A 72,089-nucleotide genomic window follows, 5' to 3' on the forward strand; every position below is an offset into this window, starting at 1 on the left:
AACTGGCTCAAATTAAGATCCTACATCTGTAGTGGATTCCTGCTTTAAAGGTTTCATCATCCCACCCATCTGGTAAATGTCCAGGTTTTGAACAAGATACATTTAATTGAAGGGATCAGGGCATTTATAAACCCCACCTATATGTACATAAACAGACACACACACACACACAGGTGTGTTAATATTTATAAATTTTAATAGAATAATTACTTAGTGAGGTATATATGCATGTGAGGTACAGTGCCTTCGGAAAGTATTCCGACCCATTGACCTTTTACACATTTTGTTATGTTACAAATTCTAAAATTGATTAAATCATTTTGTCCCTCATCAATCAACACACAATAGCCCATAATGACAAAGCAAAAACAGGTTTAGACATTTTTGCTAATTTATTTAAAATAAAAAACTGATATCACATTTACATAAGTATTCAGACCCTTTACTCAGTACTTTCTTGAAGCACCTTTGGCAGCGATTACAGCATCGAGTCTTCTTGGGTATGACGCTGCAAGCTTGGCACACCTGTATTTATTTGGATTTCATGGAATGGACATACACAAAATAGTCCAAATTGGTTAAGTGAAATTTAAAAAATTGCTTGTTTTAAAAAATAATTTAAAAAAAACAACAGAAAAGTGGTGCGTGCATATGTATTCACCCCCTTTGCTATGAAGCCCCTAAATAAGATCTGGTGCAACCAATTAGTATGTATATACACCTGTTCTGAAAGGCTCCAGAGTCTGCAACACCACTAAGCAAGGGGCACCACCAAGCAAGTACTATTATTACTATTATATCGCTATTTCTGACTTTTGTGGCGTACCTGCCTGATTGAAAAATGTTTTTCATGCTTTGTATGCGGGGCGCTGTCCTCAGATAATCACATGGTGTGCTTTCGCCGTAAAGCCTTTTTGAAATCTGACACAGCAGCTGGATTAACAAGAAGTTAAGCTTTATTTTGATGTATGACACTTTTTGTATATCTAGGGTTTTGTATGTCTAGGGGTTTTGTATGTCTATGTTGGCCTGATATGGTTCCCAATCAGAGACAGCTGTTTATCGTTGTCTCTGATTGGGGATCATATTTAGGTAGCCATTTCCCTCGTTTATGTTGTGGGATCTTGTCTACGTATAGTTGCCTTTGTGCACATCAGTAGCGTCACGTTTCGTTTGTGCTTTTGTTGTTTTTTTTATTTATGAGTTTCTCTTTATTAAATATGTGGAACTCTACTCACGCTGCGCCTTGGACTCATCATTACGACGAGCGTGACAATATTTCTGTTTCTGTAATTTGAATTTGGCGCTCTGCAATTTTACCGGATGTTGTCGAGGTGGGTCGCTAGCGGAATGCCTGCGCCAGAAAGGTTAACTGACTTGCCTAGTTAAATAAAGGTAGAATTAAACAATAAAAAATAAAAACAATTTATGAAATCCATGGACACAAACAAGAAGTGTGCAGTTGAAATTGGCAAAACACACACATTTATTTCCACAGGGCTGTGGGGTGAGACAAGGATGCAGCTTCAACACATATACCAATGAATTGGCGAGGGCACTAGAACAGTCTGCAGCACCTGGCCTCACCCTACTAGAATCTGAAGTCAAATATCTACTGTTTGCTGATGATCTGGTGCTTCTGGCCCCAACTAAGGAGGGCCTACAGCAGCACCTAGATCTTCTGCACAGATTCTGCCAGACCTGGGCCCTGACAGTAAATCTCAGTAAGACAAAAATAATGGTGTTCCAAAAAAAGTCCAGTCGCCAGGACCACAAATACAAATTCCATCTAGAAACCGTTGCCCTAGAGCAAACAAAACACTATACAGTACATACCTCAGCCTAAACATCAGTGCCACAGGTAACTTCCACAAAGCTGTGAATGAGCTGAGAGACAAGGCAAGAAGGGCCTTCTATGCCATCAAAAGGAACATCAAATTTGACATACCAATTAGGATCTGGCAAAAAATACTTGAATCAGTTATAGAACCCATTGCCCTTTATGGTTGTGAGGTCTGGGGTCTGCTCATCAACCAATAATTCACCAAATGGGACAAACACCACATTGAGACTCTGCATGCATTTAGAGCAGAATTAGGCCGATACCCGCTAATTATCAAAATCCAGAAAAGAGCAGTTAAATTCTACAACCACCTAAAAGGAAGTGATTCCCAAACCTTCCATAACAAAGCCATCACCTACAGAGAGTTTAATCTGTGTCACGTTCTGACCTTAGTTCCTTTTTTATGTCTTTATTTTAGTTTGGTCAGAGCGTGAGTTGGGGTGGGCATTCTATGTTGTTTTTCTATGTTTTGTTCTGTTTCTATTGTTCTATTTCTATGTGTTTGGCCTAGTATGGTTCTCAATCAGAGGCAGGTGTCAGTCGTTGTCTCTGATTGGGAGCCATATTTAGGTAGCCTGTTTTTCATTGTGTGTTGTGGGTGATTATTTTCTGTTCTGTGTTTTGTTTCACCGTAGAGGAGTGTTCGTTTGTCGTTTTATTGTTTTTGTTCATTATTCGTATTAAAACAATATGGACACTTACCACGCTGCGCATTGGTCCTCCTCTTCTTCCAACCACGACAAGCGTTACAATCTGGAGAAGAGTCCCCTAAGCAAGCTGGTCCTGGGGCTCTGTTCACAAACACAAACAGACCCAACAGAGCCCCAGGACAGCAACACAATTAGACCTAACCAAATCATGAGAAAACAAAAAGATAATTAATTGACATATTGGAAATAATGAACAAAAAAACAGAGCAAACTAGAATGCTACTTGGCCCTAAACAGAGAGTACACAGTGGCAGAATACCTGACCACTGACTGACCCAAACTTAAGGAAAGCTATGACTATGTACAGACTCAGTGAGCATAGCCTTGCTATTGAGAAATTTCACCGTAGCCAGACCTGGCTCTCAAGACAATACAGGCTATGTGCACACTGCCCATAAAATGTGGAAACTGAGCTGCACTTCCTAACCTCCTGCCAAATGTATGACAATATTAGAGACACATATTTCCCTCAGATTACACAGATCCACAAAGAATTTGAAAACAAACCCAACTTTGATAAACTCCCATATCTACTGTGTGAAATACCACAGTGTGCCATCACTAGCAATATGTGTGACCTGTTGCCACAAGAAAAGGGTAACCAGTGAAGAACAAACACCATTGTAAATACAACCCATATTTATTTTACTTTTGTAGTTTCACTATTTGCACATCGTTACACTGTTTATATACATAATATGACATTTGAAATGTCTTTATTCTTCTGGAACTTATTTGAGTGTAATGTTTACTATTCATTTTTATTGTTTATTTCACTTTTGTTATTATCTACTTCAGTTGCTTTGGCAGTGTTAACATATGTTTCCCATGCCAATAAAGCCCTTGAATTGAATTGAAAGAAACCATGGCTTGTGCCATATCTGATAGCACATGGGAGAGGGAGAGAGATAGAGACTAGGTATCTCACGAGAGCAGGTCAGGAACAAAAAAGAGAGAGACAATGAAACTAAGACCCATGTATAACCATTTAACCATGTTAAGATTCAAATTCGGTGTTATTGAATACATACATTTGTTACATTTGTTAACTGTAAAGTTAACCTCCAATCAGATATCAGACCTACAGACCTGTAAAGATAACAGAACCTCTGCTTCTCAGGAGTGTGAAAATAGGGGTTGGCAAGAGCAATACAGAGAATGATGAATTCCTAAGACAGCACAAAGGAAATCCTTACATACAGTTGAATCACTTCCGGGGCTACACACTTATACACACCAAAATACATACATTTGAGTCACTAGACAGTCTACTATCTAGAGTACTATGCAGTGGTGTATAGTAAAAATACTTTAAAGTACTACTTAAGTAGTTTGTTTCGGTATCTGTACTTTACTATTTATATTTTTGACAACTTTTACTTCACTACATTCCTAAAGAAAATAATGTACTTTTTACTCCATACATTTTCCCTGCCACCCAAAAGTAGTCGTTACATTTTGAATGCTGAGCAGGACAGGAAAATGGTCCAATTCACGCACTTCTCGAGACAACACATGGTCATCCCTTCTGCCTCTGATCTGGCGGACTCACTAAACACAAATGCATCTTTTGTAAATGATGTCTGAGTGTTGGAGTGTGCCCCTGGCTATCCTATAAATATATACTATATATTTATTATACTATATATTTATATACTATAAAAACAAGAAAATGTTGCTGCATGCTTTGCTTAATAGAAGGATTTTTTTATTATTCATACTTTTACTTTTGAGTATATTTAGTATATATATTTAGAACCAAATACTTTTAGACTTTTAACTCAAGTCATATTTTACTGGGCGACTTTTACTTTTACTTGAGTCCCTTTCTATTAAGGTACCTATACTTTTACTCAAGTATGACAATTGGGTACTTTTTCCACCACTGGTACTATGTCTGATTCGTCCTTCCAGCCAGGTGAAACAGACAACACTGTAAACAAACGCCTACCTGGAATGGGCGTGGCACAGACACTCATATCCACTACGCTATGACTCACCCCGTTACTATACACCAACACATGCATTTTCTCCCTTTGTCACTTCCTCCCATCTCTCCTCGCTCACTTTTCTTGAATACGTTGTGATGCTGAAAGATAGAGACGGCTGTTCATGTGGGGAGGGGGAGGGGGGGGGGGGGATGGGGGGATGGGGGGGTTATTTTGAAGCCTCTGGTATGCAAAGTATGTTTTTATTATTATTATTTATACACAGCTTTATTTACACAGTCTATTCATTGGCCATTTTCACAAATTCTCCTGAGAAAGAGTAGTAAGAAAACAAAACAACAAAAACAAAACACAAAATTCAATGATGGGAAGTTTATTCCACAATTCTGTTTTCATTGAAACAAGATACCGCGGTAGAGAGAGAATGTATGTCCTGTGTCGTCTCCATGTCTAATGATCAGCTTGTTTGACTTTCGTTCAAACGGAACTTAACAGAAACTCTCTTCTAGGAGATCACGTTCGATGCCACATGCCTAAAAAGTGCGACGTTGTAGTTTGATTAAGACAGAGTTCACGTGTGCTGGGAGCTCAGGCCTGATGCAAAGCTTAGCCAGGTGACAAGAGGTACTCTACAGCTCAAGAGGCCATAGCTCTGCGTTTGTTCCCTCACATACGCACATCTCCAGCAGTACAGTAGCACTGCTCAATGTGTTGTTTTAGGTGTGGCATTAGCTGGTGCTGTGTGAGTGTGTGCAAGTAACAAGAGCCATAATGAGCGGCCATCATAAGCGGACCAAAGAAGAGAGTCCATAAGCCCCCCCCTAGTCCCAATTTCAACGATGTGTAGAGTTACAATGTCGGCCGTCTCCCACTCTGCGTTGTATTGAGATCCTGACATTCATAATTACATGCTGATGTTTCAGCTCTGACTTTGATCGGGGTTATTTTCAACAAGATTACTCCAAACCACACACGCACACACGTGCGTGAGCGCACAATATGTGTGATTGTTAAAGCACTTCACCCAAATCCCCAATTCCTGGTCCTCTTGGGGAAAGCAATTTACTTCAATTTGCTCCAGCAAATAACCAGCTGTACAAATTAACTGCAGGATGTACAGAGGGGAAAGAGTTCTAACACATTCACCACATCACAGAGAGGGAAGGGGGATGGAATCTCCGAAATATCTCGACAAAGTAGATAGCAACGTTCTATCCATATGGATTGTGTTTGTTTCAATAAACTTGTTTCATCGTTTTCAACAAGAACAAAAACTGAAATTGAAGGTATTGGATTATATTTCAATGCAGCGGTATGGGGTATGGGTATAAGCATTTGTAAACTGAGGATATGTGAGGTTGTATAACCTAATGGTCACCACCCACACTCAGACGTGTACAGCCTTAACACTGGCCCGGTCTGTTGCTAACCAGGGTCAGGGGTTAGGGGACACACAAACAGGAGGGGAAATTAAGATGATTTATTTCCTCCATTATCACAAGTGCAGGAGGAATCACAGAAGAAGAAAAAATGTTTATGTTTGGGCTAGTAGGTAGGTTATGTTGAAATGGCACAAATTATGTGCTGACAGATAGATTGGCTTGTGGGAGTCTGAAGTCTGGAGACAGAGTTTCAATGTACCTGAGGTCTGCATACCTGTGAGAAAATATTTCTGAGTTATAAGTAAGGGTTAGACCTCCTGTCTCCTAAGTACTGTATACAGTACAATAGGTAATTACCTGCACTCACTGTGCCAATTTGTTTGTAGGTGCTGTTAACATTTACCTGAAAATAACAGCAAACATAGAATGAATTTATGTAAGATTATAAGGAGGGAGGGTTAACATGCCAATCAGTATTGCATTTATAGTTCACAGCGCATCTCCCACAGTATTCCCTGATGCTCACTTTGACAGTTATACATCTCCTGCCAAAAGTAATTGACATTGAGCAGTGCTGATAACTCTCACGCATTGGCCGTTAGACATGCAATTTGACCCTCTTCATACACTCACACACCACACCTTTTAATTCTCACGCATTGAAAGAAGTACTGCTTTCGTGTCTTAACTTTTCAACCGTGCCTCCAAATAGTTTTTGAAATCAGAGCCTATAATATTCTACATCTCCATCATTTTCCTGCCCCCACACTGTGAACCGTGGCAGATTGAAGCTTGTGATTGGTTTAGTAAGGGTCAAGGACCAAGGCGATTGGAATGCGTGTTTGCAAAGACATTCCCCTCACAATTAGAGTGGAGTGCAGTCACGGCAAACTGGACAGGCACGTTCGATGAAATTTTATTAACTCAATTGTCAAAAGAGCAGCCTGGTAACTTGCCTTGTAGTGCTGTTTTGTACACATAATTGTCAACAAATTATTTGCTGCCACTCCTGTCCCTGTCGCAAAATGCTCCTTATGACTGCATGTGATAATATAGCCTACAACTAGTGATTTAATCCACCACTTGTATAGAGCCCCACAGTGCAGGTGTCAAAATACCCATAAAACCTAGCAGTGAAACAGCGTACTCTGCACGCACAACCCATGTGGAATTCATGGTCTCTGGCAGCGTTTGGAACTGCCAATCTGCGGTCAAGAACGCTGAGTTAATCTCAGCCTATGCTGCCCTTCAGTCCCTTGACTTTTTGGCCCTGATGGAGACATGGATCACCCCAGAAAACACTGCAACTCCAGCTGCTCTTTCTTAATAGGGCTAGGGTCTAGTTTCCTGAATTTCCGCCTGACTGACGTGCCCAAAGTAAACTGCCTGTTACTTAGGCCCAGAAGCCAGGATATGCATATAATTGGTCACATTGGATAGAAAACACTTTGAAGTTTCTAAAACTGTCTGAGACTATAACAGAATTGATATGGCAGGCGAAAATCCGAAGAAAATCCGACCCAAATATTTTGTATTTTTAGCTCCCAGACTCTTATTATGGAAACCTATTGTTTCTATGTAACTCCGTCACCCAGATTGCAATTCCTATGGCTTCCAGTAGATGTCAACAGTCTTTATTCAAGGTTTCAGGCTTCTTTTTTGATAAACAAACAAGTATTTGGAGTTTTTGTTAGGGGACCACCTGAAGCAAATCAGTCACTCGGAGCGCGAGGGAGAGGGCGCAGCGCACTTACGAATTTTCCTTTCCTTTCCTACTTTCCATGTGAAAATTATAGATTATTTACATTTTAGAGTACCTGAGGATTAAATAGAAATGCCGTTTGACTTGTTTGGACGAGGTTTACCGGTAGCTTTTTGGACTCCTTTGTCTGCATGTTGAACGAGTGGATTACTGAAATCAATTGCGCTACCTAAACAGACTTTTTGGGATATAAAGAAGGATTTTATCGAACAAAACGACCATTCATGTTTTAGCTGGGACCCTTGGGACTGCAAACAGAGGAAGATTTTCAAAAGGAAGTGATTTATTTAATCGCTACTTGTGATTTTGTGAAGCCTGTGCTGGTTGAAAAATATGTTGATGTGGGGCGCTGTCCTCAGACAATCGCATGGTATGCTTTCGCTGTAAAGCCTTTTTGAAATCTGACAACACGGTTAGATTAACAAGACGTTAAGCTTTTAAATGATATAATACACATGTATGTTCATGAATGTTTAATATTATGAATATTATTTTGAATTGCGCACCCTCCAATTTCACCGGATGTTGTCGGCAGGTGTCCTGCTGACGGAACACCTAGCCCTAAGAAGTTTCTTAATCTCTCGATCTCTCATAGTCCGAGAGCATCTGGTCGTTTCGGTTATGGCACAGGTCTACTCATTTTCTCCCTCTCTCACCAGTCAATCTCCTCATTTGAATTCCATGCTGTCACTGCCACTTGTCCACTCAAGCTTAACATTATTGTCAACTATCGCCCACCAGGTGCCCTTGGAGAGTTCCTCAATGAGCTTGACACCTCGATAAGCTAATTTCCTGACAATAGGTCACCGCTCTTCTTACTTGGCGACATCTGCCTTCAATTCATTTCTTTCCAATTCTCTCTTTCCCCTCCTTGCCTCTTTTGACCTCATCCTTTCCCAATCCCCTCCAACTCACAAGGCAGGCAATACGCTTGAACTCGTTTTTACTAGAGGCTGCTAGCCTACTAATCGCACTGCAAATCCCTCCAAGTCTCTGATCACTACGTTGCTTCCTTTCCTGTCTCCCTTTCCTCCAACCCTAACCACCCAGTCCCTAACCAGATGGTCATTCGCCGTCACAATCTTCGCTCTCTCTCTCACACTACTCTCTCCTCTTCTATCCTATAATCTCTCCCTTCTGCCTCTAATCCTAGGAAACTAATAGCAACAAGTTGCAAAGAAAAAGCCATATCTTAGACTGGCCAATAAAAATAAAAGATTAAGATGGGCAAAAGAACACAGACACTGGACAGAAGAACTCCGCCTAGAAGGCCAGCATCCCGGAGTCGCCTCTTCACTGTTGACGTTGAGACTGGTGTTTTGCGGGTACTATTTAATGAAGCTGCCAGTTGAGGACTTGTGAGGCGTCTGTTTCTCAAACTAGACACTCTAATGTACTTGTCCTCTTGCTCAGTTGTGCACCAGGGCCTCCCAGTCCTCTTTCTATTATGGTTAGAGCCAGTTCGCGCTGTTCTGTGAAGGGAGTAGTACACAGCATTGCACCAGATCTTCAGTTTCTTGGCAATTTCTCGCTCCATGCGAGAAATTGCTGGTGCCTTCAAATCTCAGTTAAATAATAGACTGACAAGTTTCAGAAGAAAGTTCTTTGTTTTTGGCCATTTTGAACCTGTAATCAAACCCACAAATGCTGATGCTCCAGATTCTCAACTAGTTTAAAGAAGGCCAGTTTTATTGCTTCTTTAATTAGCACAACAGTTTTCAGCTGTACTAACATAATTGCAAAAGGGTATTCTAATGATCAATTAGCCTTTTAAAATTATTTTAAACTTGGATTAGATAACACAATGTGACATTGGAACACAGGAGTGATGGTTGCTGATAATGGGCCTCTGTACGCCTACGTAGATATTCCATAAAAAATCTGCCGTTTCCAGCTACAATAGTCATTTACAACATTAACAATGTCTACACTGTATTTCTGATCAAATTGATGTTATTTTAATGGACAAAAAACGTGCTTTTCTGTCAAACAAAATTCTAAGTGACTCAAACTTTAAGTTTATAAACCCAGAGTCCCAACATCTCGATACTTCTGGGAATGCTTGCGAAGCAGACTCGGCAGATCAGACCAGGGTTTGGGTTTGAGAAGTCAATGAGAGATGTGAAAAAATATTTTCCCTAGTTGATCATTTTCTAGATTTTTAACAGCACACCCAAGATTCAAACCAATGTTTTAAGTAGCTGAACAAGTCACTACTTATTACATTTTTTTTGTACTTTTACCCCTTTTTCTCCCCAATTGGTAGTTACAGTCTTGTCCCATCGCTGCACCTCCCCTACGGACTGAGGAGAGGCGAAAGTCAAGAGCCATGCGTCCTCCGAAACACGACCCTGCCAAGCCGCACTGCTCGCTTAACCAGTGTCGTGACGTATCATTAACGTGATGTCATGCTATTTATCGAATAATTAACTATGTTTAAATATTACATTATTAAATTAATAATGTAACAAAAAATCTCATTAGTAACCTGGGGCACCACAGGAAAAGTTACTGTTTCCCGAATTAACTCAAGAATATATCAGAATATCTCCATATCATAACAGTCAATCATTTCCTAATTTCAATCTCATTCTGAACGTCGCCTAATCCGTAAATCTGCACAAACCCGGGTCTCACTAATCACACAAGTTGAGTTGATTGTTTATTTACTAACAAGCTAAATAATAACATAAGATACACACACACACACACAGTCTAGATTATTAATTAGACCTTAATACAATGACATCCGGTCCCTAGCGGGCCAACACAATATGACATGTGTTACACAAGATGGAGATTTAAAGAGAGAGAGAGAGATAGAAAGAGAAACAACACTTGGATAAATGTGTAAACTACGCTTAGTTTCACCCTAAAACCTTTCCCCGAACTGCCGCTCTTATGGGTAAGAAGTGTAATGCATTATTTACCTGTTGAAGGTCTTCGTCGGGTATCTCTGTTGGGTATATCTGTTGGGCCCAGGCCTTCGTGGCCCGAGTTCTACTTAGTGGGAGAGGTTCGACCGATGCCTTGTTCTTTGGATGGCTGTCTCCTTCGTTCTCAGGTGTGAGTCTCTGATTGTCCACAAGATGTCACAATATGGTTTCTTTTAGTTGTCTGTTTCCTTGCACTCGTTCTGTGAGAGTAGTCTTCTGAGGACGGCTAATCAGCCGTGTCGATATTCCCAGCGTGGAAATGAAAGCAGTGTAGACAACTGATGACTTAAAGAGAATAACCGGGTGGTCCTGCTTGAATTCACCTTCTTAGATACAGTACTCAACCTTAGCATTGATTGTTTAAGAGGTTTCTTTGTCCTCTTCAACCTTGTGTTGCATTTCGGGGTCGTGATTAATTGTAGAACTTGGCTGCAGCACTGGTCATCCTAGTCTGTTATATTAATTCTTAACTCACATGGTTTATACCCTCGGGTAGAAAGGGGCGTTTCTGTCTTCATGACATGTTCTCTGGCTTCCCTGTGGCGTAGCTAGTTACGAGGCAAGGGGTGTTAGAATTTACTATGATCTCGTTTAGACAACTAAAATCACATTCTTATTATCAAAAAAACATTCTCTTTAATCTGGATATTTTCTACACAACGTAAAGTATGTAAACATATACATATTATGAAAACTCTTCAAGTTACAATGTTTTTGTCATAACGTCTTCATTTAACTTTTAATGACATCACAAAAATAGACACATATTCCATCCATCATTATTCCCACCCATTCGGATGATGAAATACACTGCTCAAAAAAATAAAGGGAACACTTAAACAACACAATGTAACTCCAAGTCAATCACACTTCTGTGAAATCAAACTGTCCACTTAGGAAGCAACACTGATTGACAATAAATTTCACATGCTGTTGTGCAAATGGAATAGACAAAAGGTGGAAATTATAGGCAATTAGCAAGACACCCCCAATAAAGGAGTGGTTCTGCAGGTGGTGACCACAGACCACTTCTCAGTTCCTATGCTTCCTGGCTGATGTTTTGGTCACTTATGAATGCTGGCGGTGCTTTCACTCTAGTGGTAGCATGAGACGGAGTCTACAACCCACACAAGTGGTAGTGCAGCTCATCCAGGATGGCACATCAATGCGAGCTGTGGCAAGAAGGTTTGCTGTGTCTGTCAGCGTAGTGTCCAGAGCATGGAGGCGCTACCAGGAGACAGGCCAGTACATCAGGAGACGTGGAGGAGGCCGTAGGAGGGCAACAACCCAGCAGCAGGACCGCTACCTCCGCCTTTGTGCAAGGAGGAGCACTGCCAGAGCCCTGCAAAATGACCTCCAGCAGGCCACAAATGTGCATGTGTCAGCATATGGTCTCACAAGGGGTCTGAGGATCTCATCTCGGTACCTAATGGCAGTCAGGCTACCTCTGGCGAGCACATGGAGGGCTGTGCGGCCCCACAAAGAAATGCCACCCCACACCATGACTGACCCACCGCCAAACCGGTCATGCTGGAGGATGTTGCAGGCAGCAGAACGTTCTCCACAGCGTCTCCAGACTCTGTCACATCTGTCACATGTGCTCATGTGCTCAGTGTGAACCGGCTTTCATCTGTGAAGAGCACAGGGCGCCAGTGGCGAATTTGCCAATCTTGGTGTTCTCTGGCAAATGCCAAACGTCCTGCACGGTGTTGGGCTGTAAGCACAACCCCCACCTGTGGACGTCGGGCCCTCATACCACCCTCATGGAGTCTGTTTCTGACCGTTTGAGCAGACACATGCACATTTGTGGCCTGCTGGAGGTCATTTTGCAGGGCTCTGGCAGTGCTCCTCCTAATCCTCCTTGCACAAAGGCGGAGGTAGCGGTCCTGCTGCTGGGTTGTTGCCCTCCTACGGCCTCCTCCACGTCTCCTGATGTACTGGCCTGTCTCCTGGTAGCGCCTCCATGCTCTGGACACTACGCTGACAGACACAGCAAACCTTCTTGCCACAGCTCGCATTGATGTGCCATCCTGGATGAGCTGCACTACCTGTGCCACTTGTGTGGGTTGTAGACTCCGTCTCATGCTACCACTAGAGTGAAAGCACCGCCAGCATTCAAAAGTGACCAAAACATCAGCCAGGAAGCATAGGAACTGAGAAGTGGTCTGTGGTCACCACCTGCAGAACCACTCCTTTATTGGGGGTGTCTTGCTAATTGCCTATAATTTCCACCTTTTGTGTATTCCATTTGCACAACAGCATGTGAAATTTATTGTCAATCAGTGTTGCTTCCTAAGTGGACAGTTTGATTTCACAGAAGTGTGATTGACTTGGAGTTACATTGTGTTGTTTAAGTGTTCCCTTTATTTTTTTGAGCAGTGTATATTGTCCCAGAGTCCATTTATTTAATGTTGTAGTTTAAAAACCCCACATTCATCCCTCTCCCCCTCTGCGGGAGGGAGAGATCTCTGTAGAGCTGATCCACCGTAACCTGATCCTTTGGCCCTCCCAAGAGAGTCATGACACCAGGAAGCCAGCTGAAACACCGTCCAGCTGGCTACTGAAGTCAGCTTGCAGGCACCTGGCCCGCCACAAGGAGTCACTAGAGCGTGATGGATCAAGGAAATCCCAGCTGGCCAAACCCTCCCATAACCCGGACAAGGCTGGGCCAATTGTGCGTTGCCTCATGTATCTTCCGGGCAAAGCCGGCTGTGACACAGCCTGGGATCGAATCCGGGTCTGTATTGACCCCTCCATCACTGCGATGCAGTGCCTGACACTTCTTCATTTTCATCAAAAACAATTTTATATTGAACGAGTGCCTTTGATTTGACGGACTGCATATGTGCAGTTTGGCGTGAAACAACCGCTAGACACAATGACATGTTTCTGTGCATGAGCTTACCTAGCCAATGACGTCATGACATCGCCTACAAGCATGATCTGGGATGTCTATTGGATTAGCAGTTTCTAAATATCTTCATCCTCAACCATCTTTGGTATGACGTGCTTGGGTTAGCAATATACTGCAGGCTCTTGCTGATTGCTGTGACAAAGTGGTGGGGAGGGTCTGCAAAGTGTTTTCTGCATGTGAGACCTTCAAAGTTCATTACAACATAAACAACTCTGTATCCACTTGTCTTTCCCCATCTTTCTCTCTCCATTCTCTATCGCTCACACTCGGTCAGCTATTACAACTAGCTCTTTCAAACCTCAAGATAAATCTTGATCAATTCCTTTATCGTCGTGTGTGTGCTCACGATGAAGGCAAAAGCAAGGCTTGTGTTTGCACTTCAATCTTTGTCGGTCACGATCTTGTTCAAAGACCAATATATCATTGAGGTGAGATTTGATTCTCTCCTTTTGTTGTACTACCATATGTAAAGAAGAAGAATACACATCTTAACTTTGTTATTTCACCTGTGTTTCCTTGAGGGACATCACGTGCAAAAGCCAAAGCAATCACGCTAAGTGTGGCGTGCAAGCATTAACCTCCCTTTCAAGTTAATGCTGTTCTGGATCAGAGAGAGAGAGGACTGTTTCTACTCTGTCAGCAGGTTTTGTCATTTGCAGCCTGGTGTTACGATTTGCTGGCCTACCACCTTGTGTGAGGAGTTAAGCCAACCCTCAGCAGAATCACCCTCAATGACTGGCTTTGTCGTTTAGGGGCTGATGTCTGCTGTGATTGGCCTGTCAAACTCAAGGTTGGAGGACCAGTGTACTACTGGTCTCTGGGTTTAATGGTGATTAATGGGGTACAGTGATGCTACATGTATAGAGGCATATCAAAGAGACAAACTCTCTTATACTGTTCCAAGGCAGTTGGAACATTAAGACTGCACGGCTTTCATGATCAACTTCACAGATATTCGATGTGACTCTAAGATATGACAGGTAGACCAGAGGAATCCCAAGCATACATTTCCAATTAAATATAGACATTTTATGGACAGCTTTTTTGGTCTTTTGAAGTTTATTCAGTTACTTACCACATCGTCCCGAGGATAAAACTTCAGATATCTTCATTCCATCTGAGAAATGTTACAATTCATTTTGAAATAGAATTTTCTCATTATGTAGGAATGTACTTCCTGTCCATCATGAGTAACTCAAGCCACACTGTTCTGTAACTACCCTCTATGTAACCTGAGCTCCAAAGTATATGATTGGATTCACAACCCAATCTATGGGCCTAAGCAGAGGAATACAGTACAGTACATACAGAAGATATTGAATGGTATTGAAGAAACTCAAGGAAGGATTATAACGGGACGTGAGAAGCTCCACATTGACGGTTCCTTCTCTCCAGGGAATGCTGGTGGAGCCGGACATCAGGATGAGAACATCCCTGTCTAGCCTGGACAAGATACTGCCACTGGACCACCCATGGATCAGACATGATCATTGGCTAGGATGTGGGAAATTCAAAAAATTCAGATAACGTAAATGGTTAGGGAAGATTATTGTATTTCCTTTGTTCCAGAATCCCCCTAAAGTTTTTTATTTTACCAGGTAAGTTGACTTAGAACACATTCTCACAAGGCAGTAGAACTAAATCCAGGAGAGGTTTGTGTGTGAGGTGGTGACGTCTCTCTTGCTCTCTGTTCCCCCTCCCTACCTTCCTCCTTGTGTGTTTGTTTCTCCTCATCCTCAATTCCTCTGGGTTCCTCTCAGAAACTCACGGATGGGAATCATGGTGCCATGTTTTCTGACAATGTTAAAAAACATAAACTACTCCATGTATTATTAGTAACCTGTACTTGTGCCGACCCTGTGGATTTATTACATACTGTAACTCATGGTAACCTCGAGTTCATATGAGTCAACTGAGAGCTAGTGTGCACACAATTATTCTTGATGGATGTTGTTGCTTTATGTTGTGCTTGATAGACAACATAGCACAGTCACTATCACTATCTTCCATGTAACAAGCACACACAGGTGACGTTCAAAGACCACACACACGCACACATGCACACATGCACACACGCAAACACACACACAAGCTTTCAGCACTGCATTCCAGTGTGAATCTATGTCACCACTATGCGCCATCAGTGCCAGATTAGCTCTCAGCTACTAGCAGAAGGGTCAAAGGTTTCCCATAATAAGCCAGAAGTTGTTATTTCTACTTGTTTCCAACATAAAGGATGAAAAATACTAAAGGACTGATCTGGGAGGACCATGTGGGACAGACGCTAGTAGAGAGCTATTACTGTAGGTGCCAATGGGTAGGGTTCAGCCACCACAGGTCTGTCCGGCAAGATATCTTCAGAAAGGTTTATTAAAGACAAAGGTTCACCACACCACACTCCTCTGTAATGATATATCACAGTAAAAGTGAGAGTGTATAAAAGGGTTTTAATTGAAAGTTAGAAGAAAATAATAACCATAAGTACAGACTTGTCGTGCGCGGGTCGGCTATTTGTTCACCCACACCCACCCGCAATTGCTAATAACCCATCTCCAACCTCCTGACTACAGTTGAAGTCGGAAGTTTACATACACTTAGGTTGGAGTCAATAAAACTCATTTTTCAACCACTACACACATTTCTTGTTAACAAACTATAGTTTTGGCATGTCGGTTAGAACATCTACTTTGTGCATGACACAATAATCTTTTCAAACAATTGTATACAGACAGATTATTTCACTTATAATTCACTGTATCACAATTCCATTGGGTCAGAATTTTAACATACACTAAGTTGACTGTGCCTTTAAACAGCTTGGAATATTCCAGAAAATTATGTCATGGCTTTAGAAGCTTCTGATAGGCTAATTGACATCATTTGAGTCAATTGGAGGTGTAGCTGTGGATGTATTTCAAGGCCTACCTTCAAACTCAGTGCCTCTTTGCTTGACATCATGGGAAAATCAAAAGAAATCAGCCAAGACCTCAGAAAAAAATTGTAGACCTCCACAAGTCTGGTTCATCCTTGGGAGCAATTTCCAAACACCTGAAGGTACCACGTTCATCTGTACAAACAATAGTACGCAAGTATAAACACCATAGGACCACGCAGCCGTCATACCGCTCAGGAAGGAGACGTGTTCTGTCTCCTAGAGATGAATGTACTTTGGTGCGAAAAGTGCAAATCAATCCCAGAACAACAGCAAAAGGACCTTGTGAATATGCTGGAGGAAACAGGTACAAAAGTCTCTATATCTACAGTAAAACGAGTCCTATCTCGACATAACCCGAAAGGCCGCTCAGCAAGGAAGAAGCCACTGCTCCAAAACCTCCATAAAAAAGCCAGACTACGGTTTGCAACTGCACATGGGGACAAAGATCGTACTTTTTGGAGAAATGTCCTCTGGTCTGATGAAACAAAAATAGAACTGTTTGGCCATAATGACCATCATTATGTTTGGAGGACAAAGGGGGAGGCTTGCAAGCCAAAGAACACCATCCCAACCGTGAAGCACGGGGGTGGCAGCATCATGTTGTCGGGGTGCTTTGCTGAAGGAGGGACTGGTGCACTTCACAAAATAGATGGCATCATGACGAGAGAAAATGATGTGGATATATTAAAGCAACATCTCAAGACATCAGTCAGGAAGTTAAAGCTTGGTCGCAAATGGGTCTTCCAAATGGCCTCAAGCATACTTCCAAAGTTGTGGCAAAATGGCTTATGGACAACAAAGTCAAGGTATTTGTGTGGCCATCACAAAGCCCTGACCTCAATCCTATAGAACATCTGTGGGCAGAACTGAAAAAGTGTGTGCGAGCAAGGAGGCCTACAAACCTGACTCAGTTACACCAGCTCTGTCAGGAGGAATGGGCCAAAATTCACCCAACTTATTGTGGGAAGCTTGTGGAAGGCTACCTGAAACATTTGACCCAAGTGAAACAATTTAAAGGCAATGCTACCAAATACTAATTGAGTGTATGTAAACTTCTGAGCCACTGGGAATGTGATGAAAGAAATAAAGCTGAAATAAATCATTCTCTCTACTATTATTCTGACATTTCACATTCTTAAAATAAAGTGGTGATCCTAACTGACCTAAGACAGGAAATGTTTAGGATTAAATGTCAGGAATTGCGAAAAACTGAGTTTAAATGTATTTGGCTAAGGTGTATGTAAACTTCCGACTTCAACTGTATACTCTGACATTGCTCATCCTAACATTTTATATATTTCTTAGTTCCATTCTTTTACATTTAGATTTTTGTGTCTTGTTGTGAATTGTTAGATATTACTGCACTGTTGGAGATATGAACACAATACTAAAATACAGCATATGAAATGAGGAACAGTATGTAAACAATAACCAAAAACACAAGGGCAAGGCTACACTGGAGTTGCTTACCAAGAAGACAGTGAATGTTCCTGAGTGGCTGAGTTACAGTTCTGACTTAAATCTACTTGAATGTATGGCCAGTCCTGAAAATGGTTGTCTAGCAATGATCAACAACTATTTTGACAGAGCTTGAGGAATTTTGAAAAGAATAATGGCCAAATGTTGTACAATCCAGGTACGGAAGCTCTTAGCGACTTGCCAGAAAGACTCACATCTGTAATCACTCTCAAAGGTGCTTCTACAAAGTATTGACTCAGGGGTGTGAATACGGAAGTGAGCGCTCCGCCATCTCGTTCAAGTGAAGGGCTTGTTGAGGTAATTTGAGATAAGACAAGCTTGTATTTTGGCTCCTTATGGGGTACAAGTTATATTCTTTGAGAATATTGCATGTTGCGTTTATATTTTTGTTCGGTGTATACCTTGCATTCGGAAAGTATTCAGACCCCTTCCCTTTTTCCACATTTTGTTACGTTACAGCCTTATTCTAAAATTGATTAAATCAAACATTTTCCTCATCAATCTACACACAACACCCTATAATGACAAAGGAAAACCAGGTTTGAAATTATTTTAGCAAATTTATTAAAAAACAAACAGAAATAGATTATTTACATACGTATTCAGACCTTTTGCTATGAGACTCGAAATTGAGCTCAGGTGCATCCTGTTTCCATTGATCATCCTTGAGATGTTTCTACTTGATTGGAGTCCACCTGTGGTAAATTAAATTGATTGGACATGATTTGGAAAGGTACACACCGGTCTATATAAGATCCCACAGTTCCCACAGTTGACAGTGCATGTCAGAGCAAAAACCAAGCCATGGGGTCGAAGGAATTGTTCATAGAGCTCCGAGACAGGATTGTGTCAAGGCACAGAAGGTCCCCAAGAACACAGTGGCCTCCATCATTCTTAAATGGAAGTAGTTTGCAACCACTAAACTGAGCAATCGAGGGAGAAGGGCCTTGGTCAGGGAGGTGACCAAGAACCTGATGGTCACACTGACAGATCTCCAGATTTCCTCTGTGGAGATGGGGGAACCTTCCAGACATACAACCATCTCTGCAGCACTCCACCAAACAGGCATTTATGGTAGAGTGGCCAGACGGAAGCCACTCCTCAGTAAAAGGCACTTGACAACCCGCTTGGAGTTTCCCAAAACCCACCAAAGGACTCTCAGACCATGAGAAACAAGATTATCTGGTCTGATGAAACTAAGATTGAAGTCTATGGCCTGAATGCCAAGCGTCACATCTGGAGCAAACCTGGCACCATCCCTACGGTGAAGAATGGTGGTGGCAGCCTATGCTGCACAGCTGTCAATTTTTGGGTTATTAAATGAAACTGGTATACTTTTTTATTCATCACAATTTTCTTTAACCAATTTTGGTCTTTAATGCAGGGCCAACAGACATGTTCCTTACTTAATCCCGTTTTCACTTGTCTCAACCATTTTTGTGGAAAAGTAGAGCAAACATTTTCATACATCACCACCAGTCCTATTTATGACATCATTTACAATGATTATACCGTTTGAAAACCCCCCCAAATATTGTATATCTGTATATTAGTATATTTGAGTTTAACCATAATATTTTTTTATGTATTTTCTGGTGGATTAAACTGAAATTGCAAACAACTTTCTATGGCTTGTTTTAAAAATAGCTATATTTTCGAGTGGATTTCATTTTCAAATAACTGAAAGTGAGAGGTTGTAATCTGAATAAAGGGAAAAAGGCCATTCTTGAACATTGGGTGAGACATTCTTACTAATCTGCTAGAGAACCAGTTTGGATTTAAGTATAACTTTTTATGACTGAAGCCTTTAGTGAGCGGTCTAATGCGTTAATATGTAATTTCTGCTCTCCGAATTCATATTCATTATATAAATGGGCCCATTTAATTTTGTCTGGCTTGCCATTCCAAATAAAATTGAATGTTTTGTTGCTCATATAATTTAAAAAACAAGTTGCTAGATGTAGGCAAGGCCATAAGCAAATAGGTCAACTGGAATATGACTAAAGAGTTCATCAGGATAATTTTCCCACAAATAGACAGGAATTTTCCTTTCCATGGTAGCGAGATCTTATTTTTTTTGCTAACTTTCGATTCAAATGTATTGTAGTGAGATAAATTATTTATTTTGTGATATGAATACCGAGTATGTCCACTTCACTGTCAGACCATTTTATTGGTAAACTACACAGTAATGTAAAATGTTTTATTTTTTGGTGGTCCAAGTAGACTTATCATAATTTGGTCATGATCCAGAGAGGTTAGAAAAATTATCGAGATCCTATATGAGGCTATGGAGGGATCCAAATTGTGGGTTTAAAGAAAACATGAATCATCAGCGTACAATGACACCTTTGTTTTTAAGCCCTGGATTTCTAGCCCCTTGATATTATTGTTGGATCTGATTTTAATAGCTAACATTTCGATGGCCATAATAAATAGATATACCGATAGTGGACAACCTTGTTTTACTCCTCTTGATAGTTTAAAACTTTCTGAGAAGAAGCCATTTAAAAAAAAATCCACATAGGTTTATTACATATAACTCTAAACCATTGTAGAAGAGATTCTCCAAAAATTCAAATTTTCCAGGCATTTACAGTATATATACATTTCAGTTGTACTTTATCAAAAGCCCTTTCAAAGTCAGCTATGAATACCAGGCCTGGTCTCACTGATTTTTCATAGTGTTCTATTGTTTCCAGTACTTGTCATATATTATCTCCAATGTATCGTCCATGTAAGAAACCTGTCTGATTAGGATTAATAATATCCGAGAATACCTTTTTAAATCTATGTACTATGCATTTTACTAGAATTTTTGCATCCCAGCACTGAAGTGTAAAGGACCTTAAATTGTTTAAATTGATTGGATCTTTATCTTTACAACTTGGGTCCTGTTCAGTAATAATGAAATCAGACCTTGTTGAGTATCTGATAATCTACCATTTTTATAGGAGTCGTTAAAACATGCTAATAACGGTCCTCTGAGTACAGTGGTTCCTGAATTAAAAGTTTTGAGATTATGCAGCAGGACATAGAGGTAATTTATGGTTTAGTACGTTACCCTGCGTCACTGCTTCATTGCTCCGGCCCTCCGCAAGGGGGAGTTAGAGCACTGATTATGCTTTTGTGTCGCAAGGCACGGATGTGTCTCTAACTGACAACGAATGGGCGATATAAACCAAATAGAAACTGATAATTGTGCACGACTTCAAAATTTAATTTCAATGAACTAAACGATGAGGATGAAGAAGGTGATTGAATTTAGAAAATAAAATTTTCAATTATATTCCATGATATTCTTAAGATATGTGTTGACTGAATATAAGCAAGTGATGTCTGCTAAATAATCAAGTTGATGGCGCAATCATATAGCATCAGCACCTACATAAAGCTGAGTGACTCACTCATTCATGGCTTTGGGTTAAAAATAAATAAGTACCAACATTCTTTCTGATAGTCTTTAATAAAGAAATGTTTTAGTTATCCTGACCTGGACACCATGTATTATAGTCTCTAAAAGGAAAAATATTACCACCTTATCATGCCCATGTCATTTTCCAGATTTGCCCTAACGAAAAATGTCCTTTAGATATTAATTTAGAATCTAATTATTGGTGGAGAGCCATATAGATTGCAAAATAGTTGGCAAACTTTGAAGACTGACAGGCAGTCAACATACGTGGCGGGTTCGTCAGGTCGTCGCTTCACCCTGACATTTCCATTCCTCTTCTGACAACAGAACTTGACAAACTGATCACCAGGCACAGCAAGGGCCGTCCGGACCGTTATGCTGTTCTGCTATTCCAAGGATGTGCACCCGAAGAGATACCACGAGTGGACACAGAATACCAACTGGGATGGATCCCGAGGCAAATGTGGCTTACCAGTGAACCTCCGGGTGTTTATCATTAATACTGTGTCACAGAAGTTTTTGTCCATGACTGATACAACCCAAAAAAGCATTAAAGACAGAGTTAATGAGTACTTGAGGTCACCAAGAAAATCTGGACATGGCCGGCTCTCCCTTATGTAAGGAATTAGGCACTTTACCATGTACTGTAGGCTATGTTTACTTGTCAGACTGCACAGTAGCCTAATAAACATATGCAGGCGGCATCTATCTTCAATTTCTTTAAATGCTTTATTATCCCAATGTTTAAAGTGCGTGTGAGCAACTTCATGCAACCGCAAAATGTCGGATAAAGCCTATAATGTACAATATTTCTTCATCAACCTCGTTATGCTTTCGTTAATGAATAACTATGGGAATAAATATCACTGAATGACAGAAATATTGGAATAAAGTAGGCTAATGAAGGTAAACAAATTGTTGCTTACTGAAACACCCAAAGTCATCCAATTGTTATAATAGCTGCATGTGGTCAACTATTTCAGCACTGTTTTGCGCTGCTCTGAGACCAGCATGGGGACTGGTCTTGATAAATCAATAAGATTTATCACTTAGCCTCTCTGGGGCAGGTGGGACGCAAACCCCGGCCAATAGCCAGGGAAAATACAGCGCGCCATATTCAAATAACATGATATAAAAATCTAACTTTCATTAAATCACACATGTAAGATACCAAATTAAAGCTACACTCGTTGTGAATCCAGCCAACATGTCAGATTTCAAAAAGGCTTTTCGGCGAAAGCATAAGATGCTATTATCTGATGACAGCACAACAGTAAACAAACAGAGTAGCATATTTCAACACTGCAAGCACGACACAAAACGCAGAAATAAAATATAAATCATGCCTTACCTTTGACTAAATTATTTTGTTGGCACTCCAATATGTCCCATAAACATCACAAATGGTCCTTTTGTTCGATTAATTACGTCGATATATATCCATAATGTCAATTTATTTGGACCGTTTCATCCAGAAAAACACAGCTTCCAACTATCGCCACTTCTCTACAAAATATATCAAAAGTTACATGTAAACTTTACCAAAACATTTCAAACTAATTTTGGAATACAACGTTAGGTATTTTTAAACGTTAATAATCGATCAATTTGAAGACGGGATGATCTGTGTCCAATACAAAAGAAAACAAACTGACGCAACTTTTTTCGTAACGTGGCTCTCTCAAAAAATTTACTTAATGTGACCCTCATTTACGATAGCCCTACTTCTTCAGTACACAAAGGAATAACCTCAACCAATTTCTGGTGACATCCAGTGGAAGGACTGGTGACATCCAGTGGAAGCGGTAGGAACTGCAAGCAAGTCCATTAGAAATCTGGTGTCTCTAAAAAAACTAATTGAAAAAACATAGTGACATCAAAAAAATACAAATTCTGAATGGTTTGTCCTCAGGGTTTTGCCTGCTACATAAGTTATGTTATTCTCACAGATATGATTCAAACAGTTTTAGAAACGTCAGAGTGTTTTCTATCCAAATCTACTAATAATATGCATATCTTATATTCTGGGGATGAGTAGCAGGCAGTTTAATTTTTGCATGCTATTTTTCCGAAAGTGAAAATGCTGGCCCCTGCCCACAAGAAGTTAACTAGATAGTTGGGAAGAGATGTTCGATGTACCATTCCATGGCACATGGTTTATGAATTGACACGCAATTTTCCATTCCTCCTGAAAGCCCTAATCTGCTCACTTAAATTAATAAAGATCCTGGTCATGGTGCTATTAGCAGGACAATAGACTCTTCAACCTTTACAAAAGGATAGCTTGGCTAGGTGTAAAAAATAATCCCCCCAACTTGCAATGTATTAAGTACTCTAAAGTTTTACATTTCTAACTCCAAACCTCATGCAACTGCAAAATGTCGGATGAAGTATATACTGCACAGTATTTCTTCATCAACATATTTATGCTTTCGTTAATAAAATAATGATAAAAATACTCTTTCAAAGTTAATGGCAGAGGCAAGTGGAAGGGGGAAAAATATTTTCAAACACTTGTTTTTCACGAGTGCTATTAGCAGGACAATAGACACGATGTGGTCCTAAAAACACCACTCTGACTTTGGGTCCAGCATATCTCTAGATGATGTCATTGAATGTCTCGCCATCTTTGATCCATGCCTGGGCCTGTAAAGTTCTTTGTTTGTCAGACAAATCATTGGGTTGAAACTAAAGAACAGTGCAAAACAAGAGAACACACATTGTTAATGTTGTTAATGTTAAAAAAATTGCCAAGAAACTGAAGGTCTCGTACAACCCTGTGTACTACTCCCGTCACAGAACAGTGCAAACTGGCTCTAACCAGAATAGAAAGAGGAGTGGGAGGCCCCAGTGCACAACTGAGCAAGAGGACAAGTACATTAGAGTGTCTAGTTTGAGAAACAGACGCCTCACAAGTCCTCAACTGGCAGCTTCATTAAATAGTACCCGCAAAACACCAGTCTCAACGTTAACGGTAAAGAAGCGACTTCGGGATGCTGGCAGAGTTGCAAAGAAAAAGCCATATCTCAGACTGGCCAATAAAAAGAAAAGATTAAGATGGGCAAAAGAACACAGACACTGGACAGAGGAACTGGCCTTGAAGGCCAGCATCCCGGAGTCGCCTTTTCACTGTTGACGTTGAGACTGCATGGAATAGCCTTTATTTCTCAGAACAAGAATATACTGACGAGTTTCATAAGAAAGTTCTTTGCTTCTGGCCATTTTGAGCCTCTAATCGAACCCAGAAATGCTGATGCTCCAGATACTCAACGAGTCTAAAGGCCAGTTTTATTGCTTCTTTAATAAGAAGAACAGTTTTCAGCTGTACTAACATAATTGCAAAAGGGTTTTCTAATCATCAATTAGATGATAAAATGATAAACTTGGATTAGCTAACACAACGTGCCATTTGAACACAGGAATGATGGTTGCTGATAATGGGCCTCTGTATGCCTATGTAGATATTACATAAAAAATCTGCTGTTTCCAGCTACAATAGTAATTTACTACATTGACAATGTCTACACTGTATTTCTGACCAATTTGATGTTATTTTAAAGGGGCCAAAAAAATGTTTTTCTTTCAAAAACAAGTACATTTCTAAGTGACCCCAAACTTTTGAACAGTAGTGTTTACAAACTCAGCAAAAAAAAACTTCTCTTTTTCAGGACCCTGTCTTTCAAAGATAATTCGTAAAAATCCAAATAACTTCACAGATCTTCATTGGTTTAAACACTGTTTCCTATGCTTGTTCAATGAACCATAAACAATTAATGAACATGTACCTGTGGAACAGTCGTTAAGACACTAACAGCTTACAGACGGTAGGCAATTAAGGTCACAGTTATGAAAACTTAGGACACTAGAGAGGCCTTTCTACTGACTCTGAAAAACACAAAAAGAAAGATGCCCAGGGTCCCTGCTCATCTGCGTGAACGTGCCTTAGACAAGCTGGTAGGAGGCATGAGGACTGCAGATGTGGCCAGGGCAATAAATTGCAATGTCCATACTGTGAGACGCCTAAGACCACGCTACAGGGAGACAGGACGGACAGCTGATCATCCTCGCGGTGGCAGATCACGTGTAACAACACCTGCACAGGATCAGTACATCCGAACATCACACCTGCGGGACAGGTACAGGATGGCAACAACAACTGCCCGAGTTACACCAGGAATGCACAATTCCTCCATCAGTGCTCAGACTGTCCGCAATAGGCAGAGAGAGACTGGACTGAGGGCTTGTAGGCCTGTTGTAAGGCAGGTACTTACCAGACATCACGGGCAACAACGTTGCCTATGGGCACAAACCCACCGTCGCTGGACCAGACAAGACTGGTAAAAAGTGCTCTTCACTGAAGAGTCGCGGTTTTGTCTCACCAGGGGTGATGGTCGGATTCGCGTTTATCGTCGAAAGAATGAGTGTTACACCGAGGCCTGTACTCTGGAGCGGGATCGATTTGGAGGTGGAGGGTCCGTCATGGTCTGGGGCAGTGTGTCACAGCATCATCGGACTGAGCTTGTTGTCATTGCAGGCAATCTCAACGCTGTGCGTTACAGGGAAGACATCCTCCTCACTCATGTGGTAACCTTCCTGCAGGCTCATCCTGACATGACCCTCCAGCATGACAATACCACCAGCCATACTGCTCGTTCTGTGTGTGATTTCCTGCAAGACAGGAATGTCAGTGTTCTGCCATGGCCAGCGAAGAGCCCGGATCTCAATCCCATTGAGCACGTCTGGGACCTGTTGGATCGGGTGAGGGCTAGGGCCATTCCCCCCAGAAATGTCTGTGAACTTGCAGGTGCTTGGTGGAAGAGTAGGGTAACATCTCACAGCAAGAACTGGCAAATCTGGTGCAGTCCATGAGGAGGAGATGCACTGCAGTACTTAATGCAGCTGGTGGCCACACCAGATACTGACTGTTACTTTTGATTTCGACCCCCCCTTTGTTCAGGGACACATTATTCAATTTCTGTTAGTCACATGCCTGTGGAACTTGTTCAGTTTATGTCTCAGTTGTTGAATCTTGTTATGTTCATACAAATATTTACACGTTAAGTTTGCTGAAAATAAACGCAGTTGACAGTGAGAGGATGTTTCTTTTTTTACTGAGATTATATATATATATATATATATATATATAAAATGTCTTACAGAGCCTTTCCATATGTCCACTCAAGTATATTCAACTGTCTTCTGACTGTGATTAGAGTGATATTGATTGCCCTTGCCGATTGCTTCAACCATCAGTGAGTTAATTTTACCGAGTCCACCAAATGCATTGTTTTAACTCTAAAAGCAGATTTGCCCCAACAAAAAATGCATCAACCACTACAAATATATTCATTTATTATTAACCCTGCATTATAATTGTATAAAAGCCCTTTAGATATTTAATTAGATCTACTGTACAAGGACATTTTATTGATCTGCCAGTAATTTCATTTAGAGATTCCGGTAAACTCTTTGATGTTTCCTTTTATGTATCCTACCAATTGTTATTGGATTATTCACCATGGCAACCAACTGTCCCGCCCTGACCTTAGAGATCCTTTTTATTCTCTATTTGGTTAGGTCAGAGTGTGACTAGGGTGGGCAATCTATGCTTTCTATTTCTTTGTTGGCCTGGTATGGTTCCCAATCAGAGGCAGCTGTCTATCGTTGTCTCTGATTGGGGATCATATTTAGGCAGCCTTTTCCCACCTGTTGTTTGTAGGATCTTGTTTTTGTGTAGCTGCCTGTTATCAGCCAAGAACGTTACGTTTTATGTATTGTTTTTGGTGAGTTTCATATTTATTAAACAGGTGGAACTCTAAGTACGCTGCGCCTTGGTCCATTCATTCAGACGAGCGTGACACCAACTAAATGTATTTCTTATTTAGGTTGGCTTGTTTGCAGAATTTACAGCCTGCTACGCTTATGAAAAACAAAATGCCTCCAGAAGAATATCTAAAGGGATTTTATATAATAATAATCATCATTGGATACAAATCACTATCACAATATAAAACATTTTCAAATGCATTCATGAATTAAATCACTTTAAATCAAATTCTATTAGTCACATGCGCCGAGTGTAAACCTTACCGTGAAATGCTTACTTACGAGCCCCTAACCAACAATGCAGTTTAAAAAAATAAGGATAAGAAATAAAAGTAACAAGTAATTAAAGAGTAGCAGTAAAATAACAATAGCGAGACTGTATACAGGGGTAGATTTATTAAAGTGACTATGCATAGATGATAACAGAGACTAGCAGCGGTGTAAAATAGGGGAGGGGGGGCAATGCAAATAGTCCGGGTAGCCATTTGATTAGATGTTCAGGAGTCTTATGGCTTGGGGGATAGAAGCTGTTTAGAAGCATCTTGGAACTAGACTTGGCGCTCCGGTAAAGCTTGCCGTGCGGTAGCAGAGAGAACAGTCTATGACTAGGGTGGCTGGAGTCTTTCACAATTTCTAGGGCCTTCCTCTGACACCACCTGGTATAGAGGTCCTGGATGGCAGAAAGCTTGGCCCCAGTGATGTACTGGGCCGTTCGCACTACCCTCTGTAGTGCCTTGCAGTCGGAGGCTGAGCAGTTGCCATACCAGGCAGTGATGCAACCAGTCAGGATGCTCTCGATGGTACAGCTGTAGAACCTTTTGAGGATCTGAGGACCCATGCCAAATCGTTTCAGTCTCCTGAGGGGGAATAGGTTTTGTTGTTCCCTCTTCACATCTGTCTTGGTGTGCTTGGCCCACGTTAGTTCGTTGGTGATGTGGACACCAAGGAACTTAGCTCTCAACCTGCTCCACTGCGGGGGATCAAAACACACACAGTAATGTGTGGAATATAACAATAAGAATGTCAGTTTAATATACAGTGCAGATCAGCTCCTATTACCCTTCTCAGAGTTTTAAGAATTGTGTGTGTATTTGTGACATTGTGGAATTTAAAGCATATTGACATATGCAATAGCTTACCCGCGTGTGGTCAACTATTTCAGCACCGTTTCGCGCTGCTCTGAGACAAGCATGTGGACTGGATCTCCGTTTGGGTATTGGTTAGACTACAATTAGGGTGTAGAAATGTTAGGATAATTTTGCTCTTAGTACTGTAGCCTACTCCCACTGTTGTACAGCGCCATATTTTCCTAACGGAAACCCTGAGGGTTTAGTTTTTCTTGGAATAGAAACACTATAATATGAATCAAATTAATTAAGCTACATTTCTTAAAATCAAAGATGCGCTCTGGTGGTCAAACTAGCACTAACTAGCATTAATGGCAACAATGGCTGACACTGAAGCATCCCAGTTTAGGTCACCTAGCCGGACAAATTCAGACTTAGTGTAAGGGGCCAGGAGAGAGCTTACAGGTCAGTGCTGACGGTGGCTGATAAAACCCAGCAACAGTCAACAAAGAGTTATTTGAAATTGAATGTGTAAAACCAGCAAATCAAATGGTTTGGGGACAGACTTGGTGGAGACAACCGAGCACTGAAGGTGTTCCTTGGTAAAGATTGCTGCTCCACCACCTTTGGAAGATCTGTCTTGCTGAAAAAAGTTATAACCAGAAAGGTTAACATCAGTGTTCAATACACTCTTTCTTAACCATGTCTCAGTGATGACCAACACATCTGGAATGGAACTGTGAACCTACACTTTCAATTGATCAATTTTAAGTAATAAGCTTCTAGTGTTAACGAGCATAAATCAGTGAAGCACATATCAGAGCACAAATCAGAATTGTGGCTAGCAACAGTAGATGGGCCAGGGTGTACATGCACATTTTCAGATATAATCAGCAGTAATACAATCAGAGCACAGCAGAGGACATGGAAAGCTCTGCAGTGTTTATTTATAACATTTGAATGTGCATTAGATGGCAACAAGATCATATTGTACAAAGATTTCATGGTCGAATTACTGCAAGAAACCACTACTAAAGGACACCAATAATAATAGGAAGAGACTTGCTTGGGCCAAGAAACACGACCAATGGACATTAGACCGGTGGAAATCTGTCCTTTGGTCTGATGAGTTTGTTTCCAACCGCCAAGTCTTTGTAGACGCAGAGTAGGTGAACGGATGGTCTCCGCACCTGTGGTTCCCACCATGAAACATGGAGTAGGAGGTGTGGGGGTGCTTTGCTGGTAACACTGTCACACTTAACCAGCATGGCTACCACAGCATTCTGCAGCGATACGCCATCCCATCTGGTTTGCGCTTAGTGGGATTATCATTTGTTTTTCAACAGGACAATGACCCAACACACCTCCAGGCTGTGTAAGGGCAATTTGACCAAGATGGAGAGTGATGGAGTGCTGCATCAGATCACCTGACCACAATCCACAATCACCTGACCTCAACCCAATTGAGATGGTTTGGGATGAGTTGGACCACAGAGTGAAGGAAAAGCAGCCAACAAGTGCTCAGCATATGTGGGAACTCCTTCAAGACTTTTGGAAAATCATTCCTCATGAAGCTGGTTGACAGAATGCCAAGAGTGTACAAAACTATATTCAATGCAAAGGGTGGCTACTTTGAAGAATCAAAACTATATAATATATTTGGATTTGTTTAACAATTTTTTGGTTACTACATGATTCCATATGTGTTATTTCATAGTTTTGATGTCTTCATTATTATTCTACAATGTAGAAAATAGTAAAAATAAAGAAAAACCCTTGAGTGAGTAGGTCTGTCCAAAATTGACAGGTACTGTATATATAAAAAAAAGGCTTGCATATCTTAATTTATTTCCACAATTAACAAATAATACACATAATAATGTAAGATGTTCATTGGAAGGATTGTCACCTATAACCAGGATTGGCATTACAAAAAATACATTTGTCAAGCAATTATTATTTTTGCAAAGAATTATTGTGATTCATCCTGTATTGATCCTAACATCATTACCCCATAGCAACAGATGTGGGATACACACACACACACACACACACACACACACACACACACACACACACACACACACACATACAAACTCAAGAGAAGACTTGATATGCATATACAGTTGTAGCTGTTTGAGAAGGCATGCAACAGTTTTGCAAGAATGGGGAGATTTGATTAACCAATGTCAAGTCCTAGCTAATGGAGCTCAGATACATCCCCCTACCCTGAAACACACACATGCTGGTCCCCCGCTGTGACCATTTCCCCAAGCATCTCTGTGCAGTCAGAACTTTTAATTATTTTATGCCACCAGGGCCACAATAATTTGCCCCCTCTCTGATTGTTCGAGTGTGAGCCTCTCCCCATGGGTTACTGCAGCTAGTGTTGCCAGCACTGCCGCTACCTGGGTGAAGGCACCCCACTGGAATTCCCACCGGCTAGGTACGAGGTCATCAAGGTCCTCATTAGCAGCTTTGAGAAATTCCACCCATCCAGGGGCTTTGGCTTTGTTAGACCAGCCCTGCCAGGCAGGCTGAGACTCTTGAGGAGGCAGTGCTGCCTTAGTTGGTCTCTGACCATGTTTATCTTTCTGTCTTGGCTGCGTATAGGCTACTTGCAGTAGTGTATAAACTTAACCGCATGCTAGCATGCCTAAACTTAACTTCGTCCTAACCACTCGCGCATTCGTGTAAATACTACTGGTTTTACAAATCGTGAGTGTAACAGTTTCTCGGGCTGTTGCGATTTGGACAATGTTACTGTTTCTTGTGAGATCAAGTTGCAATGGACAGTTATCTAGCAGAGGTTACATGAGATCTCTGTCCGTACAGTATGATCTGATATGTATGAATGAGTTAAATTTGGCATGCTCTGCCAGCGTGCCTTTTCGTCCGTAGTATAATCTAATTGCCACTGATTAAATAATGTGGGACATAACATCTGCCGTGTCTGGACAATTCACATATTTGTCCTTAATATTCCTTTTAGGCCCATGTTTTCAAACTGAGAGTGAATGGATTTTAAACCAAAGGACAGGTAGTCAAGCTGACTGTTTTGATGTGTGAGACCCTACTGTACATGAAGATCAGTCATGGGTAATACGTATTAATAAAGACTTGGTTTATTGACAATGAGAAAGGACTATGCTGGAGCAGCTTATTGGATAATAATTGTATGTAAGAGCTGAGGACTTTGAAAAATGTAAGTGGCCATTGTGGTGTTCAAATCCTGATAATAGCGTTTAGTAGTTATACAAAAGGTGAAGGTGGGGTAGATTACATTTTTTACAAGTGTTCATTTTGTGAATTTTTCCTCAATGGACATTGCCTGATTGACATATCTTGGGTAGGGAGTATTCACTGTTCTGCTTGCTTGAGTCTCTGATGACTCTGAGGTCTAAATGCTGAATATCCCCCTCCTGCTGTGAAATGTAAACTAATCAGGAAGCATGTGTGTTTAACCAGCAGACAGAATTGAACTGTACACACAAACATGCGCCTCTGTGTGTGCATGTTTGGTGTGGGTGTTACCGCTGAAGGGACAGGAAGAGAGCTCATTAGGTTTCTTGGCCCAAAACACTGAGGATATTTTGTCGAATCAGCACAAAGCAGGGAGGCTCTTATGGAGGCAGATGCACCTGCTTGTTATCTTTCAATTAAAAGTCAAAGCTCCGCAAACAAAAGGAGTGACGCTCTGTGGACACGACGAGTCCTCTCCGTCCTCCGGCTTAGGTTACATCACAGCAAAGAGGTACTCCCTATGCCTCATTTCTCTACTCTCTCCCTCGCTTCTCCTCCTTCCCCTGCACTCGTGGTGTGATGGGTTTCCCAGCCCTAGTTTTGATCTGTGGATGCACATGTTATCATTGTGACTCCGCTGGATGTTGGGTTCAGACTAAATATTTTTTGCAGAAAGCATGTGACAGGTCTTGTAGGCCTCCGACCGGCTCTCAGGATTAAGGACAGAGGTTATGGCCTCGAGTGGTGAAGTGGTTCAGCTTTGACCTTCAGGCTCACAAAGTTTGGCAGGGTGAGGTTTTGATGCAATTCATTGGGTGGGGGGAGAAAACATTTTAATATCATCCTAACACCCAAACTACTTATACATTATGATTTCTATAAGCATAAACATGAGTTTATCAGTGTCTTACTCTCATACAAATTCATAGATGATCGAATCTCTCAAATACATAATAAAAAGAGCAACAGACTTATAACCATGGCAGAAAATAAAAGGGGAGAAGGGACCTTGACAAACAGGTCTGAGATCGTTAGACAAGACATGTAAGATGGGACAATATGTGCCCACACATATTCAAGGCTCAGATTCCTTGTCAAAGACATATAGAAAGTTACTTTTTATAGATTCCCTCAGCAAGTGTAACATCTAATCGTATAGTGGATTAAGCATATATGATATGGGGCTATAATGCTGATGATACAGTGTGCTTACAGAGAGCATTGAGTTTGAAATGGACATGAGAGAGGAGAGCGAGAGAGAGAGAGCGCGAGAGAGAGAGCGAGAGAGAGCGTGCAAGCGAGAACAAGGGGTGACTTCTTGCAAATAATTACTCCCAAGCATGTGAACAGAGCGAAATGCACCTTTTCTTGCTATTGACACGTTTTGAGAGCAAATATGTTGTTGTCTGCTGTAAAATCATATTATTTCACTGATAAATGAGGAGTCAAATGACTCCACAGTGTCCTCTACAGGTTAACAGTATCAGTTCAATGAACAGAGGGTGAAAAAAACATTGGCACCTGTGACTTGCCGGTCAAACCATAATCATCCCATAGAAGAGTAAATAAAACTTCACTTTTATTGGGATTCTATTTGGGTGACAAGTAATATAGCCTATCCAGACCAAATTCACATGTAACCATCACAGACAAGCACATATAATGACAACTCCCATTCACAGGAAATAAAGAGGAATATTTGAGGGAAAGCAGACATGTCAAGAATATGTATATTAGAATGAATGCAATATGCTATGGTGCCAGATACACCCTTTTATATCGATTACATATCCTACAGGATATATCTAAACCCATGCTTCATGGGTAAATCTGTGTGTGAGTGTTTGTAAATGGTATGCATGTGGAGTATTTCCATTCGCCTCACCCTTCGCTCATTAACCATTGGTCACGAAACCTTTCTATGCTCTGCAATAGTCATTTGAATGTCAGTCATACTTTGAATAACTGTACTTTTCCATAGTTGGAAATATACTATTACGTCTATTCGTTCTGTCTCCACAAATCTAAATATTATATTTTTTAAAGGTTACTTTTAAAACACTACAAACGTATCCATATAGGGGAAACACTTTGCTTTGTGTATGGGTATGTGGACAGAGTTGCTATACTCTCATTAACTCGATATTGACTGTCCTTTAGAAGCCTCAGGAAGCTAATCAACACAACAAGGTCCTCAGCCCTGGGGCTGTCCTCGCTATGGATCCTGTCTTACGTGAGAAAGAAAGGAGAAAAGACAACAACGAGTGAGGTGAGGGATTGGAGAGGTCAGAAACCATGGAAACTATGGAAACTATGTGGAGTGCCTCCACTAAAGCAGTGTTCGAGAGCGAGAGCAGTGACCCATCGCTGTGATGGCGGAATACTGGTACAATGTTATAGTGAATGGGGAACATGCACGCTGCTACTGGGCCACAAAGGGATGGAGTTGGTGCAGGGGAGATGGGATTTAGAGGATATGGATATTATGTGCGTATTTTGAAATTGACTGTGTCTTAGTGAGAGTATGTTTTGAGGGGCAGTATTGGGGAGATGCGGGACTGTGTGTGCGAGAACTGAAGCGAGAGAGGATGGAGGTTCTCTGTGTGTGTGTGTGTGTGTGTGTGTGTGTGTGTGTGTGTGTGTGTGTGTGTGTGTGTGTGTGTGTGTGTGTGTGTGTGTGTGTGTGTGTGTGTGTGTGTGTGTGTGTGAGATATCAAATCCCAACAGACGCATGCAGTCCCCCTATTAAATTAATTCCTTGTGTAACAAATATGTAGCAGGCATTCATCTTCCCTACGCATAAAGATCAATTATCGAATATGTATGACTTGTTCTCTTCTGATTTGCATGACAGATGAAACAGGATGAATACCAAAAACAATTGTGCTTTTGAAATGCTTAAATGCTGAAACAAAACCTCCAATATCAAACAATATGTCCACGCAGGTCAAGAATCGGACATGTTTCAGTTGATTGTGTTGGCTCAGCCATGCCTAGCTAAGAGCTTCCTAAAGCTCACCTGAACACAAGTGTCATTCTCACTTGGGAACATATCATTTTCTAAAGTTTGACTTACTTTCTAATAAGGATCATTTCTTGCAACTTTCAGCACCTAGAAAGTGCTATGATAATGATGATTCCTGAACTCAGCGTCATGTGTGTGGTACAACAAAAGCAAAACACTATACAGCCCAGGCCATTGCAAGTCCCTCTCCACTCTTTCACACCTGAACATCCTCACTTACTGTACTCTGTATCCTTTTAGAGATCCAGGCATCTCTAATGTCCAATATAGGTTACAATCTCTGTTTAACTGATCAACTAAACACATGTGTGCACCACCACCTCCAAGCGATGGATGTTAACTTTAGGTGCAAAAGCGATTCCTGCAATAGTATAGGCCTGGCCTGCTTCTAATTGGGTATTTTCACATTGTTTATGGTAACTCTTGCCGCCAATACTTTAACATACTTCTTATTTTTCAACCAAAGGTTTTTGTATGTCAATTCTAATATTTCCACAAAATGGTAAATGGCTATCACAATGATGAATGATTCAAAAGCTGCAAAAAAAAAGGCAACAAGAGACCATTAAATGCACCAACAACACAACTAACTATTGGCCATTTAATACTTACCATTTTAAACGTGTCATGTATTATATTTATCATCAAAATTCTGACTAAAGCACCAAATCGCAGAATGTGAACATCACTGTTAAATATTTTATGGGAGCGCGCCCGCCACCCCTCGCCACCAACCAGTAACGCCCACATTGGTGATCTAGCCAATGAGCGCAAACATCGTCCTACAGTCGACACGTCCGATTGCTAAACGCAATAGCTGACGATCAGAGAACAGTAAACGCGCTACACGAGCGAGAAACAGAGGTGTATGACAAGATCTCCCTATTCTGCGCCTGGACGTCCAAACCCAAAGTCATAGTAAAATACAAAGGAAAGGGGAGACCGTTTCAGTGCGTTTCAAGGAGGATTGCTAACGGATCACTTTGCATAGGCAAACGCTCACACTCACTACTGTGGTCGATGTTGTTATAACTCATCCGCCACTTTCACACAGTGGAGGCATTGCGTTAAGTTGCTTTCAGAAGTTGGTGAAAGTTTTCATCCTGGTGAGCAGATAATAGGACGGAGATGTTCAGTCCATTATGGGGTTTCTAATGTGGATGTAGAATAGAAATCTTGGAAGAGTCTCCGGATGACCGACGCATTTTGGATGTTACCATTCTTTGGGGCTATTCTCTGAGATTCCTTAGAGGCGGTTGCAATACAAAAAAAAAGAAAAAGGATTCCTCTCAGGTGGCACGTCTGCTATGTTTGGATGGATTTGATTTTACTATAACCAAGTTATCAAGAAATTTTAGAATTTTTTTTTTTGTGTGTTTTTTCTTTATTATTGTGTCTGATCCAAACGACACCTGAAATTTTTGTACAACTGTACCACTCACCCTCGGAATTACAATCATGAACATTGGCAGTTTTGTACAATTATTATTTGCAGCGCTGCTTCAGCTTCATTTTTATGCAGTTAAGGTGAGAATTATATTTAAATCGGAGGGGGGATCAGATGCGTTTGAATTAGGAATACAATGCTGTTCATGTTTCATTAATGAGGTGATCGCCCTTATCGCACAACCTCGTCACTTGCTGCTAGGTGTGTAGGCCACTTACAATGAATTCACTTTCTCTCATTAGGCCTAGGATTTACAGATTTTATGTCACCTTTGAATGGTTAATCCTGACGTTTGACATACATTTTGGTCCTTTTGGGAAAAAGTGTCATGAGCCTATCCAATTAACGCTGTATTTTCTATTATAATTAGGCTATTATTTGTATTATTATTATTATTATAACTTTTGAAAATGCACAATGCACCCGGCATTAATGTCAACGAAATAGTAGGCTAGGCAAAATCGGAATTTTGAGTGACGTAAAAGTGAAATGAGTTGCCTCATTACACTAACATAATCCAAAATCACTATTGTCGTGATTTAATTCAATTGGATTCCTATTGAATAAAATCACGACAACACAACGTCACTATTCCCACTGGCCACACACTGGTTGAACCAACGTTGTTTCCATTGAACCAACGTGTAATAGAGGTTGAATTGATGTGTGTGTCCAGTGGGTTGATTCCAATATCGGCAATGTATTTGCTCTCGTTTGTAGGCTAGTCTACTGTAATGAAAAGCAAAGTCCAGACGTCCTGTCTATTGAGAGCGCAAGGAGAGTGCAAACCTGTTGGCCCCGAACCGAATAGCCTAGCTGGGTCGCAGAAGGTATGAAGTGTCAACGTGTATTTCACTCCCTACTTAAGGCTAATAATAGCCCGTTTATATTAAACTTAGGCCTTGTTAATACAAAAATATTACTAAAATGTTTACGATACTCTGTACAACCTGTAAACGCTAACAATGGGCAATCCATCTCACTCTTTCAGCTATACAATTACATAGGCTTCTTTCTCACGCAATATTGAAGAGCTATTGCAACAGTCTAGGTTCCGGTGATAACGTGACTGAAGCACTGCTGTGATGCCATTTTCCCTCTGCACTTGCCCATAGGCGGGGGAAATATTCAATGAAGTCGGCTAGCTGTCATAATAAAGGGGGAATGTATTGGAGTCTTGCTGTATAATAAGCTAATGGCTTACGGACATACCAAAAATGATTGTGCATGCAGTTACATTATGGAAATGATGTATACATAATTCAGGGAGGCAAAACTGCATTGCTTTTTTACAACGTGATGCATAGCCTACCATATAAAAAATGTGTATGACATAGGCTAAGACGTCAAGCTTGCTCTAATGGGCTTACCTGTTCTTTTCTACAGACAGCCCACATACCCAAGGACGGGGAGAAGAGTGAAAATGATGGTAAGTGTTGAATGTACAAATGTATTACAAGTGCAATATTGTAGAAGTTTCTTCTGTGTTTTACCCTTATTGGGGGATTTGATGTGTAAATAGCCACCTAGTGTACATATTCTGAATCGGAATTTTCACAGAAAATACCTTTTCAAGTTTAGGCCTTCAATGAAAATAAGTTTTTGACAAATTGGCTATTGCACATGGCTATTGTCGTAACAACATCTTTACATTGTAGCAATGCTCCCTCTCTATCAGTGAGAGAAGATGGGTATCATATAGTGCTATATTGAAGTCTTAGTAGTGAGTCCCTGAGGAAAAGGCTTTACTTGGGACTTTGGAATTACCATCAAAGTGTGTCTGATCTAAATAGTCTGGTATATGTTAACAGACAAGATTACTGAATGAATTCAAGGCCACTGCTGAATTCATGTTTTATTTTTGCCTTTTTCTTCCTCTTGTGATTTGGTCACATGGCAAACATATGGTCAGATTGTATCATTTTTATTGGACAAAGCATGTCAGTCTCGGTCCAAGGCTGTACGCATGGTTATGTTTGTTTATTGACAGCGACAGAGTGTGTTTCACTTGTTAGCTGTGTTCAAGGTTAGCCATGTTGGTCAATAGTGGACACAGACAGGTTACTCACTGTCATACATCAGGGACTGGTCATCAGCAGAGAAAACACAGGAATTGAATTGTGGTTGTTATTCACAGCACAAGGGCAGCGACTCCCTTCCTTTTCTCTGACACCTGTTAGCGGCTTCTGACCTTCATTACACACACACACACACACACACACAATCACACTAAAACAAATGTTGCCTAGGTACTAGAACTCTGCTAGACAGAGTGTGAAGCAGCAGCTGTGCAGAGAGAGACTGTGGGGCTCCGCAGAGCCAGAACAGCATAGGGAGACGTTTTGGGCTGGTGACCTTGGGCTGTAGACGGAGACACTCCTGTCTATGGCATCGAGACAGACTGACAGCCTTTCTCTCCCTACAGGCTGGCCTGGCCAGGGCTTCTCCTCTGAGAGCAGGTGCTGGGAGGGATAAAGGGAGGTATGGACACTGCATCTGCTGACAAGGCAGGTCATCCATGGGCTAGCAGCAGCAGTGCATGGTTTAGGAAGGAGTAACAGATCCAGCTACGGCAGGCAGGCAGTGGTGTCTCAGGATGTTGTTGTAGCATTAGGTGGCAACTGACCAGGCCGACTGATTAAGGGGTGGGCTGCCGGGGGTCACATGTCAGAGGTGAACCCTGGCACCGCACAGCCTGAGGTCATGGGCTGCTCGGATGACCTGGGGGTCGGGAGGGGGACGGTGTCGCTGGGAAACCAGTCCATAGGATGGAGCGTGGGGGGATTATTCTGGGATGGAGATGGGTAGGGTTAGTCAGCATCTGAGGAATTGTGGGTTGTATGTACAGTTGAAGTTGGAAGTTTACATACACTTAGGTTGGAGTCATTAAAACTAGTTTTTCAACCACTCCAAAAATTTCTAGTTAACAAACTATAGTTTTGGCAAGTCAGTTAGGACATATACTTTGTGCATGACACAAGTAATTTTTCCAACAATTGTTTACAGACAGATTATTTCATAATTCACTGTATCACAATTCCAGTGGGTCAGAAGTTTACATACACTAAGTTGACTGTGCCTTTAAACAGCTTGGAAAATTCCAGAAAATGATGTCATGGCTTTAGAAGCTTCTGATAGGCTAATTGACATCATTTGAGTCAGTTGAAGGTGTACCTGTGTATGTATTTCAAGGCCTACCTTCAAACTCAGTGCCTCTTTGCTTGACATCATGGGAAAATCAAAAGAAATCAGCCAAGACCTCAGAATAGAAATTGTAGACCTCCACAAGTCTGGTTCACCTTGGGAGCAATTTCCAAACGGCTGAAGGTACCACGTTTATCTGTACAAACAATAGTATGCAAGTATAAACACCATGGGACGACGCGGCTGTCATACCGCTCAGGAAGGAGACGCGTTCTGTCTCCTAGAGATGAACGTGCTTTGGTGCGAAAAGTTCAAATCAATCCCAGAACAACAGCAAAGGACCTTGTGAAGATGCTGGAGGAAACAGGTACAAAAGTATCTATATCCACAGTAAAGCGAGTCCTATATCGACATAACCTGAAATGCCGCTCAGCAAGGAAGAAGCCACTGCTCCAGAACCGCCATAAAAAAGCCACACTATGGTTTGCAATTGCACATGGGGACAACAATTGTATTTTTCTGAGAAATGTCTTCTGATCTCATGTAACAAAAATAGAACTGTTTGGCCATAATGACCATCGTTATGTTTGGAGGAAAAAGGGGGAGTCTTGCAAGCTGAAGAACACCATCCCAACCGTGAAGCACGGGAGTGGCAGTATCATGTTGTTGGGGTGCTTTGCTGCAGGAGGGACTGGTGCACTTCACGAAATAGATGGCATCATGAGGATGGAAAAGTATGTGGATATATTGAAGCAACATCTCAAGACATCAGCTTGGTCACAAATGGGTCTTCCAAATGGACAATGACCCCAAGCATACTTCCAAAGTTATGGCAAAATGGCTTAAGGACAACAAAGTCAAGATATTGGAGTGGCCATCACAAAGCCCTGACCTCAATCCTATAGAACATTTGTGGGCTGAACTGAAAAGCGTGTGTGAGCAAGGAGACCTACAAAGCTGACTCAGTTACACCAGCTCTGTCAGGAGGAATGAGCCACAATTCACCAAACTTATTGTGGGAAGCTTGTGGAAGGCTACCCGAAATGTTTGACCCAAGTTAAACAATTTAAAGGCAATGCTACCAAATACCAATTGAGTGTATGTAAACTTCTGACCCACTGGGAATGTGATGAAAGAAATAAAAGCTGAAATAAATCATTCTCTCTACTATTATTCTGACATTTCACGTTCTTAAAATAAAGTGGTGATCCTAACTGACCTAAGACCAGGAATTTTTACTAGGATTAAATGTCAGGAATTGTGAAAAACTGAGTTTAAATGCATTTGGCTAAGGTGTATGTAAACTTCCGACTTCAACTGTATATATAGTACCAGTCAAAAGTTTGGACAAACCTACTCATTCAAGGGTTTTTCTTTTTACTTCAACTGTATATGGCATGTGTGAGCGAGTTTAGATCGTGTAGCTTAAACGTGTGGATGTGTTGTAATTGTCCTTGTGTGTGGGTTTGAATGTGTTCTGGGCTTTAGACAGCTGTGAGCACATGAGCAGGTTTGACATTATTTTGCTGGGGGACATTAAGATCCTTGTCAGCACAATAGTCTGCTTTGTTACATCTGAAATAATATATATGTGGCTTTGTTCATCTGCTCAGCTGGCTTTAGCAATGGGAACCACTCAGGAAACGAATGCCTGTACCTTTTGACGACCACAAAGGCACACAAGTACTCTCTTCCACTGCCAAATGGAACCAGAGCAGATGGGGGATTCTAGGAAGTAGACGAGGCATGGAGAGTTAGGATAAAGGAGAAAAAGGGACACAACTGAGGAATGAGTGAGGAAAGGAGGATGAAAGGGAATGCATTGGAGAGTTTTACTAAGTGGAGAGGATGGATGTGCTGTTGTATAGCAGTTTTGTGGTAGGGTTGCCACTGATGTTACCGTCTTCTCAAGGAATCTCAATGTTACTAACAGTTATCTACGGCACAGTGAGGCTGAGAAGGAAGCAGTACTGATGTTCTCCCTCTGCTCTTCCTCCTGCAGTGGTCCCGTTCATGGACGTGTATAACAAGAGCATGTGTCGGACACGGGAGATGCTGGTGGACATCTTCCAGGAGTATCCAGATGAGATTGAGCACACCTACATCCCCTCGTGCGTGGTGCTCATGCGCTGCGCCGGATGCTGCAACGACGAGGCGCTCGAGTGTGTCCCCACGGAAACAAAAAACGTTACCATGGAGGTAAGCGCCAACTCCAACTCTCGCCGGGACCGGTGAACAGGGGATTTGTTCTCCCCTCTCTCTCTCATTCCATCTCTCTCATATCACTTATAACCCCCTCTCTCTTCCATATCTCTCGGTGTCCTTTCTCTCTTCCATTCCTTTTCTCACGGGTTCTCTCTGTCTCTCTCGCTCTCGCTCGCTTTGCGTCTCTCTCTGTCCCATGGAAAAAGTGAAGCAGCAGGGGCCTGGCATGTCAGCTATTTTGTTTACCCTTGCACACCCTGTTTATGCCCCTGTTTATGAGGTTGAAGTCTCTCTTGGCCATGGTCAGGAGTCAGGACTTACTGTTGGCATGAGCCTAGGGTGGAGAGGAATAAGCTATAGGAATGTGATACAGCGCATGCCTGGCTATGGTGTCGCCCTGTCTTCACCGACCGGTTAGCTAGTGGCCAGACTGTGACCACTTTGTCAATGGTCAGAGCAATCACTCACTAAGAATCTCTGAGGTAGTGATGTTGCGGCAGAGGACTTTGGTTTGGGCGGGGGGGATTGACCCAAGTAAGAGACTACAAACCCTTTTTCAATGTGAATTTGAATGTTTAATGTCTTATGTTTCTCTACAGGTAATACAAGTGAAACAGAGAGTATCGCAACATCATTTTCTGTTAAGTTTCACAGAACATCGAAAGTGTGAATGCAGGTAAGAACTTTTCTCAGGCCTATAATGATTTCAGGCTTCAAAGTTTTTTTGCTTACTGGTTAAAGGTCCAATGCAGCTGTTTTTATCTCAATATCAAATCATTTCTGGGTAACAATTAAGTACCTTACTGTGATTGTTTTCAATTAAAATGTTAAACTGAAAACTAGCTGTTATTGGCAGAGAGATTTGGGAATATCTTTCTTATTGGTCTATTAACTAATTATTTAGGCCAAAACTCCATCCCACCAAAACAGGCTGACATTTCAGTCGGTCTTTTCAAATAGCTCTTACACTAAAATGGCATTATCATAATTATCACAATTTTAAAGTATTATTCTAACGTCATAGTGTGGAAATATATATAAAACATAGGAAATCATGTTTTTGACTGCACTGGGCCTTTAATAAAAAGCTAAATCTAAAACTAAATGTTTTGTTCTCTATTTTCCTCTTAATTTCAGACCAAAGCCAGAAGTTAAAGCAAAGAAAGAGAAGTAAGTACACGCTTTGCCTTGTTATTGAGTTATTTGTGGGATGAGGGGAGGGAGCTTTCTGTGTTCAGTTTGGCTCCCACTCTGATATTCAAACGGTCGAAACAGCTCTGTCTGCCAGCCCCAAAATATCTCAATATATTGATTGACCAGTTTCCCAACCAATCATCATCCCTTTCCCACAGACGTTTTAACTTAACACAGAGGGCTGGGGGCCTAATCCTCGCGAACCAAGTATTCAGTATTCCTCATGTTGTTTGGCCACTGTACATGCAGATGAGAAGCAGCCAGCTGGACACTGTGGTACCAGCGACCATGTGGGTTAGCACTAACGCTAATGCTAATAGTAACGGTGAAGCTGCAGTATCTTTTACCCCTGCTGCACTGAGAAGTCAGCAGCTGCCCTACTCCTGCTGATAGGATTGAGTCGATCATTTGGAAGGGTGGTGAGAGGAAGTGTTAGGGTGCCTTCTCTACTAGTGATTGGGATTATCAGCACCTCATAGGCTCCTACACCGCACCACATAGCCCTGTCTCTCTCTTTTTTACATAGCGATGGAGGGGAGGCAGAGGCCTAGTTCTCTGTGTTCCCTTCACGCCTTGTGGGAGTTAGAGGACTAGCAGCACACCTTATGGGAAAAAAACAGCCTCTCTCCTCTATCTTTGCTGGTGCTGATAAGAGAATGGATTTTTTTTTTTAACGGGGTTTGTCTTCCTGACAGGCTCTGTTCGTTTTATGGCAGCCGGTTTAGTGCTTTACTGTGCGGCCGTAACAGTCGGGTTGAGGTCGTTAGCTAGCGCCAGACCACCCGCGACTGGCCGGGCTGTCCAGCAGTCTTCTTCTTAGCTCCAGTTGCTCGAGCCTGACCCTCGGCCCTCGTGGCTACTTCCACAGTGTAATCATTGCAACAGGTGTCATTCAGTTGAACCATTTTTATTTTTAGAGTTGTAAATAGTGGATGAGCCTGGAGACGGCGACGCAGTGGACGTGGTTCGTTGCAGGCAGTGTGGAGGGAGCGAAACCGAATGACTGTCAGTGTTGATGCAAGGGTGTGTGTGTGTGTATATGTCTTTAGCCACCTCAGCTGCAGCTGGCACGTCAGAGGACGTCCCTCGTTTTAATTGGATAAGAACCACGCAGGGTTAATGCCCCGTGGATCAGTGGAGGAGAGATGGGGATCATGTTAGGGCTAAATCAAATCCGTTTGTCATGGGGCTGAGCCTTGTCCTCGCGTTGTGCCACACACACCTCTGCCTGTCACGCAGCACGTAGGCAGACAGCTCACCCCAGCCAGGCCAGGGTAGGGTGCAGGAAAAAGACTGCCCATTCATGAGCTCAGACACACCCTCAGTCTTTCACTGAAATGCACACTGTACATAATACTCTCGACCAACACTTGGGGCTCTGTTTTAACACACCTAACTCAATCGTAAATCTAAGGGAAGGCGGTAGCGACGTAGGTTCACGGGTGTGTCAGAAATATTTTAGTTTTTTTCACTGTTACAATTATCTGCGCATTTGACGGTGTCGGCGCGAAAGGGCTGGGTGTTGATGAATAGACTAGTTGTGGGTGTCGAGGCTTGGCCCCTCACTGGCCTATCAGAACGTGCTCCATGGCGAAATGTGTTGCTGCTTCAAGTTGTGTATTTACAGTATTTTTATGTATCGACTTGGAATAAACGCCAATTCCAATGTGAGTCCGTTATATATTTCTTTAAATGGCTTACAGACACGAAGTAACAAAATGAAGACCTATCTTTGCTAAATACGTTAACTTTAACCCATTTGCAGTCCACATTGTTCTAAGTAATTGCAAGGCTTGAATAGCATTCCCATATAGGATAGGGGCTAGGCCTACTGTAAATTGCATTATAGCTGAGCACAGACATGACAAACATTGTCAATAAGCAATATTAAATTCATGATTGATAAGGCCTACAAAGAGAACGAATAGTTCTAATCAAATTCTAAACAAAACAAATAAAACCAGGAGGGTGAATCATTCTAATAAGATTGGTTGTAATAACATTAAAAGAAAAACAAGCAATCTTTTTATTTTATTTTAACAACAACAATAAATAATTGTAACATGTAATGATATCATCAAATTGGCATGATAAAAAGAAGCGCATTGCTGTTGAACCAGCCTTTGTTATAGTAGGCCTAAGGGAGGGGTTGGGTTTTGAACATAGGAAACGGAAAACAGGCAATTGTTACAGATAACTTCTAAATACGAGGTTCACCGGAATTCAACGAGGTTCTCATCTTTCATTTCATGATGGGCATGACACGTAGCTTACATCATCGAGGGGGGGTTTACACACATCCAAAATGGGACTGCATGACTAAAATAATGTGGGCCTACCTACAATGCATAGATCAAATTTATTTATAAAGCCCTTCGTACATCAGCTGATATCTCAAAGTGCTGTACAGAAACCCAGCCTAAAACCCCAAACAGCAAACAATGCAGATGTAGAAGCACGGTGGCTAGGAAAAACTCCCTAGAAAGGCCAGAACCTAGGAAGAAACCTAGAGAGGAACCAGGCTATGAGGGGTGGCTAGTCCTCTTCTGGCTGTGCCGGGTGGAGATTGTATTATTATAGATAAAAAGGGAACGTCAGCTCACTGTTTTACTCCTCTCAACCGTTATATTTAAATAAAGCTTTGGTGATTTAAGATTTATTTCCAAGCGGTCTCAAGAGCCAAACCCTGTATCGACAGTCTTGGGTAAAAAAGCCTTCATTGAGAGGAGGGGAGGCTATACTTTGAGTCTATGTATGCGGATGACTTAGCACTATACACGTCAGCTACTACAGTGACTGAAATGACTGCAACACTCAACAAAGAGCTGCAGTTAGTTTCAGAGTGAGTAGCAAGGAATAAATATTTCTAATAGAAAAAGCATTGTATTTGGACAAAACACTCACTAAACCCTGAACCTCAACTAAATGTTGTAATAAATCATGTGGAAATTGAGCAAGTTGAGATGACTAAACTGCTTGGAGTAACACTAGATTGTAATCTGTCATGGTCAAAACATACTGATGCAGTAGTAGCTAAGATGGGGAGAAGTCTGTCTGTAATAAAGCAATGCTCTGCCTTCTTAACAACACTATCAACATGGCAGGTCTTACAGGCCCTAGTTTTGTCGCACCTTGACTACTGTTCAGTCGTGTGGTCAGGTGCCACAAAAAAGGACTTAGGAAAATTGCAATTGGTTCAGAACAGGGGAGCACGGCTGGCCCTTGGATGTACACAGAGAGCTAATAATAATAATATGCATGTCAATCTCTCCTGGCTCAAAATGGAGGATAGATTGACTTCATCACTACTTTTATTTACGACATGTTGAATGCACCGAGCTGTCTGTCTAAACTACTGGCACACAGCTTGGACACCCATGCATACCCCACAAGACATGCCACAAGAGGTCTCTTCACAGTCCCCAAGTCCAAGACAGACTATGGGAGGCACACAGTACTAAACTCAGCAAAAAAAGAAACGACCTCTCACTGTCAACTGCGTTTGCTGAAAATAAACTTAGCATGTGTAAATATTTGTATGAACATAACAAGATTCAACAACTGAGACATAAACTGAACAAGTTCCACAAACATGTAACTAACAGAAATGGAATGATGTGTCCCTGAATAAAGGAGGGGGTCAAAATCAAAAGTAACAGTCAGTATGGTGTGGCCACCAGCTGCATTAAGTACTGCAGTGCATCCCCTCATGGACTGCACCAGATTTGCCAGTTCTTGCTGTGAGATGTTACCCCACTCTTCCACCAAGCACATGCAAGTTCCCAGACATTTCTGGGGTGAATGGCCCTAGCCCTCACCCTCCGATCCAACAGGTCCCAGATGTGCTCAATGGGATTGAGATCTGGGCTCTTCGCTGGCCATGGCAGAACACTGACATTCCTGTCATGCAGGAAATCACACACAGAACGAGTAGTATGGCTGGTGGCATTGTAGTGCTGGAGGGTCATGTCAGGATAAGCCTTCAGGAAGGGTATCACATGAGGGAGGAGGATGTCTTCCCTGTAAGGCACAGCGTTGAGATTGCCTGCAATGACAACAAGCTCAGTCCGATGATGCTGTGACACACCGCCCCGGACCATGACGGACCCTCCACCTCCAAATCGATCCCGCTCCAGAGTACAGGCCTCGGTGTAACACTCATCCGACAATTACCTCTGGTGAGACAAAACTGCGACTCATCAGTGAAGAGCACTTTTTGCCAGTCCTGTCTGGTCCAGCGACGGTGGGTTTGTGCCCATAGGCAAAGTTGTTGCCCGTGATGTCTGGTGAGGACCTGCCAAAACAGCAGCTAATGGGGATCCATAAGAAATACAAATACAAAATGGGAGTTTATGTTTCTATATACAAAGTATACAGGTACCAAAAGCACATTAGGCTACTATTGTTCCATGCGTGTGTGCTTCACGGCTGTATAGGCTGAGTTTCCGCTGTCAACATTCATGCCATAACCAACTGTTTTTACCACTAAAACCAGCTTTTGGTTGGTCTTAAATATCCCTACCAGCGCTGTCTGAAATTATCACTTTGGATCATGTTTTTAAGAACACGCCTAAAATATTTCCACCCTTCCCATCTGAGTGCAAGCGTGCTGATATAAGACGGGTAAATTACCGAACTTGGCGTTAGGGCCGGAAAATGTCTGCGCAATTTTTTTTTTTATGTGACGAAATTGCAAACTAACGTGCATTTCACATGAGCACCGCCTTAACGCCAGCCGAAAATAGAGCCCTTGATATGCATAGACGCACGCATTTACATTGAGACACACACACACACGTTCAAAAAGGGATCGATCCCACCGCTTATTAGGAGACTATATTAGAAGGGAGATGCCCGACTTGATTGATTTGTCTCCTCTTTGGCCTGACCTCTATTGATTGAACTCTGTATGAGTGTCCCTGCCTTCACTTAGGTGTCTTCTCTTTTGCCCTGTTCTCTATATTCCAGGGGCAATGACCAAAAGAGAAAGAAAGAGAGAGACACTGGCACGATGAGGTCTGAGGCCTCGCCTGTGGCGTGTCTGCAAATGGGCACTATGTCTCTCTTGATGGTTGGTTTGATTTTGGAGGACCTTGTTTTTATCTTGTAAAATGCAAACCTCTTAGTTTGGCAATGAGGAGGCTCCATTTTTTTTTTTTTTAAGAAATATTCTTTTTTTTTTGGTCTGGCGTACACGCCACTTAAGTCCATGGCGAGGGCAGTGACGTGAAGTTGACGTGAGTGACGACTGTCGGGTAATGACGATGTCAGAATGAAGCATGGCTCTTTACCAGCCCCTCACTAATCCATGGCAGCAGAGTCGATTCCATGTTGAGTCCACATGCTGCTAGGAGTTTGCTCTGTTTCGCCGTTGCCTTTTTGTTTTAGCAGATAGGTGGATGGACCAACACTGTTGTCTTAAATCTCTACCACTACAGTGCCAATTGGTTTGGTTACTTTAAGTAGACAGGCTTGGCTCAGTTTGTTTGGTTAGAGTTACTGTAGCCTTGAGTGGTACACCGAAAAGGGCTGCTGTAGGTTGCTTTGTTCCTGCTTTTAGACGGAAAGGCCTAGAACATGACCCAGACGTGATCTGACCTCGCATAGCTCGTAGAAATACGGCCAACTGCGTCGTCTGAGACGAAGCGTAGCTTCATCTCGTCCGGTGCGTCGCAGCTCTCCCCCTATCTCTGCCCTTGTTTTGTCTGTGGTGTGTGCCCCCCCGATCTCACATGTTCACCTCCGTAAAAGACACTGCATCTTTAAGCACCAGCGACGGCATCTACTTTGACTTTAAACTGGGCTAGTGAAATTAATACGATTAGATCTGTCTTTGATCTGTATTTTATCATCCTTACATTGTGCTTGAGCCTGCGCTTGCTCAGCCCCAAACCATCATCCTAATGTCATCCTAACATCCCATTTAAGTTGTGGCGCTCATGTGAGCATGTCTGTAGGGTAATTGTAGTGGGAAATATAGGCAGATTTTGGGAGAGATGGGTTTTTAAAGATGGCTGCTCCCTTGTGAGCATGTCACTGAGTGGATTGGGAAGCGAATGCTATGTGTTCTGTGTTTACGCCGTGGCCTTTCCCTTATCACGTGCACCTGTTTTGTGTATATGGTGCACATTTTCTCATTCAATGTTGATCTCATTGACCCAAACACACATATGCTTGTCATACCATTTATAGAGGATGAATGAAAGAGTGGGTGAAAAGAGTGTGTGAGTGTATGCAAGCATGGTCAGGCCCGTGTGTGTAGAAAAGTCTTTACATGCGCTCTCTTTCTAACCCGATCACAATGCCCCACAACCTCAAACAACCTTCACACCACCCAGCGGCTGCAGAAGTATTGAGCTGATGTTGCTCAAATGTTCGTCCAATGTTGGTGTGTTGGGGGGGGGGGGTTTGGGGATGGTGCATGAGTGCCTGTATGCACCCTTTTTCTGCTGGATACGGTCTATAGCTTAGACTTCTCTCTTTCTCCCTTTTTGCTTCCCTTGCAGCCACTGTGAGCCTTGCTCAGAGAGAAGAAAGCGCTTGTTTGTGCAGGACCCTCTCACCTGTAAATGCTCCTGCAAATTCACACAATTAGACTGCAAGTCCAGACGACTTGAGTTAAACGAAAGAGCTTGCAGGTTTGTTTACGAACTATTCTGATAAACAACGTGACTTTGATCTATACTCCGTTCATCTACATCCATCCACCTTTTTGCACTTCTGTCATTTGCTAGATTTTTCTTTTCTCCCTCCGGCTGAGAAATGCATGCTTCTCGCTTTCTTATAGACTGTTTTTGTTTGTATTTGAGAATTGTGTGGGACTGTTTGCTTGTAAGCGTGTTTTGTATTGTCTGTTGTCGTGCGTAATATTCTGAGACTCTTCTTAACATCATCCTTGATGTTAGAACTGTGACTCTATTATTGTGTGTTCTGTAAAGGTAGTATATTTTATCTAGCTAGTATAGTGTATTCCCTTTGCATGGCAGACACTTAAACTAGACAATACGCAAAAAACAGCACCTTTCTCTCTTTAGATTCCCTTTAAATTAATGCAGTATATATATATATATATATATATATACTAAATTCTAGCACCAAGCAAGATGTGTGTAGGGGGTTGGGTTTTATGTGTGTGAGACAGTCCGTACCGTATTGGGTCAGTCTGTAGTAATGCCCATTTATTCAGACCCACACTTATCATCCTACTGATATATATATATATATATCCATGTAGCGATGGGAAAGAGATAAGGAGACTATGTTGGGAGATCAGTAGGATGATAAGTGTGGGTCTGATATATATAACCACCTGCGTAGGAGGGGAATTTTAGCATCCATTGTTGTTTTTAAACTTCTAGCAGTCTTGATCACACAAATAGACAGACATGTTTATAAGTCAGCACAGTACAGGACTCAAGACAGAACTAACTCATGCATGACACTAACACTCAAAGGGAAAGTGTTTCCCTCGGTTCGTAACTGTGAACGAACAGGCTCTTAATTGAGTGAATGTAGAGCTGGTGTCCATGCTGCTCGTTTCTAATGGTCCTACTCATAACTCCTACGAGGCGTAGCCCTAAACTCAATTACTAATCGGTGATTAAAACTCCATCTCCATTGGTTGCAAATAATGGCTGTATACAGTCAGTGGCCCAATGGAGAGCTGGCTGCTTCCGGTGAAACTCCCACAAGGCCTTGTGTTGGTGACCTCCCTTGACACTACTATATACATCCCTGACCTTTGAACCTTAGGGGCCCCCCACACGGTTTGCTGGATTTAGAGAGCCACACATGAGTGGGGTGACCAGCATCATGATTCCAATTGGTCAGGGGAGGAAGAGGGAGGGGCTGTAGGAGTTTTCCACATTTGGGGTGATGTGATTGGCTCCAGGCTACACCCCTGCTGGGAGGATGATTTGTTGCCCATCTTCTAACCTACTGTCTGTCATGTCTTGTCATCCACAGATGTGACAAACCAAGGAGATGAGATGAGGAGAGGGGGGACAATAAAATGAAGGAATATTTTCTTGGCACAGCACTTTGAAACCTGAGGACGCATTCCCTGGATGGACTGAAAATTACAATGAAAGAACAAGCAAGAGCGAACGATGGAGAGAGACTGAGATGGCAACATGCCGTTGTATTTCTAATATATATATATATTCTAAAATGACATTGTGTACTGCTGCTATAAAAAAAACGAGACATTATAAAGTGAACGAATGCGCCACTGTCTGGCGTGTGAATTGGACAAATGTTTAGTTGCCAGGGTGTTTGGGCCTTCGCGTGGATAGGACTGGGAGTTTTTTGTCATTTTATTTTATGTAACACTTCACTGGATGTTGGTCTGCTGTGGATATGAGTATCTTAAATATATCTATATATAAAAAAAAAACGAAGAGAAATCGTGACCATAACTTCACTGAGAGGTGCAACGGGAACATGTTTCTCCTCAGACCTCTGAAGGTCTAGAGAACTGTGAGAAAGCAGAACTACTTCCTCTACGGGGTTATGTTTTTGTCACCGCTGTATCTACTGATACCAGATAGGACTCGGTGTGCGAATAATTCTAAAGGGATATTAAACGTAGGTATGTATGGAGACAATACTGAACGCGATTCCGTCTTCCGCTTAGGAACAGTGGCATTCAACTCGCCACTTTCAAAATCGATAATCTCTATTTGCTTTGTTTGTCTTCATTTGTTTTCCAAAGATATAATTGCACACACACACATTAAAGCATAGTCCGTTATAGAAAGAAAAAAGCGATCTGTATATACTTACCTAATATCCCTTTGTCTAGTACAGTACATCTAATTTATAATGCTAGAATATTTTCAGTATTCTGTGCATTTAATTTATATATTTATATTCAGTGTTATGGTTGATATTGATTTTACTTCTTCACCTGGCAATGTTATCACCAATCTGTTTGGCCATGGAAATCTGTAGACGTATTTCTTTTAAAAAAAGAAGCGAAAGATAAACTTCAACATTCCTGAAAATGAGATACTGTATGTTTTGTTGGGCTAGAGAGGCTGGTAGCATGTGTCTTGACTTTGTTACAAACAAACCCTGCCACAAATGTGTTTGTGAAAAGATGCACAGCCAACGTAGCAGTTTCAGGCGGGACATGTGTTTTTTGCACTTGAGTGCCCGAAGACACGTCATGAGGAGGACTGAGGGCGTCTCCCTGACCTTGGTCAGCTTGGGAGAACTCCACACTGAGAGACCGAGACTCTGGCCAGCCCACTTTAGCCAGAACAGGACTTGGCCTAGTGGGGCCTAACCAGGAGCATTAGGAGACGATGCTCTCTGCCCTTTGATGAAAAAAGAAACATTCTATTTGTATTTGCGTGTCAGAAATGCTTTTTTTGTTTGTTGTATCATGTACAGACACATTTTTAGTATATTTTCACATTAATATATTTATTGGTGCTGTAAAATGATCAGTTTTACAATAGTAACATATTTTTTTGTTTTTAGTGTAACTATTAACTATATTTATTTAGAAAATATATTGTTTTTTATTAAACAGAAAATGCAGTTCTCTTTGGAAGCCTCTTTTTAACTGTTTTGAAATTACCTCTGACATTTTGATCAATCTAAAATAATTTGATCAAGTAACAATACAACACAATCCTGCTTTATTAATCTAAGCCAATTGATAAGGCATCATAAAAGTACAAGACTACAATAAAATACATGCAGTGCCAAAATAAAGGAAACACCAAGATTTTAATTTATTTTACCTTTATTTAACTGAACAAATTCTTATTTTCAATGACGGCCTAGGAACAGTGGGTTACTGACTTGTTCAGGGGCAGAACGACAGATTTTTACCTTGTCAGCTCTGGGATTCGATCTTGCAACCTTTCGGTTTCTAGTCCAACGCTCTAACCCCTAGGATACTTTCCGCCCCAAGTAACGTGTCTTAATAGGGCATTGGGCCACCACAAGCCAGAACAGCTTCAATGCACCCTGGCATAGATTCTACAAGTGTCTGAAACTCTATTGGAGGGATGCAACACCATTCTTCCACGCAAAATTCCGTTATTTGGTGTTTGGTTGATGGTGGTGGAAAAGTCTGTCTCAGGCGCCGATCCAGAATCTCCCATAAGTATTCAACTGAGTTGAGACCTGGTGACTGAGACGACCATGGCATATGGTTTACATCGTTTTCATGCTCATCAAATCATTCAGTGACCTGTGGATGGGGGCATTGTCATCCTATGGGGGCGTAGCCATGATATCCAAAATAATGGCCGAAATAGTGGCCTGCCCAGCATGACCCTAAGCATGATGGGATGCTAACTGCTTAATTAACTCAAAAACCACACCTGTGTGAAAGCACCTGCTTTCAATATATGTTGTATCCCTCATTTACTGTACTCAAGTGTTTCCATTATTTTGGCAGTTACCTGTATGTAGGCCTACATTCAAAAAGTTTCAGAAATTACATTACATTAAGTACTGATGCAATACAAAGTGCAGTACAAAGTGCAATACAGTTGCAGGAAGTTTACGTTTTTCCTACATTGCTGCAAATGGGACTATAGGTGTCATGGTCCTTTGCATGATCAAAAGTAGGTCCAACTGGTGCTTAAACCATAAAATAAAATAAACGAAAGGTAATTTCCGATTGAGCCGACATATGCAGCGTTTACCATGAATGCACTTTTTTGGAAACATTGCCTTTACATTACAATCGCGCCATAGCACTATAGCCCTTGGTTAAGTGGTCACCACCTCAACACAATAACTTACAATGAACAACAGAGGAGAAGATAATCAACTCCCATATAATGTCAGAACCAAGCATTGACTTTGTGCCATATTTCAAATCATTTACCCGAATTGTTCACAAAGAATCTCTGAAAAAGTGGAGTTTTTTCTGTCAGGAGTGGTTTGTGATTTTTTTATACCGAACCTCTCTAATTAGAATCCAAAAGTACCCAATGGCTATGTGGTTATGTCGTTTCATGCATTCTACCTCCACTAAGAAAAGATTAGCAGTGGCTCTCTCTATAAATAAACCCCAGAGAGAGGGAGGAAGGAGGAAGGAGGAAGCCTATTATCTTGGATTTTATTTGACATCCTTATCTTCTTCATCCTCCTCCCTCCATCTCTTCCTTCTTCCTCTTGTGTTGGTCAGCGTCAGCATGCCTGTGTACTGTAGGTCATTAATCACATTTAAGGTAAACAGCACCCTGGCACTTGGTGCTGTTTTTTGCTTAGTCACGGAACAACATGGAAACGCTGATCCAACCACTCCAGGAAATTCCCAATGAGGCCTGTATTTGAATAACGTTCGAATAACCTTCAGGTATAGGCTAACCGCCAGGTTCAGGCCCATTTTCACTTTGTATACTTAAAAGGAAGTTTCAACTTGATTCCATAAAAAGTGTGGTTTCATCGATTGTTTTACAAGTTCCTCCCTCACACTAGTATTGCACCATGAGGCCTACATGAAGGAAGTTTCATTTCCAGTGAAATGGACTTAACTGAAAAGAATGTGGAGGAATTACATGATACAGTGTAGGAGCATGTTTAAGAAAGGTCCTGTCCAGTCAGCTATGCAGATTATCGATAAGGCCATGAGTGATTATTTGATCACATTTCTGTGACTGTTCAGCTCCACTTGACTGACCAGCAGCAGTGTTATCAATCGATACAGGTTTCAAATCAAGAAAAATACAATTTTATTGGTCACATACACATCGTTAGCAGATGTTATTGTGAGTGGATTGAAATGCTTAGGCTTCTAGATCCGACAGTGCAGCAGTATCTAACAGGTAATATCTAACAATTCCACAACAAAACCTAATATCTAACAAATTCCACAACAAAACCTAATACACACAATCTAGCAAAGGAATGGGATAAGAATATATAAATATAAAATATATGGATGAGCAGTGACAGAGCGGCTAAGATGCGATAGATAGTACAGAATAGATAGTGTAGGATACAGTATGAGATAAGTAATGTGAGATATGTAAACATTCTGAAAGTGGCATTATTAAAGTGACTAGTGTTGCATTTATTAAAGCGGCCAATGATATCAAGTCTGTAGGTAAGCAGCCGCCTCTCTGTGCTAGTGATGGCTGTTTAAAAATATGATGGCCTTGAGATAGAAGCTGTTTTTCAATCTCTCTGTCCCAAGGTTTGAATGCAATGTGTTGAGTCTTTTTATATGGATTCAGCCACAGGTTGGTTTTCATAGCTAGCTGTTTACCACTGATACACAATCATTTTATATGATGTGTTTTATTGTTATATGATGTGTTTCATTATTTTAAACACAACACTCTGGATTGGTTTGTTGTCTTTTCACGAAAGTTATTCAGGTTCACCTGACATAGCTCAAATTATTCAGGGTGTAGTGAACCTTGCTCCGGTTGTTGAATGGACAGGTGATTACGGGAGCGTGTTATCGCGTCGTAGAGTCCCAGTAACATTGACTTGAATTGCTGCCCTTGTGAGGCCGAGATCATAAACACAATGCAGTGCCAATCCAGCTGTTTGACTGACATCCAGATCACAGTTACAAATTATAGTAACGCCTAACAGAATAACCTAAATTAATGCCATAAAACAAGGCTGAAACACTTCTAAATGTCAGATTTGGAGACAGAACACAAAAACGTTGTTGGGCTAAATGCTCCGAAGAATGCTTTAAATGATTTTATTTGTGATTAGAGAGGAATGAAAAATATCGGGCCAACTTTGACCCCGTTTTAACTTTATGGGCTAGTGTTGCGCTGGACTTCAAAGGGATGCTTTAGCAGCTATAAGCTGCTGTTGCTAACATTAAACCTCTACCTCTGACTTAAAAATGTTTAATGTTTGTGTGCGCGTGCTTGCATGCATGTGTGCTCGCGTGTACGGCTGTTTACGTGTGCGTGTGTGTGGGTGGGTGCATGTGTGTGCGTGCATGCGTGTTTGTCCGTGTGTGTGTTTGTACCCGTGCGTGCTTGTATGCTTGTGTGTGTGTGTACATCCAATGGGGTCTTCCTGAAATAGCGTGGGGGAGGAACCTAAATGACCAAGCCTGTCAGACGTTTGGCAATCTAATTATGGAAATAACACTGGGAATTTGCTATTCAAAGCACACGTGCAGGACGACGTGAAGGAATGAGGTGGAATAAAAATGTACCTTCTGTAGCGCAACACCAGCAACCTGCTCAAAAAGGTTCGTGTTGGATCAATAGAGAAGAGGTTGTATAGCTCGGGCTACCCTTCTAAATTCACTTGAGAAATTTCGAATGACTCCAGTGAGGACTATTGAAATGAATGGAAAATGAAGGGCAGATGTGCCTGCGTGCCAGTGACGTGCAGTGAGGTTGGTGGCTGGGTAAGCACGGGCTATTATGAAAGCCAGATTTACTCCGAAATAAACCTCGATGAAGCCCAAGTTCACCATACATCCGATAGCGGCAACAACCAATGTAGCCAAGAAACATATTCGATAGCCTCTGATGGCGACATATTTCATTTCGTCTGACAAAATGACACGCTGCTTAACTCAGCTCAGCCATAGACCGATGTAGCATCCACAGTTGCAACTGGTATGTGGCACTAAAAGACCAATATATGGACACCTTTAATCCGAATAACTGCCTCTGTCTGGTCTTAATTTTCATTATAGTTGGCGTTCCACTCTTCATACCCTCTAAAGTTCCAAAAGGCGCATTACATTATTCCAACTTGGAAAATAGTGTGAGGTGCAGTATGCTATACTGTCAGGTTGTTTTTGCTAGCTAGCTAGCTTCAAGTTAGTTCATTTCAAGGGATGCGGGTGCCAAATTATGCAGACACGCCCAAATTTGCACAATTTACCCCAGGCAATACCCACACAATATGTTTAGGCAATATGCAAAATATGGAATTTGCTCTACTAAAACAAATGTCAGCTAGGCAAAGCAGCGAGGCTTATGTTGAGCCTGTCCATTAAAAGTAATTGGAGTCAGGAATGGCCGCGCACGTCAACAATTTGAATTGATGAATGGACATTGGGGAGGAAGGTATGCAAACCTTGGTGCTTTTCCCGATGATGCAGTTTCAGCAAATGTTTTGTATTTTGAGCATAGAAACCATCAGAATAATTTTGAAAAAATATTAGATACCAAAAAAGAATGACAATTTTGTATATATTTATTTATTTTTGGCGCTTTTCGTAACAGTTTTTTAAGTAGATTATCACAGGCTAAGCACTCCCTCCCCTGAATGAATGTCACTGTGTACTGTAGCTTTAAGAGTCTCACTGTGCTGTATTCAGTTCACACGCTGTCACTAGGACTAGGACGATGTGCCTCTGATCAGGTAATCTTGGTCTCCTGCTACAGGCGGTGGAAACTGCCCACACCACCAGATCCACACTACGTCACCAGTCTCACACTCTACCCCACTCAGATGTTGGGTGTGTGTGTGTGTGTGTGTGTGTGTGTGAGAAACAGAGAGAGAGGTTATTTTGTGTTAATGAGTGGCGTATAGCTATAGGTGAGCAGGACTTTGAGGAATGGAGAGTGAGAGATGATGCAATCATCAGCTGATAGTTAGCTAAAGCATAGTGTAGTTCAAGTTTCACATTATAATGTGCACAAGTACAGTCAAATCCTTTTCTTGCTACCTCTGAACCCAACAATTCAGTAAGCAATAACAATGCCTTATAACATAAGGTAGAACAAAAATACACAAGAAATAAGAAATAAGAAGAACACGAGAAGAAATCTACTGTGCCTTTAGAAAGTATTCATACCCCTTGACTTTTTGAACATTTTGTTACACATATTTAACCCCTTTTTTTGGTTAAGCACAAAAGTACCTTCAAATCCAATCACATTTCATTTGTCACTTGCGCCGAATACAACAGGTAGACCTTACCGTGAAATGCTTACTTACAAGCCCTTAACCAACAACGCAGTTACGAAAGTAGCATTAAGAAAAAATGTATTAATAAACTAAAGGGAAAAAAAGGAAAATAAGGTAACACAATAAAATAACAATAACGTGGCTATGTACAGGGGGTACCAGTACCGAGTCGATGTGCAGGGGTACAGGTTAGTCAAGGTCATTTGTATATGTAGGTAGGGGTAAAGTGACTAAGCATAGATAATAAAGTCTGCGTGGCCATTTGATTAATTGTTCAGCAGTCTTATGGCTTGGGGGTAGAAGCTGTTAAGGAGCCCTTTGGACCTAGACTTGGTACCTCTTGCCGTGCAGTAGCAGAGAGCATAGTAAAAAAAAAATGTGGGCCTTCCTCTGACACTGCCTAGTATATATATATATGTTTTATTTAAAATATTCACAAAAATCAAACCTTTAATTAAAGTAAAATAATTGAAAGAAAAAATTATTCTTATCATGAAACAAATATTTTTCTCAAATATATGTGTAACGCTCGTCGTTAGGTGGAAGAGAGGAGGACCAAATCGCAGCGTGGTACGTTTCCATATTTATTGGAACACTTATAAACACGAACAAAACAATAAACAGTATGAAACCAACGACGCTACAGACCTGAACATGTGAACCTAGTGAAAACAAAGAACGCAATGAACAGGAACAATCACCCACAAACAAACAGTGAAAACAGCCTACCTAAATATGGTTCCCAATCAGAGACAACGTAAAACACCTGCCTCTGATTGAGAACCATATCAGGTCAATAATACACACCTAAACCAATGAAACACAAAACAAGAATATACCCACCCAGCTCACGTCCTGACCAACTTAACAAAGACTAAAACAAAGGAAATAAGGTCAGGAACGTGACAATATGTGTGCCACAATTATTGCCACCCCTTCATTCAATACTTTGTGCAACTTCCCTTGGCCAAGTTAACAGCTCTGAGTCTTCTCCTATAATGCATAATGAGGTTGAAGAACACATGTCAAGGGATCTGAGACCATTATTCCATACAGAATCGCTCCAGCTCCTATATATTCCGAGGCCCACGCTTGTGGACAGGTTTTCTATGGGGTTTAGGTCAGGGGACTGGGATGGCCATGGCAAAACCTTGATTCTGTGGTCAGTGAACCAACTTCAGCTCATCCCACATGTATTCTATGGGTTTTAGGTGAGGGAACTGGAATGGCCAATGCAAAACCTTGATTCTGTGGTCAGTGAGCCAATTTTGTGTTGATTTTGAGGTGTGCTTTGGATCATTGTCCTGCTGGAAGATTCAACCACGGCCCAGTCTATGATACCATGTATCGTAACAAGTTGTCCAGGGCCTTTAAAAGAAAAACAGTCCCACAACATCAAAGATCCAACATCATACTTCACAGTGGGGATGGGTTACTTTTCTGCATGGCTATCTTTCTGTCTATGCCAAACCCACCTCTGGTGTTTGTTTCCAAAAAGCTATATTTTGGTCTCATCTGACCATAGATCCCACTGAAAGTTCCAGTAACGTTTGGCAAACTATAGGCGCTTGAGTTTGTTGTTTGATGACAGCAAATGCTTTTTTATTGCAACCCTCCCAAACAACTTGTGGTTATGTAGGTGGTGTCTGATTGTAGTTTTGGAGACTTTCTGACCCCAAGACCAAACTAATGTCTGTAATTCTCCAGCTGTGATCCTTGGAGATTTTTTGCCACTCAAACCGTCCTCCTCACTGTGCATGGGGACAATGTAGACACACGTCCTCTTCCAGGGCGGATTGTTAACATCTCCAGTTGCTTTAAACATCTTAATTAATGGCCTGAGAGTGGAAATGGGCATTTTCAAACGTTGAGCTATTTTCTTATAGCCATTTCCTGATTTGTGCAGCTCAACAACCTTTTGTCGCACATCATTATTGTATTCTCGGGATGACTATGGGAACTTGGCCTGTGTATCACCTCATATTTATACCCCAGTGAAACAGGAAGTCATGGCTTACCACTTAAGTATTCCTAATCACTCAGGTGAACTTAAAAACATAAAAAATATGAATGGGAATATACTTTAGTTAGATTTTACTCTTAAGAATTTCTAGGGGTGACAATAATTGTGCCACAGATGTTTCGGAGAAAAATATTGATTTAATTCATTTATTTATTTATTATATTTTTCAATCATTTTACTTCAATTAAATGTTAGATTTTTGTGAATATTTTGAATGAAAGACCAAGAGGATAAACAGCAGCCACTTTTTTCACAGCCGTTTCGCTGTGGGGTGCCAATATCAGTCGAGGGCACTGTAGGTCCTGGATGGCAAGAAGCTCGGTCCCAGTGATCTACTGGGCCATACGCATTACCTTCTGTAGCGCCTTATGGTCAGATGCCGAGCAGTTGCCATACCAGGCGGTGATGCAACCAGTCAGGATGCTCTCGATGGTGCAGCTGTAGAACTTTTTTTTTTATCCCATTTTTTTTAATCCCATTTTCTCCCCAATTTTCGTGGTATCCAATCGCTAGTAATCACTATCTTGTCTCATCGCTACAACTCCCGTACGGGCTCGGGAGAGACGAAGGTCGAAAGCCATGCGTCCTCCGAAGCACAACCCAACCAAGCCGCACTGCTTCTTAACACAGCGCGCCTCCAACCCGGAAGCCAGCCGAAACACTGTGTACCTGGCCCCCTTGGTTAGCGCGCACTGCGCCCGGCCCGCCACAGGAGTCGCTGGAGCGCGATGAGACAAGGATATCCCTACCGGCCAAACCCTCCCTAACCCGGACGACGCTATGCCAATTGTGCGTCGCCCCACGGACCTCCCGGTCGCGGCCGGCTGCGACAGAGCCTGGGCGTGAACCCAGAGACTCTGGTGGCGCAGCTAGCACTGCGATGCAGTGCCCTAGACCACTGCGCCACCCGGGAGGCCAGCTGTAGAACTTTTTGACGGCTTTGTCGTGCCCTCTTTATGACTGTCTTGTTGTGTTTGGACCATGATAGTTTGTTGGTGATGTGAACACCAAGGAACTTGAAACTCTCGACCCGCTCCACTACAGCCCTGTCGATGTGAATGGGGCCGTGTTTGGCCCTCCTTTTCCTGTAGTCCACGATCAGCTCCATGGTCTTTCTCACGTTGAGGGATTGGTTGTTGTCCTGCCACCACACTGCCAGGTCTCTGACCTCCTCCCATAGGCTGTCTCATCGTTGTCAGTGATCAGGCCTACTACTGTTGTGCCTTCAGCAAACTTAATGACGGTGTTGGACTCATGCTTGGCCCCGCTGTCGTGGGTGAACAGGGAGTACAGGAGTGGACTAAGCACGTACCCATGAGGGGCCCCCTTTGTTGAGGATCAGCATGGCAGATATGTTGTTTCCTACCGTTACCACCTAGGGGCGGCCCGTCAGGAAGTCCAGGATCCAGTTAAGTCCAGGATCCAGAGCCTCCGTCAGGAAGTCCAGGATCTCCTCCCATGTGTAGGATCCCTTCCCGTCCAAAATGTCCTCCCATGTCCATTCCTCCAGAAAACGCTGATTGGTCTTTTTGTGGTGGGATCTTCTGTAACGGGTGTCGTCGGAAAGAAGAGACCAAGGCGCAGCGTTCTTAGAGTTCCACATAATTTAATCATGAAGTGAAACTAAAACAGAATAAAACAATAAAGTATACAACGACCGAACAGCTTCGATGTGCAAACTCCCTGCACACAAACAAAGAACAAGATCCCACACAGAAAGAGGGAAAAGGGCAGCCTAAGTATGATCCCCAATCAGAGACAACGATAGACAGCTGCCTCTGATTGGGAACCACACTCGACCAGAAACAAAGAAATACAAAACATAGAATTACAGAACATAGAATGCCCACCCAAATCACACCCTGACCAAAACAAAATAGAGACATAAAAAGGATCTCTAAGGTCAGGGCGTGACAACACGTCCTGGTAATCCGTCTGGCCCCACGGCCTTGTGAATGTTGATCTGTTTTAAGGTCTTGCTCACATCGGCTATGGAGAGCGTTATAACACAGTCGTCCTGAACAGCTGGTGCTCTCATGCATGTGTAAACGATGTGAAATGGCTAGCTAGTTAGCGGTGGTGCGCGCTAATAGCGTTTCAATCGGGTGACTTCACTCGCTCTGAGACCTGAAGTAGTTGTTCCCCTTGCTCTGCAAGGGCCGTGGCTTTTGTGGCGCGATGCTTCGAGGGTGGCTGTTGTTGATGTGTGCAGAGGGTCCCTGGTTTGAGCCCAGGTAGGGGCGAGGAGAGGGACGGAAGCTATGCTGTTACACATGCTTCAGTGCGTAATACTGCAAAGCAATTAACTTTTTGTCCTGAATGCAAAGTGTTATGTTGGGGCAAATCCAATACAACACATTAAAGTACGACTCTCCATATTTTCAAGCAAAATCCTCGAGGAAAACCTGGAAAAACTGTCTTGCCTAGTTAAATAAATGTTCAATCAAAATGTTTTTTTTTAAACAAAAAAAACTATTGAGACTTAACCAGAAAGACTCACAGCTGTAATCGCTGCCAAAAATGTATTCTAACATATATTGACTCAGGGGTATGAATACTTTCGTAAATGAAATATTTCTGTTTCATTTTCAATACATTTGCTAATGTAACAAAAAACATGTTTTCACTTTGTCGTTATGGGGTATTTTGTGTGTCTTAAATCATAATTTCCTCAATTTTAATTCAGGCTGTAACACAACAAAAATGTGGAATAAGTCAAGGGTTATGAATACTTTCTGAAGGTACTGTATATACAGGGTCAGTTCCAATACCATATTTTGAGGGCGTCCTGGTAAACATGGCTGGGAGGACGGTCGCACATGTTCAACTTTTACCCTCCATATGTCAGGCTGGCGCTGTCTCGCTATGAGGCTAATGTCTACCAGCTTCAAGGGCGCGCACACACCCTCTCTCTCACACACACACACACACACACACACACACACACACACCTCCCAGGGAGAGAGCAAGAGTGTGAAAGAGATTACAGACGGCATTTTCCATTCCGTCCCGTCTGGGTGGTGTAACTCTGCCCCTGATTTGCCTGAGTAATTATTTAAGTGGAAAGTCACTGGTTGGGAAATTGCTGGGGTTTGGTATTGCAGTGTTGCTTCTTTCAGTCTTAATGCAGATGTCTGCTCTCTTTCAAATGTCAAATGACATCTCCAAAATAGCTTATAATAGCCTTATTCTATCTCACATGATGATTGTACAAGGGCCACTGTGGCAATGGTTTTCAAGTGTCACGCAGACCAGACAGTATACTGTATCTTGTTAACTACTCCCAAGCTGTCAACCACCCTCTGTGTCTGGACAGTAAAGCACCTCTGTTGACCACTGATCAGTTGTGCCCTTACTGCCCCTAATTAGCTAAACCAATTTAGATCACAGTACTAGTATCCAAGAGCGCTAATGTAATCTGTTAACGGTGTTAACGGTAACGGTTTCTCTTTAAAACGTTGCCCTTTGTGTCTGAGTATCTGTATTTGTGTTTGTGCCATTGATTAAAAAGATAAAGTGATGTATATTGGCGGTGAAGAATAAAATAATAGAATAGAAAGAATAATTGTGACAGATGAGGAGGCAGCCAGACAGCCAGACAGGGTGCTGTAGGTCCAGGGTGCGCACACACATTGTGCGTCCTTGTCAATTTGCCCTCTCCAAAAAAAGAGGGCTCAAAGGTTTTACAAATGTTAAATATGTATAATATAAGACAGTTAAAGAGTACAACCTAGACATCTATCTATCTTTTTTATCTTTCTTATACTAAATTACCTTCCTTGCCCTCTCTCTCTCTCTCTCTCTCTCTTCCACTCTCTTAGTCTCCACTCCCTCAAATCTCTTTCTGGAATGGCTGAAGTGCAGTGGACCCCTTACTGAGTCAGAATGCCGGAGAATTATAGGCCGCTCAGCTACTTAATTTCTATTCCCAGCATGCCCCAGGGGCTCTGAGTGAAACATCCAGTGGGAAGACCAATAGAAAGCAGGGTGCACTACGGCAAAGTGACCTCATCCCACAGTAAAGCATACTGTGATAGATGGCGCATGGTAAGATTATGGGGAGGCCACTGCGGGGGGTTAGGCTGACGTGACCGGTTTCTTTCATGACCGGTGTTCCTTTGCCGCTGTCTGTCTGTCTGTGGCTTAGTTCCTCTAGAACATCAACACGTCTGATGTGTTTATGATCGTGAGAAGTACGAGGCTGGGCCCTGAACAGTGTTGCTGTAAAAAGAAATATGGCTACCTGTGTATTCCCACTGGAACTGTTGTGTGAATACATGTGAGAGGAGAGGTGTTTAGAGGGTTAGCGTGGCGGGGAAGTGGGTGTCTTGTCTCCGCTCACGTGAACACACTTATCTTATGTCAAGCCCTCTGCTGGAGTTGTTTTTTTTACATTTAACCCAGTTCTGTTTTGTGTGAGCAATTTTACACAATGCTTTTGCAATTTCACACTCACATACAGATAAAGTCGCCGATAAAGAAGAATATGCAAATGTTCAATTTACCACATAGAAATATGAAAGTAAACACATTACATGGATGTATGTAAGATCCTCTGTGTGTGTGTGTGTGTGTGTGTGTGTGTGTGTGTGTGTGTGTGTGTGTGTGTGTGTGTGTGTGTGTGTGTGTGTGTGTGTGCGTGCTTTGCGTGCATGCGTGTCTGTGTGCACGCACACTCGTGGGTATGCGCACACGCATTTGTGTCCACCTGCTTTCAGGTGTGTGTGTATGTGTGTGTGTGCGTGCGTGTACATGCACGATTGTGTCTGCGTGTGCATATAGATGGGGGTAGGTGTACATTCCAACGGGAGACTCAGGTGACAGGCAGCAAGCCCAGACTTGTTCTTGCATTCCAGACTCCTGCTTCAGGAAACAATCTGCTCTGAGAATCCCGTGGGGATTTCCACCGAAAAGAGTCATTCAAAAATAATGTGTTGGGACAGGGCGCAACGTAGCGAGTGAATGGAAAAAGTGTAGTGTAAATACAGTAGTATGGGGGGAAAAAACTGTAGTATATACTATAGTAATTACTGTAGTGTTTATTTTATTTATTCCATTTTTTTAATTCACCTTTATTTAACCAGGTAGGCCAGTTGAGAACCAGTTCTCATTTACAACTGCGACCTGGCCAAGATAAAGCAAAGCAGTGCGACAAAAACAACAACACGGAGATACACATAAACAAACATACTGTCAATAACGAGAAAAAAAATTAAAATAGAAAAATCTATGTACAGTGTGTGTATATGTTTATGCTTTATATCTTTGACATAGCAGTGAGGACTTTGTCCTTGGGGAAACCTACTGCTCAAAGAGCATTTAGGTAGGTAGGACTGTAGTCTGAATGGACACATCAGAGCTTATGCTCTTTTCTATAACCTGTAGGGAACACAATATATGGTCTATACTTGGCATGTAGGTTTCTCACTTATGGGTGGCACAAATTGGGATATAGAGAGGGGAATGGGCAGGGTACACTACAGAGTTGCAAAGAAAAGGCCAAATCTCAGACTGGCCAATAAAAAGAAAAGATTAAGATGGGCAAAAGAACACAGACACTGGACAGAGGAACTCTGCCTAGAAGGCCAGCATCCCGGAGTCGCCTCTTCACTGCTGACGTTGAGACTGGTGTTTTGCGGCTACTATTTGATGAAGCTGCCAGTTGAGGACTTGTGAGGCGTCTGTTTCTCAAACTAGACACTCTAATGTACTTGTCCTCTTGCTCAGTTGTGCACCGGGGCCTACCAATCCTCTTTCTATTCTGGTTAGTGCCTGCTTGCGCTGTTCTGTGAAGGGAGTAGTACACAGCGTTGTACGAGATCTTCAGTTTCTTGGAAATTTCTCGCATGGAGTATTCTTCATTTCTCAGAACAAGAATAGACTTACGAGTTTCAGAATAAAGTTCTTTGTTTCTGGCCATTTTGAGCCTGCAATCGAACCCACAAATGCTGATGCTCCAGATACTCAACTAGTCTAAAGAAGGCCAGTTTTATTGCTTCTTTAAATCAGAACAATAGTCATTTATAACATTAACAATGTCTACTCTGTATTTCTGATTAATTTGATGTTATTTTAATGGACAAAAAATGTGCTCTTCTTTAAAAAACAATGACATTTCTAAGTGACCCCAAACTTTTGAACGGTAGTGTATATGCAAATTAAATACTGTAGTATATACACTATAGTAATTACTAGTAGATTGAATCCAGCCCTAGTATAGCAATAAACTACTTCTAGGCTTGCCTAAACACACCTGTCCACATAGAAAACAGATGAACGGACAGTCAGACAGAGACAGACAAACAGACAGAATCACATGCATACAGGCGCGGATGTTTAGAAATAGAAAGTAAGAATGCATGACTCCAACAACATCCTCTGCCAGAAATGTGACTGGTTCTCACCTCTGTGTGTCTGTCTGCCTGTCATGCCTCTACCAACTAGCCTACAGCAGTTCAATCCAGCTTCTAAAATGTAAATAATCAGTCCATAATAACGACAACAACTCTAGAGCCACGCCTCATCTGAAAGTGACTAAATACCATCAGCTCTGTAAATTATGTCATGATGATCACGCCACCGATGACAACATTGAAATCAAACCCAGTTTACAGTTATGACTCTGGAATCAAACTGACCTCAATGTTCAACCCATTCAACGTGTCATTGACACCACACACCAACGCTTACTGAAAACACTACAACCCTCAAGAAACGCCCCTAATTGCGGTCTGCAGTTACACCATATTGCTTATAGCAAGCACCTGAACTCTCTCACTGCATGGGTTTATAGTTAATCATTTGCAAGCTATTCCAGGTTATATACTATACATCTTCTACCCAGAAGGTTAAGTGATACTACAGTATCATGCAGGTCCAATCAGATAGGCTTATCATTGTTAATTACCAACCAATTAAATAGTATGAGTAATTAGGTAGTTATAACCTTAGAGTCACAGACAGGCGTTATCTGTTTTTGGTTTCTGGTTGCTTTTCTCTGAAGATAACATGTCCTCTTTACACAGATATACTGAACTCCATCGTCAGCTAGGCATTCCTCTATCCTCCCTCCTTCGGATACATTTTAAATTATGCAGTATTATTTCTTTTGCAGGAAACACTCAGCGACCTTGTGGTTAGACAGTCTATCCTGAAATTGAAAGGTTAGGGGTTCGATCCCAGGTCGAGGCATACCAAATATGCTTGTACATAAAGCTGTCTTATGCTACAGAAACAGAAGAAGGCTAATTACTTCTCTATGGATGACCATTCCTTCATTTGTTCTTGGTGACCTGTTTTTTGCACTCTGTGTTATCTCTGGAATGTCTAGGGTGGTTACTGTAATTGTGCGGACTCCATCAAACTCACTCTGCGAAATTAGGTATTACATCTAGCATTGCAAACCGCCACACAAGTCATATAAAAGTCAAAACATTGACACATTGGACTGGTCTCCTGACTCATGGTATTCTTGTAGGCGTGTCTGGCCTGACGCATACTCACAGGATGAGTATGGCTCTCTCTCTCTCACCTTTAGATAAACCAAGAAAATCTTCCCATGTGTCACACTTATGTATTGGATAAACAGCCGGCTATGCAAACAAGTGGTGATACACAAACAGAGCCTCTGTAATGAAGGACAGCCATTGCGTAATAGGGTAAAAGTCAATGAGAACACGTGTAAGCAGGAGCAAGTGATGATAACAGGGCAGAAGGGGAGTTACAAGGATAGATATGGGCTGATAACACAGTTTGTTTGGCAATGACTCCATGAATCAGGCCCATAGATTTAAGATAGACATCTGTCCCATTATGGCGTCTGTGAGAGCATGGGCAGCGCCATTGAGGCCATCTCCATTTAGAATTTAGAATTTAGTCCATTTTCTTCTTGTACTACTTTTATGAGTTGGCAAACAAACTGAAAGGGTGCATACTGCCACCTAGATTGTGTTGTTTGAACAGGTATAAAGCCAAGGTTGACGATGTACTGCCACCTGCAGTTATGGAATGTTTCCTCACGAGTATAATTCATTGGCTGATCCCTCCTGGTGACCTGGATGGAATTATGTGATCCTTCCTTAACCCATACGAAGTCCCACCCAGTTGACTACTTAAAAATCGTGAAAGTCCTCAATGGCGCTGCCCATGCTAAAATGGGCTTTTGGGCACTAGAGTCCTCTATCTATCTCTATGATCAGTTCCCACTCCACAACGAGCAAACAAATGATATGTCCATTACCATGCTTCATATTCATAACTCCCATGCTACTCAATACACACAAAAAGTTATGTCATACTACAGTTATGTCATACTAAAGGTGTTCCAAAAGGGTTTTTCGGCTGTCCCCTTAAGACAGGGGTCCCCAACTGGCGGCCCGCGGCCGAATTTGGCCCGCGGATTTGGCCCCCTAAGTTTATTGAGCTCAAAAAAAGAATATATTTTTGAGACATAAAAGACTGTCAAAATCAGCTCCAAGTGATTTTAATTTTGTAAATATGTTCCCAAGTATTCCCACGCATAAAAGAGCCATATGTGATCGTGTACAAATAATAATAATTAATAATAATTTATTGGATTTATATAGCGCTTTTCTACCAAATGAGGTACTTAAAGGTACTCATTTGTCGACTTCTGTAACCGTAAAATCCTTAGTTTCATGCATGTTAACATCAGAAGCCTCCTCCCTAAGTTTGTTTTACTCACTGCTTTACCACACTCCGCCAACCCTGATGTCCTTGCCGTGTCTGAATCCTGGCTCAGGAAGGCCACCAAAAATTCTGAGATTTCCATCCCCAACTACAACATTTTCCTTCAAGATAGAAAAAGGGGGAGGAGTTGCAATCTACTGCAGAGGTGGGGGCCGAGAGGTGGGGGCAGAGGTGAAGTTCTGTCATACTTTCCAGGTTTATGTCCAAACAGTTTGAGCTTCTACTTTTAAAAATGAATCTCTCCAGAAATAAGTCTCTCACTTTTGCCGCCTGTTGTAGACCCCCCTCAGCTCCCAGCTGTGCCCTGGACACCATATGTGAATTGATTGCCCCCCATCTATCTTCAGAGTTTGTTATGTTAGGTGACCTCAACCGGGATATGCTTATCACCCCGGCAGTCCTACAATCTTAACTAGATGCCCTCAATCTCACACAAATTATCAAGGAACCCACCAGATACAACCCTAAATCCGTAAACATGGGCACCCTCATAGATATTATCCTGACCAACTTGCCCTCCAAATACACCTCTGCTGATCTCAGTGATCACTGCCTCATTGCCTGCATCCGCTATGGGTCCGCGGTCAAACGTCCACCCCTCATCACTGTCAAACGCTCCCGAAAACACTTCTGCAAGCAGGCCTTTCTAATCAACCTAGGTATCCTGGTATCCTGGAAGGTTATTGACCTCATCCCGTCAGTAGAGGATGCCTGGTCGTACTTTAAAAGTAATATCTTCACCATCTTACATAAGCATGTCACTTTCAAAAAATGTAGAACGAAGAACAGATATAGCCCTTGGTTCACTCCAGACTTGACTGCCCTCAACCAACACAAAAACATCCTGTGGCGGACTGCACTAGCATTGAATAGTCCCCGCGATATGCACATATGCACAAGTCAGGAACCAATACACGCAGTCAGTTAGGAAAGCAAAGGCTAGCTTTTTCAAACAGAAATGTGCACCTTGTAGCTCTAACTCCAAAAGGTTTTGGGACACTGTAAAGTCCATAGAGAATAAGAGCACCTCCTCCAAGCTGCCCACTGCACTGACCCTAGGAAACACTGTCACCACCGATAAATCCACGATAACCATTTCTCTACGGCTGGCCATGCTTTCCTCCTGGCTACCCCAACCCCGGCCAACAGCTCCGCACCCCCCGCAGCTACTTGCCCAAGCCTCCCCAGCTTCTCCTTCACCTAAATCCAGATAGCAGATGTTCTGAAAGAGCTGTGAAACCTGGACCCATACAAATCAGCTGGGCTAGACAATCTGGACCCTCTCTTTCTAAAATCTCTTTCCGAGATCCCTAAAGATTGGAAATCTGCCGCGGTCATCCCCCTCTTCAATGGGGGTGACACTCTAGACCCAAACGGTTACAGACCTATATCCATCCTGCCCTGCCTTTCTAAAGTCTTCAAAAGCCAAATTAACAAACAGATCACTGACCATTTCGAATCCCACCGTACCTTCTCCGCTGTGCAATCCGGTTTCTGAGCTGGTCACAGCTGCACCTCAGCCACGCTCAAGGTACTAAACAATATCATAATCTCCATGGATAAAAGACAGTACTGTGCAGCTGTCTTCATTGGCCTGGCCAAGGCTTTTGACTCTGTCAATCACCGTATTCTTATCGGCAGACTCAGCAGCCTTGGTTTCTCAAATGACTGCCTCGCTTGGTTCACCAACTACTTCTCAGATAGAGTTCAGTGTGTCAAATCGGAGGGCTTGTTGTCCGGACCTCTGGCAGTCTCTATGGGGGTACCACAGGGTTCAATTCTCGGGCTGTTAATTGAAATGCATTACCTCATGAAGCTGGTTGAAAAAGCTATCATCAAGGCAAAGGGTGGCTGCTTTGAAGAATGAGTAAAAAAATAACCTGCAGCAAAAGGATTTGATGTTTAGTCTATAATGTTGCTTGATCTGTGGTTAGGATATTAGCTGGCTACATGAAATGTCTAATATTGTTAATATAACCATGTGTTCATGCGGGTTTTCAGTGAATTTATGTAATCACGACACTCATCTGCATTTCCTGCGGCGCAGGAAGATTCTCAGCTACTACAGAGTGATTTATTACTATGAAGCTGCTGCTGCATCTTTTACAGGGCAATGAAAGCATTGCACTCGAAAGTGCTGTGACTGTGAGCCAGTGTATCAAGGAGCAATCAGCTACCCCTGTCTGCTTGGCTGCTGCCCTATAGCCCAGACAGCTCTGCCAATCTGTCCCCCCATGGATGCCGTGGATCAGCCTGATAACAAACAGCCAGACGGTAAGTCACCGTAATCCAGAGATGAGATACCCCATGGACCTGAGCGCCAGCAGATGACGTGAGCAAGACCATCACTCAGGCGTCCTGTCTGATCCCCGATAAGGAGAGAGACAGAGACAGAGACAGAGACAGAGACAGAGACAGAGACAGAGAGAGAGAGAGAGAGAGAGAGAGAGAGAGAGAGAGAGAGAGAGAGAGAGAGAGAGAACTGTACCTTAATAGAAAATGACTCAAGTTAAAGTCACCCAGTAAAATACTACTTGAGTATAAATCATTTCTTATAGATCAAGCCAACCAGACGGCACAATTTTCTTGTTTTTTATATTTACAGATAGCCAGGGGCACACTCCAATACTCAGACATCATTTACAAATGAAGCATTTGTCTTTAGTGAGTCCGCCAGATCAGAGGCAGTGGGGATGACCAGGGATGTTCTCTTGATAAGCGTATGAATTGGACCATTTCCCTGTGCATTCAAAAGGTTACGAGTACTTTTGGGTGTCAGGAAAAATGTATGGAGTAAAAAGTACATTATTTTCTTTAGGAATGTAGTGAAGTAAAAGTAAAAATTGTCTATAACTCTACTACTGAAAAGGAAGGGGGATAGAGAGAGAGACAGAAAGAGGGAAAGGGAATACCTCGTTAGTTGCACAACTGAATGCATTCAACCAAAATATGTCTTCCTGATTAAATCCAATCCATCTGAACATTGACGCGGGAAGTAGTTTGGGGGTGGGGGTGCTGCGACTTTGTTGCCAAGGGGGGGTTGGAAAAAATTATAATTTGCCTGCGCTGAAGACTTCTATATCGGTCCGCTAATACAGGACTAGTAGCGGCCAAGTGAACTACTTTTGTGATTAAAAAATAAATACATGTGTTTACAAGCATTTGTAACTTGAATCTAATAATTATCTGTACAAAACAATTCATCTGATTATACCTGTGGAATATATTTTTTAAATGCTTCACATATGTTTTCCAGTTTCTTGAAATACTTTGCAAATGCAACTTATTTATATGTTAAAACGGAAATGGATCGGACATCCATTATGGCATCTGCTGAGGGATTCCTTCATGCTGCATCCCCAGTTGCTCTCTCGTCAAACAGCATCCAAACAGCAGACGTTTGTGACACTACTACTGCTTGGAATTGTTTACATTGGATTTGGAGTATTGCTATAATTTCTAAAACCTCTGTCCTCCACGATCGAAAATGGCTGTAAATCGGTGACAATCATTTTAGCCAATGCAATATCAATTTGGCCTTGTTTTGCTACATAGACTTCGGCATAAACTGGTCCATAGAAGACTGCGTTGCTGTGGGTCACGGAGTAGGCCTACTTGACTGAGTGGATACATCTCCACGTGTGGAGGTGCTGGCTCCACCACTATCACTAGCAGACCCGCTAGTTTCTCGAAGCTCCTCTACAGCTAGCTTCACAGTTGGGTGCACAGTTCACATATGCCGGTGTAGGTTGTGCGTAGAACCGGCTTAATATGAGATTTTGTTTTGGCAAATTCTACACTGTGCTCTAACATTGTCTACATGATTAAAATGCTACTGTGCTTCCGACACAGGGCCTTCCTCTCTCTCCTCAGCTGCTAAGTGTGTGACTGTGAGTGAGTTGGCTCGGCCCTCCCTCACGCATCTTTGGTTCATTGGTTGACACTGCGTGTCTGATTGACAGGAACAACAGGTGAGGCTGTTAGTCTGAGCAGACAGTCAGAACGAA

At 42.0% G+C, this 72,089-nt stretch overlaps 1 protein-coding gene across 3 annotated transcripts; it reads left to right on the forward strand.

The window, feature by feature from the left end:
- The first annotated feature begins 35,303 nt into the window (after positions 1 to 35,303).
- Positions 35,304 to 52,028, forward strand: LOC120030848 (vascular endothelial growth factor A-A-like). 3 transcript variants are annotated; one of them, XM_038976328.1, is made up of 8 exons: positions 35,304 to 36,013; positions 36,654 to 36,763; positions 37,320 to 37,362; positions 41,080 to 41,276; positions 41,882 to 41,958; positions 42,420 to 42,452; positions 48,983 to 49,114; positions 50,442 to 52,028. In XM_038976328.1, the coding sequence occupies exons 2-8, from the start codon at positions 36,668 to 36,670 to the stop codon at positions 50,461 to 50,463; spliced, it is 600 nt and encodes a 199-aa protein (XP_038832256.1). In that variant the 5' UTR covers positions 35,304 to 36,013; positions 36,654 to 36,667; the 3' UTR covers positions 50,464 to 52,028. The 3 variants fall into 3 exon arrangements, with proteins under 3 accessions (XP_038832256.1, XP_038832257.1, XP_038832258.1); XM_038976329.1 differs by lacking the exon at positions 36,654 to 36,763; XM_038976330.1 differs by lacking the exons at positions 36,654 to 36,763; positions 48,983 to 49,114.
- The last annotated feature ends 20,061 nt before the right edge of the window (positions 52,029 to 72,089 follow it).

This window comes from Salvelinus namaycush, chromosome 37 (assembly GCF_016432855.1).
Source record: "Salvelinus namaycush isolate Seneca chromosome 37, SaNama_1.0, whole genome shotgun sequence".
Classification (NCBI taxonomy): Eukaryota; Metazoa; Chordata; class Actinopteri; order Salmoniformes; family Salmonidae; genus Salvelinus; species Salvelinus namaycush.

Excerpts from the sequence above, each read along its gene's own strand:
- LOC120030848 (XM_038976328.1), top strand. The coding sequence starts at position 36,668 with ATGAAAAGCAAAGTCCAGACGTCCTGTCTATTGAGAGCGCAAGGAGAG. Across the intron at positions 42,453-48,982 it reads GTTAAAGCAAAGAAAGAGAA|CCACTGTGAGCCTTGCTCAG; the intron begins GTAAGTACACGC and ends CTTCCCTTGCAG. Across the intron at positions 49,115-50,441 it reads TTAAACGAAAGAGCTTGCAG|ATGTGACAAACCAAGGAGAT; the intron begins GTTTGTTTACGA and ends TGTCATCCACAG.